The following is a 72,089-nucleotide window of genomic DNA, read 5'->3' on the forward strand; positions in this document are numbered from 1 at the left end:
CACAATTTACAAGCAGCTCACGTGGCTCAATATCAAAAAAACAAACAACCCAATCCAAAAATGGGCAGAAGACCTAAACAGACATTTCTCCAGAGAAGCTATACAGATCGCCAACAAACACATGAAAGAATGCTCAACATCATTAATCATTAGAGAAATGCAAATCAAAACTCCAATGAGAGGGCTTCCCTGGTGGCGCAGTGGTTGAGAGTCCACCTGCCGATGCAGGGAACACGGGTTCATGCCCCAGTCCGGGAGGATCCCACGTGCCACGGAGCAGCTGGGCCCATGCACCTTGGCTGCTGAGCCTGCACATCCGGAGCCTGTGCTCCGCATGGGAGAGGCCACAGCAGTGAGAGGCCTGCGTACCACCAAAAAAAAAAAAAAAAAGATAAACTCCAATGAGATATCATCTCTCACTGGTCAGAACTGCCATCATCAAAAAATCTCCAAACAATAAATGCTGGAGAGGGTGTGGAAGAAAGGGAACCCTGTTGCACTGTTCGTGGGAATGTAAACTGATACAGCCACTGTGGAGAACAGTATGGAGGTTCCTTAGAAAACTACAAATAGAACTACCATATGACCCAGCAATCCCACTACTGGGCATATACCCTGAGAAAACCATAATTCAAAAAGAGACATGTACCAAAATGTTCACTGCAGCTCTATTTACAATAGCCAGGACATGGAAGCAACCTAAGTGTCCATCAACAGATGAATGGATAAGGAAGATGTGGCATATATATACAATGGAATATTACTCAGCCATAAAAAGGAACGAAATTGAGTTATTTGTAGTGAGGTAGATGGACACAGAGTCTGTCATACAGAGTGAAGTAAGTCAGAAAGAAAAAAACAAATACTGTATGCTAACATATATATGTATATGGAATCTTAAAAAAAAAAAAAGTTCATGAAGAACCTAGAGGCAAGACGGGAATAAAGACACAGACCTACTAGAGAATGGACTTGAGGATATGGGGAGGGGGAAGGGTAAGCTGTGACAAAATGAGAGAGTGGCATGGACATATATTCACTACCAAATGTAAAATAGATAGCTAGTGGGAAGCAGCCGCATAGCACAGGGAGATCAGCTCGGTGCTTTGTGACCACCTAGAGGGGTGGGATAGGGAGGGTGGGAGGGAGGGAGACGCAAGAGGGAAGAAATATGGGAACATATGTATATGTATAACTGATTCCCTTTGTTATAAAGGAGAAACTAACACACCATTGTAAAGCAATTGTACTCCAATAAAGATGTTAAAATAGAAAGAAACAAGTTTTACACACACACACACACAAAGACCTGAATAAAGGGGATGATAATAATAGTAACTAGCATATCTTGAACACTGTAGGCCAGACACTTGCTAAATGCTTAACATCCGTTATCTCATTCATTCAGTCCTCATAAATAACTCTTCAAAGGGCATGTTATTCATCCCTATTTATAGATGAAGAAATTGATGTTCAGAGAGGCAAAGTAATCTGCCCAAAGTTTCACAGCATGTGACAAAGTTAGCATTCTAATCTTTATCTTTGTATCTATGAAGTCTAAATTAATAAGCATGATTCCAGGATTTGTTCAAACCATTTTCCTGCCTCACTGAAGATGGGGGTCAGATAAAGTTTTTCCTTCTTAGGCAAACTGTGTCTTTGGGTTGTGGGTTTTTCCACATACTTAAAATATATATTTTTAGCAGCTCTGTCTACCTGGGCTCTAGGAAAGTTGTGGTAGCTTATAGATCAATGCTACCAATTTGTAATGGGAAGATGGTAGCAGTTGTGTGTTGCAATCAAAATAAGGCTTCCTGGGCTTTAGCAAAAAGAAATCATCAATGCATGAGTGAAGTGTAATGAGAAGCGCTGGACTGGAATTCGGGCACTTGAGTTATAAACCTAACTTGGTTACCTATATCCTATGGACATTGAGCAAGTCACTTCAACCTTGCTTGAAATTCAGTTTCTATACATGTTTCATGTCTCTGAAGAGTTATTACCCTGAAAAATACAAAGAATGGACTAGACAGCTTTTTCCCTTATGATCTTTTGTTTGTCAATCACATAAAAGAACTTAGAAAGACTATGCTTTGCCTTCCACCCCAGTTATGTTTCTTTCTAAGAAGCAGCTTGTTCTTTCCCTACATTTTCCTTTCAGCTGTTTCTGGTTATGCCTGGGGATGAAGTGACAGTGAGGTGAGGCAAAATTCAACCATTTCTGCACGTTGATGAGCTGACAGATGGAATATACCTGGGCATTTCTTTCTTCAATTCTCACCCCAGGGAAATACTTCTTGAGTTACACTTTTGGAAATGGGGATTTGGTGAATCTCAGGGCAGGCCAAATATTGAACCAATGGTAGTTGGTAGTGCTCCAGAGCAAGGTAGGGATTTGGGGTCTGGCCCATTATGGATGTTTATTAGCTGACATCTGTTCAGCTGTCATTTCCTAATTGTTTCATTTTCATTCATTGACATTGTTGCTAGCCTTAATGCAGGGACCCATTACAAACTAGGTAAAGTCTCTGATGAAATGAATGGGGAAGCATTTAGATCACGACTTTCAGAAATAAGAAATAATTCTCATTATTTATCATGTGTCTTAGAGAAGAAAAACAAGCTGACATATGTCAAACAAAATGAAAGGCTAGAGATCAGAAAGGCCTCCACAGCTGGCAATGAAGTAATGAGGTTGCTTCCTAAAGAAGAGGAAAAACTAACCCCTGAAACTAATGGAGGAAGAGGTTAAAATTTTACATCCCCTAGTTCAAAGGATGGAAATCAATTTCTATTTACACAAGAGACACAGAAGAATCTATTTTTTTCCAAGAACAACTCTCATTGCAAAAAAAGTTACTATAGATGGAGATTTTCACAAAGAACTTCCATATAGAATAGACCAGGGATTCATGGATCACAGAATTATAGACATTGCATCTGGTCAAATCCACCTACTTCATTCCACACATAAGGACAGTAATCCCCCCAAAAAGTGAAGGGGCTTGTCCTGAAGTGCACAGCCACTAAGTGAGAAAGTCAGGCCAAAAATCCCAAGTGATTTCTAGTTGGCTTCTTTCCACTTTACCTTAATGCTTTGTTTTCCCTACTGAAAGGTATGGAAAGAGGAAGGGGGAATTATATTTTCCCTTGTAGATCCTCATATGTCTGGTTTTATTCCTCTTAGAAAAAGTGATCCAATTCAAGTTCACCATATTGCAAAGATGGTAAAGGGAGGTCACAAAAGATTCAATTGCTGAATGTGACTCATTTCACATGGAAGGTATATCTTACTCAGAGGACTGCCCGTCCTTGAAGGCAATCACTGTTGTGCTTTCTTGCTTTCACTGCTTTTCTTACTACCATAACATGAAATATTTAAATACAGCGAATTTATATAAATGAGTAAAATAACTAGTTTCTTATATATAATTATTTTTTTTTTTGGCTGCGTTGGGTCTTTCTTGCTGCACACGGGCTTTCTCTAGTTGCAGCGAGCAAGGGCTACTCTTCACTGCAGTGTGCAGGCTCTTCATTGCGGTGGCTTCTCTTGTTGTGGAGCACGGGCTCTAGGCACACGGGCTTCAGTAGTTGTGGCACACGGGCTTAGTTGCTCCGTGGCATGTGGAATCTTCCTAGGCCAGGGATCGAACCCATGTCCCCTGCATTGGCAGATGGATTCTTAACCACTGCACCACCAGGGAAGTCCCTATAATTTTGTATACATTTTGCAAATATAAAATGTGAGACAGAGAAATCCTATTACAGTATTAGTAATTATTGTATTCTTAAAGGTTGGACATGTGTTAAAAGTATATATAAATTAAGTTTTTGGCTAACATTTAATATGTTTCAGTTTATATACACTAATGTATACTCAAATAATTTCTTACTATTTACCTTTATTATATTTCCTTTTGAATTCTTATTATTTTGTTAAATCCCCAAATAACAAAAGTGGATCAATGGTGCAAAACCTGTATATCAAAACATGAAGTAGGGCTTCCCTGGTGGCGCAGTGGTTGAGAGTCCGCCTGCTGATCCAAGGGACACGGGTTCGTGCCCCAGCCCGGGAGGATCCCACATGCCGCGGAGCAGCTGGGCCCGTGAGCCATGGCCACTGAGCCTGCGCGTCCGGAGCCTGTGCTCCGCAACGGGAGAGGCCATAACAGTGAGAGGCCCGTGTACCGCAAAAAAAAAAAAAAAACAAAACATGAAGTAAAGGTAAAGATAGTGATATAAATGTTACAGCTCAGAACAATCACAAATGCAAATCATGGTTATATATATACGTAAATATATATGTATATATAATTAGATTATATATTTGATAGTATATGATAGTAGCATGTGACTTTGCAAGTGTGATGATTTTAATGAAATAGGCAAAAATGATGGGGTGGTTGGAGATGAATTTGCTCAATTGGCATACCTCAGCAGTTACCCATTACCACAAATTTCTTATATATAAGCTGTCATTTCAGGGATATATAACCTATAATTTCAAGGATAAGATATCTGGCTTTCTTTTTATGTTAAAGATAAAATGGCAGAATTGTATAAGAATATTCAGCTGTGATAAAAACAGCTTGATTACCAAGAGTTTGACTCTTTTGGAACAATTGGTAACACTCTTTACTCATCAGAGGAAAAAAAAATGACATTTCTTTGGGCATGTTACTGAAAGAAACCAGAGAATAGATTGGCAATCCATTTATATCTATAAGGCAGTGTGAACATGCAACCATCCAACTTTTGCATATGATATGCTCATGAACTTAGCTATTGCCAAGTGCTGAGAGCATTCTTAAATAAGAAATATCTTAATAATTTTGGGGTCTAAGTTGGACACAAATAATTACCAACATTTGATGGAGTCATGACACAATTGTACTTCATAAGGAATAGCAGCAAGAAAAGTTTAAAACTTTTAAACTTCATAAAATTAAGGTCTAAGAAAAGATGACTCAATATAAAACCTGACCTATTGGTCAAGCTATAACTGAGCAGGCTACAGATGCATATGTGAAAGTTTGCAAACAATAAATTAATTTTAAATATTATTTTTTAATTTTAAAATCATAATTACTTTTTACACTTACCTGAAAGTGATAGTCCTGTGTGTAGCAAATGCCCTTCAACTGCTGACTACGTCTAAATTTCAGCAAACACAAGGATAGATAAACCTCTTACTCAAACTCACTGAGTTGATTCTTTTCTCACTCTTTCTAGGTCTATCTCAGTAAGTTTTACCTTATTTCTTTTGCCTCTTTCTGTTTCTTCCATCTTAAAATTCTGCTTCTCTTGAATCAGTCTTCCTGGATCCTTCCCCTTTTACTCTAAATTAGGACACCTTGAATCACCTAATGGCTATTTTCTATTCTAGTTTCAAACTTTCTTCAATTCAAACTCATATACTCTCTGTACATATGGGCATAACATCCTATTGGACATGAGGTATCTAACATAAATGTACACACCAATGGATTCAATGATATATTCCAGGCCTTCTTTTTTTTTAAAGCTCTCTCTACCACATCACCTTAGCTAATTTTGAGTTCAACATGGTGTGTGTTCAAGTAATGGTGTTGACTATCATATAAAAAATACTTTGGGCTATCAAATTTAGGTAATCCTGGATGAAAAACATGACAGATTCAAGCTTCATGTGGGTCAGTTAACTTCACACAGAGAAAACCTATTTCTCTGCCTTATATTATACCCCTACGCTAGATCAGCAGTCTCACTAATACCCGAAATTTCACTCCCCCACCTTATCTTACTACAGACATGAGTTTATACACCTATAAAAATAGCATTATATTAGGTAAAATGGGATTTCACCCAGCTTTCTACTCTCATACAGTTTTCCTCATACTACTCATTTTCTCTCTGCCCACTTGACTCCCCACTCGTTTCAGTATAAACTCTAGGATGACTGTTAAGCAATAAACCAATCCTGCTACATTCCTCACACCTTCTTAAAGTAACTAGAACCAAGCTTTCCCACCAAACACCTAAGATCTATTCCAGTGGATGTTCTACCTTCATCTCTCTCTTTGACATTGCGTAATGTTCACCACTCTTTATTAATAGTGTTGCTTTCTTAGTTTCCATGGTAACACTTCTTTTCTTGTAGGACACAGAGTATCTAACATAAAAGTACATACCAAGACAGTTCATGATTATAAAAGTACATACCAAGACAGTTCACGATCACAGCTACATCTTTTATTACCTTATTATTCCTCCTCCACCCTTACTATGCCTAGCACTGTGTTAACATGCTGTTTGCTCATGGAAATGCCACTGACTAACTGACTAGAGTACTCACACTTTAACCATTGCTTTTGGCCAGAGTTCTCTCCTTGGCTTTTTTCCCTTCTCGATCCTCACTTTCTTCCTCAACAATTTCATTTATCCCTTAGAATTCTATTATCACCTATACACTGATGATTCTGAGAGCTTCATCTCCAGTCTAGCCAACTTCCCAAAACTACATTTTTACAGCCTACTATGTAACAACAATTTCAGTATGCCCCATACCTAACTCAAGTTCAACATGTTTAAAACTAAATTCATAATCATTTCCTCTATCTGCAATTAGCTTAATTGGCTCCTCCTGTATTTATAATCATGACGAATGTACCAACACCTACTCAGAAGCCATGTAAGAATCTAATGTTTATCCTACATTCCTCTCTCTTTTATCACCTAAAGCCAGTGGATCACTAACTTTAGTCAGCTCAACATCATAAAAACCTTAGTTGCTGGCCCCATCCATATGTTCCACCCCCAGAGCCCCCTATTAATTTATCACCTTGACTATTACAATAGTTTTCCTCTGAATTATATGGCTATAGGAACTTCCATTTTAAATCTATATCTGTCACTGCTTCTAGAGACAGTGATCTTTCTAGCACATTTTTCTGACCAAGTTACTACTTTACTTACAATTGTTCAATGGCTTCCCATTAACTACAAGACAAAGTTTAAAGTCTTTAGCATGGTAAAGTAAGTCCTTCATGATGTGCTGCCTGCCTACGTGTTTGGCCTCATCTACCAGCACTCACCACACACCACACACCATTCACATACAGAGCACCTATGCTCTGTACCTGAATACTCCCGGTCAGAACTGTATGCTTTAGAGTTGTACACTCAAACAATTACTTTGGGACAAGCATCACAGTTGCCTTGGGGCAGAACTAGAGTGGCAGAAGTTCATCATATTCTCTAACTTCTTATATCCTGGAAAAGCCTATTATCACTGAGGAGTCACTTATACCACAGCAGCAACACTAAGAAAGGTGGTAATAAGTAAAATATTTATTAAGTTCATTCACTAACTGAAGCTTTGCAAGTGACTTGAAAGAAGGTTTATGCAGGCTCCTTAGTTTCATGGGAGCACTAGCATATCGCTGAATAAGATGTCATCTCAGGCTCTGACCATTGGTCTGGAGTCAGAAAAAAAATAGGTTAAAACCTTTCTTCTGTCTCTTGATTTCTTTAAATTTGTTTCCACATTAGTAAAATGAGAATAATAATAACTAGTTGGTGAATTGTTTGGAGAATTCAGTGAGATAAATTATCTCGTATAGTGCCTGGAACATAATAGGTACATTTAATTATGGCTATTATATAATAATAGTGTTGACAAATTAGAGATATCATGACTTTAGAGGACAAAATAACTCATTTTTCACATAAGAGGAAAGTGTATTTTTTAATAATAAATGCTCTGGGTCTTTATAAGCTATCAATTAATGAATACGTATTGATGTGTGTCGTTACAGAACAATAAACACATGTATGTTTTATACCTTTTTTTTCCTACCTTTTAGAGACCTATGTTATAGTTGGGGAGAGAAGGTAAATACCTGAAGCAAAGCTCTCATGAACACATAGAGGAAGCACTAGTTCCAGGTTCCCAACTCAGCAGTTCCTATGCTCACAACTTTGTTGTGCACACAGTTCCAGGGTGGAACCAATTGAAAGCAAAACATTTTTCTCAATTTCTGGCTACTTGCCCCAACCAATGAGTAGAAAGGCTCTGGGCAAATGTCCTGAATGATTCGTATAGACTGATAATAGATTATAATTGTATTTGTAATGAATATCCTTTTGCTGAGCAACATGGGGATATAAAGCTGACAGGGAAGAAAGCACAGTGAGTTCACCACACAAAAACAAAAACAGAGGAATTAATTGTGAGAGAGAATGTCTCTTTCAAATTTCTGTAGACCCTTCCCAAACAGTAGAAGTAGTGGAACACTGCTGCTAAATAATCATAAAGTATTGCTAATAATCTTGGCAAGGATGGTCTTCACTTTTAAGCACAAAGTTTCCATATTCAAGAGAAAAGGGCCAAGTACTTTGGGAAACTAAAAAAAATATCAAGGAACAAAGCTCATGTGGTCGCTATTGCCCTCAGCCTTACAGAACTTCCTCAGGAGTTGCATTTGACCATTTGTTCCCCTAACCAGCCCAGCTGCTCTCACCAGGATACTGTTCTGTCCTAGGAAACTGCCTGGTGTGTATTCTATTTTAGAAGTACACTGATCATTACTCTTGAATTGCCATTTTTGCCTTTGGAAATGCTCACAGGAACTAGCATCCAGAAGGTAAAAAGATTTTTGAAAGCTAGAAAATTTCCCAGTAGGAATTCCAATTCTCAGAAAGCCATTAAAGAACACAGGCTGGGTCATAGCTAATACAACAACAAAGCTGAAAATATCACTCAAACCATAATATTGAGTTAACAGTATTATTATAAGATGACAAAGAGTAATTATTAACAATATTTGCTGTCATGCATCGCTTCCTACCTTTTGCTAATGCTTCACATTGATTATCTCAATTAATATTCACAGCATTTATATTCTGTATAAATGTAGAAACTGAAGCTCAGGGAGGTTAGGTAATTTGCCCATGGTTACCCAATTAATAAGTTGGCCAAGATGGGATTCAAACCCAAGTGTCTGTTTCTCACACCACCCCAATTCATTTGAGTCCCTTCCAGTAATGGAGCCTAACCCTTAAAACAAGCATAAATGTGATGGACCCTCAAAGTAAGTAAGCTGAGTTCTGCATTTATATGGTGAAGAAAGTTTTTTCTGACATTTTGTATCTGCTATATTTTATCCAGACATCTTTTGCTTTCGGGGTTTCAAGAGAAAATGGTGCAAAGTTACAGAATCCTGAGAAGATATTAATAATTGATTTGTGCCTGCTATATGTCGAGTACTTTACATATATTACTTCTTATTTTCAGGACAGTCCTTCAAGTTATTAGTATCATTGCCATTTAACATATGAGAAAACTAAAGCTCATAAAAATGGTTATAGAGCTAGAACCTGAGTTCCTATATTCCAAAGAGTCTCAACGCCTACTTTGGTGTTTTAGCAATTGGAGGCATTTTGATGCTGATGCCCTCTTCCCCAGCCATCTTCTCTTCTGAAGCATAATGTCATAAATAATTTTTTAATTAAAATTAAATAGGATAAAAGACTATTTTGTAAAACGTTTCAGAATTATTAGAGTAAAGGCAGAATTATGAAATCCTGCCTTTGGTCAGACTTTGGGTGTGCCAAATTTAATTTTTGTCAAATGAACCAAATCAAACAATTATTTTAATATTTTAAAAGTATCAAGCCATACTTGGCTTTATTTGCCAATAGCTGGCTTACTGAATTGTGCCCATATCAGATACAGTAGTTCAGAAAAAGGAGGGTTCTTCATTATCTATGGGCATCAATTGCCAAAGGATACAGATTTCTCCTTCCATCCTCCCCTTGATTATACACTAACTTGTTTCTATCTGTTATTTATTGCCACAATAATGTTGTGTAACAAATCACCCCAAAACTCAGGGGCTTTAAAGTACTAAGCCTTTATTTAGGTCAGGAGTCTGTGGGTTGAGAATTTAAGCTGTACTCAGATGGATGGTTCTTCTGGTCTTTGGTGGGCTTACTCACATGTTTGGTGGTTGGTGATTGATAGTTGCATCACAGGGGTGTCAGGGACACATGTCTTTCATCATGCAGCAGTCGAAACTATGCATGTCATCATGTTAAAGGGAGAGTAGCAAGAAAAGAGGCAGGAACAGGCAAGCACTTTTTAAAGCCTTCGCTTGCATTAAATTTTCTGCTTTCCAATTAGCCAAAGAAAGTCACAAGGCCAAGCCCAGTGTCTACAAAGATCAATGATATGGGAAGGCTTGATATAGATGGTGATTAGTGCAATCCATATATCATATTCCAGTCTTATAATAATTATTCACAACATTCCTACATGCAAAATATGCTTTCCTCCAATGCAGGATCTCAAAAGTCTCATTCAGTCATATCATCAGGCCTAGAATCCAGTATCTCATGATCGATGATCAGGTGCTGATAAGGCTCCTCTGATGAGGATCCAAAGACCAAGGAATTAAAATGAAAATTTATTGGCCACCCACATACCCAACATTCAGTGATGATAGAGGGACTGGATACAAAAATACTCTATTTCAGAAAGGGGAAAAAAAATGTGGGAAGCAGCTAGCCCTGGTATACATATATAGCATTTCCCACTGGACAAATGTAGCCAGAACCCTACAAAGTAGGGGTGGGCGATGTTTCTTAACTATGTCCATTACAATTCATGAGAATGGCTCACCTGTCCATTGATTTCCATGGCTTTTAACTTTATTCTCTGAAAATACTATTCTTTTTCCATTCTGCTTGGTCGCTTCTGAAGAGGGCATTTATAAATATAATTTCTGAGCAATTTTTTATCCTGCCTCCTGCTCACAGAATACTGAAGGCCCAGTGCTTTTCTGAGTTTTATACAATCTCATTCTCTTTTAATCCAGGCTGGTTGCACTTTGGCCCATACAACTCCCTTAAAACTTTTTGGGCTTCATATAAATATTGTTCAAGTCCACTCCATTGGCAAAAGCCACAGTTATAATTTTTTTTGAGATAGGCCTCTTTGTCTAAATTTTATTAGTGTTTCTTCAGACATGTCAGGCTGTTACAAGGCAACACCCTTAAGATTTCTAGAAATACTTTTGTCTAGTTGAGAGGGTCTACTTAGAAATTCCTTAATTCTATCAAATATCTTAACACAGTCTTACAAAACTGTTTTGGTCTTTTAGTATTAAGACCACATGTTTCTGGCAGCTCCCTGGATTTAATCTGTTACTAGCACGAGAGGCTAGAGATGAGAAAAAAAAAAATTTGTTCTAATCCAGTGAGTTATGTTAGTATCTAAATTTTACTTAAAAACTGACCAGTTCTTTAACTCATCTCTTTCTTGTTTTATCTTATTATGCATAGCTAGTAAAAGCCAGGTGACATTTTCAACGTTCTGTCTGGCAATATCTTAACTCAAGTATAAATGCTAATTTGGTATATTTTCTATACTCTAAGTTACCACATTTTACCAAATGTTTCACTAGATAACATAGTTTGCCATTTATCCAGGCTGCTACAGCAGCTTCCTCACCATTTTTCAGCCTCCATTCTTTCAACACTGTTTTTCCAGTCTCTACCCACTGCCTTTCCCAAAGCCAATGACACATATTTTAGATTTTTATTATAATAGTTCTAAGAACAAATTTCTCTGTTTATTATCTATTGCTACAATAATGCTATATAACAAAACAAATCCAACTCCGGGATTTAAATCACTAAGCATTTGTTAGCTCACAAGTCTGTGGGTTAGTGATTTAGAATGAACTTATCTGGGCCATTCTTCTAGTCTGAGCTGAGCTTCCTCACATGTTTGGAGGTTGGCTGGCTGTCAACCAGGGTAATAGCCATTACTGGGCCAGCTATGTGTTCCACATCATCCAGCAGTCTATCCTGGGAATTTTATCATGGTGAAGGCAAAGAAAAAAGAAAAGTGGAAACACCAAGTACTTTTTCAAGCTACTGACTGCATCAAATTTTCTAATGTTTCATTGGCCAAAACAAGTTTCATGGTCAACTCAAGTCAATATGAGAAGACACTGCCAAATGATGTTGACACAAGGAGACATGAAAAATCAGGGCCATTAATTCAATCAATCTAAAGCACATGATATAACTGACTCAAATGTGTGAAATTTTTCATCCCAATAAGATGACAGACATCTCCAAGAAAAGGAATTGCTATGCCTTTTTTGTTTTCTCTAAGAATTGCTAAGAAAACACATATTTTGTGAAATAGAAGATAGATATGGAAAATAGAGTAATAGTTCAAAGACATGTGGATTTAGATGAGGATTTTCAATATCCAATGCCTACAGGGGTCTGAAAGGTAGTATAATTAATGAAGCCAGTGGGGACAGGAAAAAATGGGCTGTGGCAGGGATTATGGTGAACTGTAAAGCCCCATATAAAAGCAGCAACTACTATTCACTTCCAACAGATCATTGTCCTAAATATGGGCAAAGTGTTGCCAGATACTACAATTTTTCAAAACAACCCGGGAATTCAGATTTTTTTTGATGTGAAATCTCCTGCTTTTTATTATTGGTAACTAATTCAATGAAAAATAAAAACTAAAACATTGAGGAGACCATTACTAGATGGTTTCACAAAAAGATGTCCACAACTGCAAGCTAGATCTGGGCCATACGTTGCCAGTTTGTAACCTGTGCTTTAGATCTTTGTAGATAGATGGTTCTTAACTTTTTTCCAGCTTTACTGAAATATAATTAACACATAAAATGGTAAGATATTTAAAGTATACACTGCAATGATTGGATATATATAAACATTGTGAAATGATTCCTTCCATCGAGTTAGTAAACATATCCATCACCTCACATACTTATCTTTTTCTGTGTGTTGAGAACATTTGAGTTCTACTCTCTTAGCAAATTTAAATTATACAAAAGAGTTATCAACTATTATCACCATGTTATACTTTAGATCCTCAGGCCTTATTCATCTTATAACTAAAAGTTGATAACCTTTTACCAATCTTTCCCTATTTTCCCCACTCCCAGCCCCTGTCAACCACTTTTCTACTCTTTTATCCCTATGATTTTGACTTTTTTTTTCCTTTTCCTTTTTTTTTTTTTTCAGATTCCACATACCAGTGGTACCATGTGGTATTTGTCTCTGTCTGTCTGGCTTATTTCACTTAGCATAATGCTCTCCAGGTTCACATTTTCTTTATCCATTCATCTGTCAGTGGACACTTAAGTTGTTTCCATAACTTGGCTATTTGTGAATAATGCTGCTATGAAAATGGGAGTATAGATGATAGATGTTTTTTGTTTGTTTGTTTGTTTTTTGCGGTACGCGGGCCTGACTGTTGTGGCCTCTCCCGTTGCGGAGCACAGGCTCCGGACACGCAGGCTCAGTGGCCATGGCTCACGGGCCCAGCCGCTCCACGGCATTGGGATCTTCCCGGACAGGGGCACGAACCCATGTCCCTTGCATTGGCAGGGGGACTCTCAACCACTGCGCCACCAGTGAAGCCCTTTTTTTTTTTTTTGATGGATTTTAATTTCAAATTCAATACATCACAAATAAATCTAGTCTGGACGTGATTTGGAAATTAGCACATAATCCAGTACTTTCTACCTTTCAATGATATTACATTTGCATCTAGATTTTTTTTTTTTTTGCTTTCATGATGACCATGCAAATAAACAGTTTATAAAGGTTCAACCCAGTCAAAGCCCAATTCAAACTGGTATAGGCTTAATGAGAATCTGGCATAAGACCTGATTTTTCTTTCTAGTATTTCCCATACATGTTGGTATCCATGGAAATCTAGGGTTTTCCCTAAATATGCATACATACAATGCTTTGAAAGAAGTTATTAAAGGCTAAGCTTGATGCTGAAGACACAAATTAGGAAGTTCAGTCAAAGTAATTCTACTAGTAGCACCAAATATCTAGCTAAAAATAGCCAGTGTTTCATTGAAACTCTTAGATTTATTTTCCCCAGTATTATGAGGAAATAAAAAGACTGTGAAGATAGTAGAGACATAGAAGGGTTAGTAAAAATGGCTTGAAGAAATGTAAATTCCACTGCTTAGATAGATTTAGCCATTTCATACTATGGTATACTAAAAAAGAAAGATAATTTACACATCAATTATCAGACTTGGACTAAAAAATAATAAGGTCCTTTTGGCAATCCACTGGACAAGTGTCTTGCATAATACGAAATTCTGTTCCATGTTGAGTTGTATTGTGTCTACTTCTGGGCACTGCATTTGAAAAAAGCAGCACTACACTAGAGTATATTCAGAGCAGAGTGACCAGGATAATTAAAACTAAAAGACTTATTATCCCAGTTTGCTGGGGATTGAGGGAGTTCACAGGATGCAGAGTTTTCAGTGCTAAAACTAGGAAAACAAACCAAGTTGGTCACCCTAGGGAGACCTTGAATCCATGCTGTAGAAAGAAATGCTAAGGGTTTCAGTACATTTACCTGAGAGAAGGCATGATAAATTCTTCTGTGTATGCTTAAAGACCACTATTATTTTCTTCTATATAGCCCCAAGAGGTTACAAGGATCAATAGGTAAAGTTACAGATTTTGGTTCAGTAAAAGAAAAAAACTATTTATAGTCATACCAGCCTAAAGATGAAATGAGATACATCAAGAAGTAGATGTTGATGAAAATTCTCAAGTAATGGGAAGCATTTGATGTAAAGATATATCAGGAATCTTGCAGAGAGGATTCAAAGTTTTGGAGGAGGAGGAGAAGGGGTTTGGATTATATGGCCTTTACGGTTCCTTCCAATTCTGTTTACAACCTCCATGATTCTATTATGATTATAGGATATTTTAAGTAATACAACCAATATAAGTTTGAAAATTTTACATTCATTATCAAAAAAGTAATGGAAGAATTCTGAAAGAGCAAAATAAGGAGAACCATAGGGCAGGAGAGAAAACAAAATTAATCTGAGGTTAGTGTAACAAGTGATGTAAGCTGTCAAGTCACTTTTGAAGCAGGCAGCCTCAGATAAGAGATCAGCCATGGATGAAGAAAGACCATTTTAGAAGAGAATGAGAAACAGTCACTGAGGATGGTAAAGTAATTCAAGCATTAAATTAATTCTTATATGTTTACCAAAGGGATGACGAAAAATATGCCTATTCCTCTGTGTCTCAAGAAAAAGTGTTTAAGTCACCAGGGTAACTGAAATGCCAAGTATCTAGACAAGGTCGGTGCCAAGTATTAACCCTAAGTTTGCCTGCACCAAATTTCTGTATCATCTAAGAGACAAACTTTAAGCCTGTCCTTGACTTCTTGCATTTGGGTTAAGTAGCACCAGGAACTGGCAAAATGGAAGTCAGAGTCATGCCCAAAGTACTTCCATCTGTTTGAGACCAACCAGTTTTAGTGCCCACAGGGCAGAAGAGCCCTTCACAAGATTGAATGAAAAAGAATTGGCTGAACTCCAGATCCTGAGGCACTAATACAAACCTGAATTTCATTTTCAGAATCTTGCTTTCATAACACAGTCTACCTGAATTTGCTAATTTGCAAAACTTTCCCACCCCTATATTCTTACCTATATTAAGGATGAGTTTTGTCTTCAAAATAATCGAGGCATGAGAGTAAATTGCAGTGGGATCCAAATAAAGTTACAAAAACATAATCACAGTTAAACTTATTGGATTCTCACTGAATGCATACTTTTGTACTAATTATTGCAGGGCTGCAAAGAAAAAATAGCTGTATCCTCTGACTTCAATGAACTTACAGTTCCTGGGGCAAGACAGGACAAAATATTTCAATTTGACAAATGTTATTTGAGCACTCACTAATGGGGTTCAATACTTTCACACACTTGTCTTAGAGTGGATATTGTCCACATTTTACAAGTGAAGCAATATGAACTGCCCATAGGGTAACCATATGTACCTTTTTGCCCTGGCCAGTCCCAGTTTACGTCTGTTGTTTTGGTGTATTTTTAACAGCATTCTTTATCACTCTCCAAATTTCCTCAGTTTTGATTATCAATTATATGGTCACCTCACAGTAGTAGATGGCAGACCTGAGATAAAAATAATGGTCTGCTGATTTCCTGTGCTCTTTTGAACGTGGTCTTAAATCGGATATCCTGTGGTGAGAATATGACAGACATGAATTGCTATCTTCTGAAAGTCCATTGCTAACACTACCGCTTCCACACGATTACTCATTCATCCTTATGTAAGCACTCTTGTCCCTTTGTGGCCTGATACCTGGTCGATCATCCTCATCTGTTCTTTCCTACCTGTATCACAGCTACTACCACACATTTTCAACTTAGGACTGTAGAACCTCAATATTTTCATTGTTCATGAATCCAAAACCCTGGCCTTAGGCTTTCTGGACTCCTTAAAATCACAATCAATCGACATGTGACACCTATTCCCATTGGATACCAAATGATTATCAGGAACTATGCCATCTCTTAAAAACTAAAACTCCAATACCACACATAAACCAAAACTTCTTTTTATTCCAGCTTTTCTACCATCATTCCTGCCTAACCAACTTCCTTCAGTCTCATTTATAGTTACTGTTTGTTAACTCCCATGTTTTCTGCCAGATAATCAAACTATTTCTGGCTTCACTTTCCTTTCTACTCAGCCTGGACTCCATGAAAATCTCATCTATTCCTATGATTTTTATTTTTTTATATTCAAATAACATGAAAACAGAGTCATATGTTTGTAGCCATAGCACTTCACATAAAAACCTGGGTTATTATGGGTACTCAACAAATGTATGTTGAATAAAGAAATTATAATGGTGGTATTACCTGTTCTATGTTAAATTTTCTCCTTTGAATTTTCATAATGGAGTTATAAATAGCATATCTGAAAGGGCTAGGTGGTATATCACTGGTCTAATGAGGCTGTAGTAATTAGTCAAATCCTCAGGTGAACCAGGCTTGCTTTGAACTACTACATGAAAATAAAATAATATCCTAATCTGTGATCAGCTATGCCACTTACTATTACTTTTATGATTAGATTTTATAATATTAGTAAGTGTAAATCTCTTTATTCCCTCCTGGATACTTAGCAACTTATTTTAATTGTTGGCCAGTAGGTATGCAGTGGCTCCCAGACTTTGGGCTTATGCCCTAAATAGCAGGATGTCCTACAGGAATAGTCAGTTTATAGGCACAGTTAGCATTACACATTGCATATGAGAAGTGCTCTAGAATTCACTGATGAATAAGCATATTTTCTCACTCACATACGCACAGAAAAAATTAAAATGTTATTATATAAAAAGAGCCAAATGGAAACGTTTTAAAAATTGTGTTTTTAAAAAGTATGTACCATTCATCAACCAATATTTTCAAAATATAAACACTTTCATACAATGAAATACCTTATTTGTAAACAGTTGACTATTTTAAATAACTATAATATAAGTAGGGCTTTGTGAAATTTATTTTTTTACTTACCCTGAAATTTTCTTGAATTCCAGGTTTGTTTGTAGTTATGCAACCCCTGTACAGCTTTACTTCGTTAGTCTTTGGCAGACTTACGTTTCTGATGGTGGCAGACCAGTTACTTTCAGACCAATCCATCTACTGAGGACACCAAAAATAATCTGAATAAAACATAAAAATGAAAATTTTATATAAAATAATATAATGTAATATAAATTACACACAAAGAGTATATATTCTATATAACGTGTGTATATATATATATTTCTTCATAATTATTACATACTATAAAAGCTATAAATTGTAGTTCAGGAGTAATAAAAAAGAGGATTTCTGTTAAACATCTAAGGTTTTCAGTTGGGAATTTGAAGGTCTAGATTCCACTGCCACACTACTAGAATAGACAAATCATTACAAAGACACTCAAACCTTCATGGATTAAGGAAATCTGGAATTGCTAAATGCCTTCACCCAACTATTTGCCAGAATGAAAATTAAATCATCTCTGGAGGAAGAGAACATCATCTAGAACATCAAATTTATCTAAAATCTTATGTAATCTAAAATCTATCTAATCTTATCTAATATACACAATTCTTTGGCCTTGAATAAAATATACCCAACCTTGCACAAATAAAGGAAGTGAGAAATTAAAGAAAAAATACACACTACAAATAGAAAAACAGGAGATTCATGTTGAAGTTATCAGACAAGGGCTATAGAATAATTCTGACTATTATAGTTGAAGAATTTCAAAAAAATAACAAAACTTGTCAGAAAGCTAGAAACTAAAAATTAAGAACCATATGGGACTTCCCTGATGGTCCAGTGGTTAAGACTCCATGCTCCCACTGCAGGGGGCGCCAATCCCTGGTCAGGGAACTAAGATCCCACATGTCATGCAGCATGGCCAAAAAAAAATCCCCAAAATACCAAAAACTCCCCACAAAAACCATATAGAAATTCTAGAATTTAGAGGTACACTAATTGAAAGAACTCAAAAAAATTGTTTTTTCTCTTCTTTGCACAGTAGACAAAACTGAAGAAAGACATAGTTAATTGGCGGTTAGTCAGAAAAATGTTCATCCCGAAGCACAGAGAAACAAAAAGAAATGAACGTGAGTAAAGGCCTAACACATCAGGCCTGGATCTTGGAAATTATAAAGCTATGTAAATATTGTGTCTATATCTGCCTTGTTCACTATGTGAGAATGCACTTGGATTGGAAGAGATGTGAGTTGGCATTTGGGACTTGGGCCTACATGAATAGAATGATATTCAGCAGTTAAAAACAAAGGCAGTAATATCTTTGTGTCAAAGGGATTTACACACATCTTGGTACTTATCTTTGGAAGCTGTAAATGCCCTATGTGCATGACAGACCAATTCTGTATATACTTGCATATCTCTTGGGCTCCCTGATAGGGTGAAGGTGCTTTATCTACTGGATTTTTTGTTTTTTAACCTGTGTTCACAATTATGGTGGTACAAATGAAAATACAGAAAATACACAACCAAATTATTGAATATGATGGAATAATCATATATATGATTGTTTATACATGTATATATATATGATATGAATAATATGGTATATAATAATATATAACATATATATGATATATACCCAATATATATAATAATACATATACGAATATAACTATATATAATGTTATATATGTTGTATACATATATATGCTATATATATATATATATATGTATACATATAAATGCATGATTGGAGAGGAGAAAGACAATTGGGCAGAAATAATACTGAAGAAGTAATGTCTGAAAATATTCCAAACTGATAAAAGACATTAAGCCACAGATTCAAGAACCACTATAAATGCCAGGAATAAGAATACAATTAAGACAACACCTAGACATGTCATAAGAGAATTACTAATAACCAAAGACAAAGGGAAAATATTAAATCCAGCCAGAAAAAAAGCCATATTAGCATCAAAGGAGCAACAATATGGAAAACTTGTCAACAGAAACAGTGTAATGAGATTTTCAAAGTTCTAAAAGAAATTAGTTAACATATACTTCTATAAATAGCAAGAAGGGACTTCAAAATGAAGGTACCAGAAGTCTATTTCTGACTTAGATGTAGGTATCAGACAACCCCTTTCACCAGGAACCAAGAAAAATTATAATGCTATTTAAAAATAAAAAGAGTGATTTGAAGGCATAAAAGCACACCCAAGGTAGCCAAGACTTGAGTCAAGCTCACAGAGAGAACGGAAACAAATTGGAGTATGTATATAAAACACAGAGAGCTGTTCAAAGACATCAGAGTATACCCAAGGCAGCCAGACTTGATATATCAAGGTCAAGTGAGAATGAAGGCACACTGAAGTAAACCCTAAAATTGTGGCTCTTTTCCCTTTTAAGGCATTCTACAATTCTTGCAAGGAGCATGAAGGCTAACAGAAAGCAGATTTCTTGAGCTTGCAGCAGTCTCACTGGGCTTAGAAAACAAATGTTAGCATTTAGGGCTACCAAAAAATCCATAATCTAAGGGCCAATATTTCAGAGAAAAGGGAACCACAGCAAAGTGAGTCTAACATTCTACACACAATTTTCCCTTGAAGCAGTTTTATAAGTTCCAAGCTTTACTTGTATGGAGTATTATTCTGAGAAACCAAACTAAAAGTAGCTGTAAGAGGGGAAAAGGCTAAGCAGAGATTCCAGCAGTGTCATGGCACTAAGGAGACAAAAAATAGACGTTAGAGCCTACAAAGGAAGACGCACCCTGGTAAATGATCAAGGCTTTCTGGTAAGACTCTGAAAGGGATGTGTTCCAGAGAAAGGACAAAATGTAAATAGACCAGCCTCAATAGGATCAAGGCAATTTGGCCATACTCTATCTTCCTGTAAGAAGGAAAGTATATTCTCCCTAAAGGAAAATAATGAGATCCAGAGCCTCTAAATTTTTCTTGCCTGACTAGTATTCAGTATAAAATTAACAGGCATGGCATGAAACAGGACCAACCGACTTAAATCCAAGAGAAAAGGCAGTCAATAGAAACAGACCCAATGGTGATCCAGATATTGAAGTTATAAAACACAAACTTATAAAGAACTATGATGAATATTTTCAAGAATACAGGCAAAAATATAGAAAATTTCACAGAAATAAATAATAAAAATAATCAAATTGAAATCTTAGAAATATAAATGAATTAACAAAAATTTTAAGTAACCCAAATTAATAATTTGATAGATAGGTTTAACAGTGAATCATACAGAATACAGTAGATGAATAGTGAACTTGAAGGTAGGTCAGTAGAAAATGTACAGAATGAAGCATAGAGAGAAAAAGAAAAATATAAAAGGTCTATTATATGTGTAAATGGAATCTAAGAAGAAAAGAGAGAAAATGGATCAGAAGAATATTTGGAACAATATCAGCCAATAGTTTTCCAAAAGTGATGAACACCATCAACTATAGATAAGATAATATCTATGAATCCCAAGCAATGTGTATGTATGTGTTGTGTGCATGTATGTGTGTGTGTGTGTGTGTGTGTGTATGTATATATATAGCCACACAAAGCACATCATGGTAAAGCTTCTGAAAATCAAAGACAAAAAAGATAATGCTAAAATCAGACAAAGGAATTTTTAAAGTTCCATTACCTTCCAAAAAGCACTAATAAGGCTAACAGCTAATTTTTCTTTCAGAAAAGACTAAAGGAAGAATAAAATAGGAGTTCTTTAAAGGACTGAAAGCAAATAATGCAAACTCACGATACAATTTATAGTGAAAATATCTTTATGCAGGCAAAATAAAACATCTTCAGACAAACAAAAGCTAAAAGAATTCCTTACTATCAAATTTGCACTAAAACATACTAAAAAGGAAATGTTTATGAGAGGGAAATGATCTAAGGTAGAAGTACAGTAATGCAGAAAAGAATGATGAACTCCAGAAAGGGTAAATTTAAAAGGATATTGAGCATTTAAAGCAATAATAATGCTAAATTGTATGGTTTTAAATATGTGTAGAATCAAAATTTTTGGCAACATATCACAAAATGTAGGAGGAGTGTGAATAGAGGTAAAATATTAAAAGGTCCTTGCACGTTTGGGAAGTAATAAAAGCACTAATTTAGATCACATTTTAATGAGACAAGGATGCATGTTGCAGTCTCTAGGGCAACCATTAAACGATATGAAGTATTTATTACTAACAGGGCAATAAAGGAAATAATAGAATTTTTAAAATATTTGATTAATTCAAAAGAATCCAAAAAAGGAGAAAGAGAGAAACAACCAAGATAGGCCAAAAAGAAAGTACACGGTAAATTAGTAGATATAAACCCACATACATTGGTAACTACATTAGATATAAATGACTAAAGACTCCAAATAAAGGACAAATATTGTCACTCTAAAAATGAAAATAAAACTCAAATAACATGCTGCTTACCAGAGACATACCTTAAATATAAGGAAATATAAAACATGAAAGAGTCAAAAGAATACACCATGCATACAACTAACCCAAAGGAAGGTAAGTTAAGAAAATAAGAGGACACTGCTCAGAATGTCCATCATTAAAATGTCTACAAATAACAAATGCTGGAGAGGGTGTGGAGAAAAGGGAATCCTCCTACACTGTTGGTAGGAATGTAAATTGGTACATCCACTATGGAGAACAGTATCGAGGTTCCTCAGAATCTAAAAATAGGTTGTCATATGATCCAGCAATCCCAGTTCTGGGCATATATCCAGACAAAAGTATAATTTGAAAAGATATCAATACATGCACCCCCTATGTTCATAGAAGCACTATTTACAATAGCCAAGACATGGAAACAACTTACATGTCCATCGACAGATGAATGGATAAAGATGTGATATATTATACACACACACACACATATATATGTATACAAACACACATACTATGGAATATTATGGAATGTTACTCAGCCATACAAAAGAATGAAATAATGCTATTTGTAGCAACATGGATGGACCTAGAGATTATCATACTAAGTGAAGTCAGAAAGAGAAAAACAAATATGACAAATATTTGAGACAAATATTTTAGATTCCACAAATCACTTATATGTGGAATCTAAAATGTGACACAAATGAACTTATCTATGAAACAGAAACAGACTCACAGACATAGAGAACAGACTTGTGGTTGCCAAGGGGGAGTGGGGTAGGGGAGGGATGGATTGAGAGTTTGGGATTAGCAGACGCAAACTATTATATATAGAATAGATAAATAACAAGGTCCTACTGTATAGCACAGGGAACTGTACTCAATATCCTGTGATAAACCATAATGGAAAAGAATATGAAAAAGAACATATGTATGTATAACTGAATCACTTTTCTATACAGCAGAAATTAACACAACATTGCAAATCAATTATGCTTCAGTAAAATTTTTAAAAAAGAAAATAAGAGGGTAAGAGATAAAGAGACAAACTTAATAATGATAAAATGTCAACTCAACAGGAAGGGATAATTTTAAATTTGCAAGCACCCAATAATATAGGTTAAAAATATACAAAGCACACATTGGCAGAAGGGAAAGAAGGTACAGACCTGCAATCAGATTAGGAGACATTAACACACCTGTCTCACTAAATAATAAAACAACTGAATAAAAAATTAGTGAGGATATAGAAGATATAAATAAATTGTCTTAGTTTGGAGAAGCAGATTTGGAGATAAGGATTTAAATGCTAATTATTGGGAGGTCCAGGGAATACTGGTAGTGGACTGGGGAATTGTTAAAGGAAAGAAGAGTCAACTACTGCTATGTGCTGCTGTGGACACTGGAGCTTATTCTTGTCAGGCATCTTTGAGACAAAGGTAAAAGAAATGAACAAACACTTCCTCTGTATTATCCCACCCAAGGAGTAATAGACCTAGATAATTTATACACATACACCTACTCCCAAGAGTCATCAGTTACAGGGCTACTCTCTAGGGGAATAAGTTCTCTAGCACTTCTGGTCTACAATGTACACATGGCCATCATGACCTTCCACCTTTCTGGAAAAGCCCTCAGTCATAGAGTTGTAAGTCGTGGGCAATAAGAAGTAAGTCAAAGCACATGGTAACGTCCTAAGGATATGAGTGAGGCACTGACAGCATCTGCTACAACAATTAACAAAAATGACCTGACATTTATAGAGCACTGCACGTTATAGAAAAACTGTAGTATACACATTATTTCCAAGTGCACATGGAACATGTGTCAAAATAAACCATACACTGGGCCATAAAACAAGTCTCAACAAATTTTAAATGATTAAAATCATACTGAATATGTTCATTGACCACAGTGAAATTAAACTAGAATTTAATAACAAAATGATATCCAGGGAAATCCACAAATGTTCATATACTAAATAGTATACTTCTAAATAACCCACAGTTCCACTTTTAAGAAAAACTGATGTTGTCCGGTGTGGCAGGGAAGACCACCCTGTGGTAGAAAAATGTATGACAAGACATAGCAATCTGAGAAGAAGGGTATGTTCCATACAGAGGGAATAATATGTCTGAAGGTTATAGAAATCAAGGAAGGCTTCTTGGAGGAGGCATCTTGAAATGGGCCTTAAAAGATTACTAAGATTTGGCTGGGCAGAGGGAAAAAGAAGAAAGGACACTGCAGGCAGAAAGAACAATGCGAGTAAAAATAGGAATGAACACAACATGTTGGGGTCAGTGAGCTTTAATGAAATCTAGATTCTTTGCTGGGTAGCCATGGGAAATAAAGTTGGAGAAATAGGATGGGATCAGATAATGGTGTGGAAAGCAAAGATTTTAGCTATGGTGCAATACAAAAGAGGTGCATGTGTATATACTTATGTAGGAAGCTTCCATTATAAGGGCAGCTTCAGTAGAATATTTAAAAACCTAAATTTAATTCACAGAGATATTAAAAGCCGCTGAGTAAATATATCCCTTTAATAGCACATGCAAAAGTGGTCCACCTTCTGTTCCAGGAAAGCGTTCTTCTGTTTAGTATATATTGTAAGAGCAGGTTGCTATCAAGCCCAATATTATTTAGTAAGAGACTGTTACAGTAGAACAATCTAATTCAGCCCATTCTTGGTCTTCCAGCAGTCCAGCAGTAATGGACTGCTTCAGTTAAATGAATATTGTGTACATTTGTCATGCAAATACAGAGAGTTTAGCAACATTTACAAAATCTGAGTACAACTCAAGTCACTTAACAGATTAAGAATTCAAAATCCATGTGCTTTAAATTAACCTTTCAGCTCATTTCAGTTTATCTTTGATGATGCAGAAAGCTCTTTAGGATCTTACAGGGTGATTTATAGAAACATTTTCTTATGTGTTCAGAAATGCTGAGCCTGGAAGTGTCCAGTCGGGGGTGCTGAAGAAAATAATTTCTTGTAAGGTGATACTCTAAACCAGTATGGGAAAAAAAATATAATGGGGTATTGGGAAAACCTTGAAGAACATCCTGCCAACAGCTGCACAGATTTGGAAAAGGAGAATGTCTCCTGTGCCGGGCATGGATGTAGGACTGTGTATTCCTCATTACAATCCCCAAGGAAGATACTGCTTCAGTCCTAAGTCATAGTAGGTACATTCTATAGCTCTCTGTTTATTCACAATGATTGCCTCTACATCCCTAGCCTAGTCTCTCAGAGTGCACCATCCTTGGTGTTTGTTCCCTTAGGTTTCAGATCTCCAGAGTTCTGAAGGTGGAAGAACTAAGGTAGGACACCATAGCAGGAATCCAGAGAGACAAGGAGGCATTAAAGTATATGCAGGATGGTATGGAGAACTCAGAATATAGAGACAAAATAGATTGTACTGTTAAAACAATTTTGAGGTCCAGAGAGTGTTGGGGAGAGAACTAACATAAGTAATATTGAATCTTCACAATTATTATTCATATATTATGTTTGTGAAATTATCCCCATTTTACAGACAGGGAAACTTGAAGTTCACTGAGATTAGCTAAACTAATGTACATAATCTACCCATACTCACACAGCTAATAAGTCTTTGAATCAGTATTTAAACTCAGATTTGTCTGATTCTGAAACTGCTCGCTTTTCACCATTCTACACACTCTCACATTCATTTTGGCAATAGGTCAGGAAAGTAAAGAGGAAAATAATAATAGCTAATATGTTGAGTGCTGTGTGTCAGGTAGGGAACTAAGCACTTCCCACACATTATCTCATCTTAAAGTTTTAGAAACTGAGGTCCAGAGAGCTTAGATAACATGTCTAAAGTCACATACTAAATGAGGGAAACCAGAATTTGAACCTAGACTCTGATTTCAGAGTCTACTTTCTTAAGAACTGTGTTATATTTGACTAGAAGCAGACCATATATACCCCAACCTGATTTTTGCCACTCAAAGGCAAAATGCCCAGAGTTCTTCATCCAACTAGGATGTAAATACCCAATTAGGAAGTTGTACTCATATTTTAAATTTGTTGTATTGGTTTTGCCCCAAACAATCTGTTAGAAGATATTGCAGTACCTAGCAAAGAGGAGTAGAGAGAATTTTGTTCATGGATAATGCTACTTGGGAAAGGGCTATCTCCCGCATTATCTAGTGCCTGTTTTTAAGGGGCAGTACCTGCTTCACAGCTGAGAGTAATATATAGATTCAATTATGTCAATTTATGCCATATGGCCCCAGACAAATTCACCAGCTTCTTCTGAACTGGTTCATCTTCTGTAACCTCCCCTAGAATGTGCTTTCATTCCTCATGGAGCTCCACCCTAACCAAACAATTCCATATCCTTTCCTCTCCTTCAGGAAAGAAAGGCAGTAGTAAATTGCATATATCTGTTCCCCAGCTTGTGATATACCTGAGAGGTTTCAAGTATCGCTTGGTTCTCTAGAAATTCAGTTCACAAAAAAATTAGATAAAAAAGATCAAATCCCCTGCTATATTAATGTAGTACCATGTTACCTGTAATTATACTAGCTGTAGAAAGGACAGGGTTTCAAATGGTACCAATAGATTAACGACTCCTACTACTCACACACTACTCATCTATAACACTGGTGTCAGAAGGGAAGAAAGGCCTGACAGCTGTGTTCTAAGTGTGCTATTTCCTATTACACCCTTCCACTAAGGAATTCTTCCTTAGGGGATACCCTCTAACCTGAGGAGTGTCTAAAACAGGTACTAGGTGATAAGGCAAGGCACCCTGACTCTGACCAATAGCTCTCTAGATGCAGGAGTGAATAAGCAATGGCCTGTGGGCCAAATCCAGACTGTTGTCTGTTTTTGTAAATAAAGTTTTATTGGAACACAGCCACAACTATTCATTTAGGTATTGTCTATGACTGCTTTGCCATTACAACAGGAGAACTGAGTACTTGTAACAGAAAACAAACATAGCCCACAAAGCTGAAAACATTTACTATCTGGTTCTTTACAGAAAAAGTTTGTAACCCTGGTCTATGGCAACAGTTGACTTGGAAACTGTCAATGAACACAAAATCAACCCATACAAACAAATGCCCCTCAGGTACCTTCTGCTGCCCTCTATTTTCCTGTTGTTCTCTCTCCAGCTTCACTGGAGATCCCAGAAGGAAAATGTCCTATAAAAAGTAACGTAGGGCTTCCCCTGGTGGCGCAGTGGTTGAGAGTCCGCCTGCCGATGCAGGGGACGCGGGTTCGTGCCCCAGCCCGGGAAAATCCCACATGCCGTGGAGCGCAGGGCCTGTGAGCCATGGCCGCTGAGCCTGCGCGTTCGGAGCCTGTGCTCCGCAACGGGAGAGGCCACAACAGTGAGAGGCCCGCGTACCGCAAAAAAAAAAAAAAAAAAAAGTAATGTAGAGCTCTTTAGGGAACTTATAATTTCAGTAAATGGAAAAAAGTATAGAGTGAGATAAAACCTTCAGAATACCGAACACTTAAAGTGGTAGGGCTGGGTACGAGGGGAAGATGGCAGAACAGTAAGACGAGGAGATCACCTTCCTCCCCACAGATACACCAGAAATACATCTACACGTGGAACAACTCCTACAGAACACCTACTGAATGCTGGCAGAAGACCTCAGACCTCCCAAAACGCAAGAAACTCCCCACGTACCTGGGTAGGGTAAAAGAAAAAACAGAGACAAAAGAATAGGAACGGGACCTGCACCAGCGGGAGGGAGCTGTGAAGGAGGAAAAGTTTCCAAACACTAGGAAGCCGCTTCGCGGGCGGAGACTGCGGGTGGCGGAGGGGGGAAGCTTCAGATCCGCGGAGGAGAGCACAGCAACACGGGTGCGGAGCGCAAAGCAGGGAGATTCCCGCACAGAGGATCCGGGCCGACCGGCACTCACCAGCCCGAGAGGCTTGTCTGCTCACTCGCCGGGGCGGGCGGGGGCTGGGAGCTGAGGCTCGGGCTTAGGTCAAATCGCAGAGAGAGGACTGGCAGCGTGAACACAACCTGCAGGGGTTAGAGCACCACGGCTAGCCGGGAGGGAGTCCGGGAAAAAGTCTGGACCTGCCGAAGAGGCAAGAGACTTTTTCTTCCCTCTTTGTTTCCTGGTGCGCGAGGAGAGGAGATTAAGAGCGCTACTTAAAGGAGCTCCAGAGACAGGTGCGAGCTGTGGCTATCAGCGCAGACGCCAGAGACGGGCATGAGACGCTAAGGCTGCTGCTGCCGCCACCAAGAAGCCTGTGTGCGAGCACAGGTCACTCTCCACACCTGCCCTCCCGGGAGCCTGTGCAGCCTGCCACTGCCAGGGTCCCGGGATCCAGGGACAACTTACCCGAGAGAACGCACGGTGTGCCGCAGGCTGGTGCAACGTCATGCTGGCCTCCGCCGCTGCAGGCACGTCCCGCACTCCGTGCCCCTCCCTCCCCCGGGCCTGAGCCAGCCAGAGCCCACGAATCAGCGTCTCCTTTAACCCCGTCCTATCTAAGCGGGAAGAGATGCCCTCTGGCGAACTACACGCAGAGGCGGGGCCAAATCAAAAGCTGAACTCCGGCAGCTGTGCGAACAAAGAAGCGAAAGGGAAATCTCTCCCAACAGCCTCAGGAGCAGCGGATTAAATCTCCACAATCAACTTGATGGACCCTGCATGTGTGGAATACCTGAATAGACAATGAATCATCCCAAATTGAGGAGGTGGACTTTAAGAGCAAGATTTATGATTTTTTCCCCTTTTCCTCTTTTTGTGAGTGTGTACGTGTATGCTTCTGTGTGAGATTTTGTCTGTATAGCTTTGCTTCCACCATTTGTCCTAAGGTTCTATCCGTCGGTTTTTTTTTTGTTTTTGTTAATTTTTTTCTTAATAATTATTTTTTATTTAATAACTTTATTATATTTTACTTTATTTTATCCTCTTTCTTTCTTTTTTCCTTCCTTCCCTCCTTCCTTCCTTCCTTCCTCCCACCGTCCCTCCCTCCCTCCTTTCTTTCCTTCCTTTCTTCTTTCTGCCTGCCTTCCTTCCTTCCTTCCTACTTCTACTAATTCTTTCTCTCTACTTTTTCTCCCTTTTATCCTGAGCCGTGTGGATGAAAGGCTCTTGGTGCTGCAGCCAGGAGTCAGTGCTGTGCCTCTGAGGTGGGAGAGCCAAGTTCAGGACACTGGTCCACAAGAGACCTCCCAGCTCCACATAATATCAAACGGCGAAAATCTCCCAGAGATCTCCATCTCAACGCCAACACCCAGCTTCACTCAACGACCACCAAGCTACAGTGCTGGACACCCTATGCCAAACAACTAGCAAAACAGGAACACAACCCCACCCATTAGCAGAGAGGCTGCATAAAATCATAATAAGGCCACAGACACCCCAAAACACACCACCAGACGTGGACCTGCCCACCAGAGAGACAAGATCCAGCCTCATCCACCAGAACACAGGCACTAGTCCCCTCCACCAGGAAGCCTACACAACCCACTGAACCAACTTTAGCTGCTGGGGACAGACACCAAAAACAACAGGAACTACGAACCTGCAGCCTGCAGAAAGGAGACCCCAAACATGGTAAGATAAGCAAAATGAGAAGACAGAAAAACACACCACAGATGAAGGAGCAAGATAAAACCCACCAGACCTAACAAATGAAGAGGAAATAGGCAGTCTACCTGAAAAAGAATTCAGAATAATGATAGTAAAGATGATCCAAACTCTTGGAAATAGAATAGACAAAATGCAAGAAACATTTAACAAGGACCTAGAAGAACTAAAGATGAAACAAACAATGATGAACAACACAATAAATGGAATGAAAAATACTCTAGATGGGATCAATAGCAGAATAACTGAGGCAGAAGAACGGATAAGTGACCTGGAAGATAAAAGAGTGGAAATAACTACTGCAGAGCAGAATAAAGAAAAAAGAATGAAAAAAACTGAGGACAGTCTCAGAGACCTCTGGGACAACATTAAACGCACCAACATTTGAATTATAGGGGTTCCAGAAGAAGAAGAGAAAAAGAAAGGGACTGAGAAAATATTTGAAGAGATTATAGTTGAAAACTTCCCTAATATGGGAAAGAAAATAGTTAATCAAGTCCAGGAAGCACAGAGAGTCCCATACAGGATAAATCCAAGGAGAAATATGCCAAGACACATATTAATAAAACTGTCAAAAATTAAATAAAAAGAAAGCATATTAAAAGCAGCAAGGGAATGTAGTGGAATAACTGAGGACATGGAAAGGAGACGTGACCCATGAGCGCCCCCCCAGCAAATTGGGGGCTGGCGACTAAGCCAGAACTGCAAACAGTCCTGATTGCTTTGAGCCCCCACCCCCGGCAAACCGGGGGCATGCGAATAAGCCAGAACTGTGAACAGTCCTGAATGCTTGAGCCCCCCCTGGCAAACCGGGGGCCTGCGAATAAGCATTGAGTGCTTTGCACACTGATCCATGAGATGTCCTCAGTATAATCAGAATGGTGGGAATGCAAGGAAATGTCCTTGTGCTACTTCAGTATAATCAAAATAATGGTGGGAACTTTGTGCTGCTTTTGCACTCAAGGACGAAGCACGGCATGTTTTCAAGAAAGCCCATTGTTGCTTGTATAATCAATAGAAGCATATGTTGCTGCTTTGGCATTTCTGAAATGTTAAGAAAACAAGGCTTAAAATGTAAACATAGATAATGCTTTAATAAAAGCTACCACAGCAGGACAGACGGCGCTGTTTTGCCTGAGCTAGCGGCAGCCCTCTACTGCTGTGCTTCGGCACAATTCATCTCGTGTGATGAGCTTACTTTCGGCCCTGTCATAAGATAAACTACAACAAGGGAAAAACAACAAATAACACACAAGGGAATCCCCATAAGGTTAACAGCTGATCTTTCAGCAGAAACTCTGCAAGCCAAAAGGGAGTGGCAGGACATATTTAAAGTGATGAAGGAGAAAAACCTGCAACCAAGATTACTCTACCCAGCAAGGATCTCATTCAGATTTGACGGAGAAATTAAAACCTTTACAGACAAGCCAAGGCTAAGAGAATTCAGCACCACAAAACCAGCTTCACAACAAATGCTAAAGGAACTTCTCTAGGCAAGAAACACAGAGAAGGAAAAGACCTACAATAACGAACCCAAAACAATTTAGAAAATGGGAATAGGAACATACATATCGATAATTACCTTAAATGTAAATGGACTAAATGCTCCCACCAAAAGACACAGATTGGCTGAATGGATACAAAAACAAGACCCATATATATGCTGTCTACAAGAGACCCACTTCAGACCTAGGGACACATACAGACTGAAAGTAAGGGGATGGAAAAAGACATTTCATGCAAATGGAAACCAAAAGAAAGCTGGAGTAGCAATTCTCATATCAGACAAAATAGACTTTAAAATAAAGACTGTTAGAAGAGACAAAGAAGGACACTACATAATGATCAAGGGATCAATCCAAGAAACAGATATACAGACTGCCAACAAACACATGAAAGAATGCTCAACATCATTAATCAGAGAAATGCAAATCAAAACTACAATGAGATATCATCTCACACCAGTCAGAATGGCCATCATCAAAAAATCTAGAAACAATAAATGCTGGAGAGGGTGTGGAGAAAAGGGAACACTCTTGCACTGCTGGTGGGAATGTGAATTGGTACAGCCACTATGGAGAACAATATGGAGGTTCCTTGAAAAACTACAAATAGAACTACCATATGACCCAGCAATCCCACTACTGGGCATATACCCTGAGAAAACCATAATTCAAAAAGAGACATGTACCAAAATGTTCATTGCAGCTCTATTTACAATAGCCTGCAGATGGAAACAACCTAAGTGCCCATCATAGGATGAATGGATAAAGAAGATATGGCACATACATACAATGGAATATTACTCAGCCATAAAAAGAAACGAAATTGAGCTATTTGTAATGAGGTGGATAGACCTAGAGTCTGTCATACAGAGTGAAGTAAGTCAGAAAGAGAAAGACAAATACCGTATACTAACACATATATGTGGAATTTAAGGAAAAAAATGTCCTGAAGAACCTAGGGGTAAGACAGGAATAAAGACACAGACCTACTAGAGGATGGACTTGAGGATATGGGGAGGGGGAAGGGTAAGCTGGGACAAAGCGAGAGAATGGCATGGACACATATACACTACCAAACGTAAAATAGATAGCTAGTGGGAAGCAGCCGCATAGCACAGGGAGATCAGCTCGGTGCTTTGTGACCGCCTGGAGGGGTGGGATAGGGAGGGTGGGAGGGAGGGAGACGCAAAAGGGAAGAGATATGGGAACATATGTATATGTATAACTGATTCACTTTGTTATAAAGCGGAAACTAACACACCATTGTAAAGCAATTATACCCCAATAAAGATGTTAAAAAAAAAGAATAAAAAAGTGGTAGGGTGAACTAAGAAGAGGGCAAATTTAGGATGGTGTAAGTTAGCATGAAGGTACTTAGGACCTCAGGAGAGAGGATTTTTTTTGAGCATGACAGTTTCCTAGTGCCTATTTATTTGTATATTCTTTACTACAAACTTCCTAACTTATACACAGCAAATAGGAAGTAAATTATTCTTCTATAGTCCCTATACTCATTCATTCATTCAAAGTTTTGAGCCAGGTACTAGACTGGATTCTGAGAATATAACAGTGAATAATCGGAGCTTGTTTCCTCTTCTCATGGGGCCTACAGTTTAGTGGGGAAAAGAGAAATTAAAGATATGCTCGCAGAATTCATAATTCTGATAAGTACCACAAAGGAAAACTATAGGATGCTCTATGACTATATAACAAGACGTCCAAATATAGCTTGGAGAGGTGGGGATAGTGTTACAATAACAGCAACATTGATAAAGAACATTTAAGCTAAGACCTGAAGGGTGGATAGCAGTTTATATGAACAGCTCTTTCTCCTATTTCTATTCTTGCCTGGGGTAGCATCTTGGCATCTTCAAAGACTTGAAAGAAAACCATATTCCTTAGCAAGAGTGAAAGAAATAGAACATTAGGTTGAATATATAGTTAGAGTTCAAATCACACTGGACATTGAATGCTCTAGAATTTTATTACAATTACAATGAAACACAATTTATAAGCAATGGGGCATCATGATTCCACTTACAGTTTTGTTCCATCACTCCAGGAAGAAGGTAGGGAATAGATGAAAAGAGTGGGAGTAATAGTTTTCATGGACAAAGTCTTAGGGGGCTCTTGGAATAGTTTCTGACTCTCCTCACTTTTATTCATTTTTTCTCCATTTCCATACTCCCTACTTTTCTGCTTACTCTTTTTCCTTGCCTTCCTCTCCTCCACTCTAAATGGTCCATTGACTTTGGATTTCAGCTGTCAAGCTTATGCTATTAGTTTTACTGCTTAGCAATCAAATCAGCTCTTGTTGAAGGCCTGGGAAGCCAGACATCACTTAAAGTGTCAGAACATAGGTTGTGTGCCAGGTTGAGGTCTGTCCGTAGGGCAACTTGTGTTTGGAAGTTGGAAAACATTTGTACTATAGATCTTGGCTCGGTGGGTGCCCAATGCTTGTTTACTCATCAATTACAGTGAACTCTGTCTTGACATACAAATAAAACAACACAAAGGTCCATCTCAGGGTCAAAAGATGAAGCCTATGTGTATGTGTGCGCACGTGCACGTGTGTACATGTGCACACCCTGGCCCTCCCTCTTATTTCCAACTAAATTGTAACACTCGATCCCTTGCCCATCATTGAACACCCACATCCTGGGCTCTCTGACTTTCTCTTCCCCTACTTCTTCTTTTCTTCCTCCCTTGTTTTTTTTTAAATTTCATTTCATAGCATTTTTCTAATCGAGGAACAAGAAGCTTTCTCTCCAGCTAAAGAACTGTGTCATAAGTAAGCAGATTGAAAAAAACCTCTTTTGGTATAAGGGTCCTTCCAAGCACAGCTGCAACCTCAGCATATTCACAATTGACTGCTTAGGCTACATGGAAGCCTTGTCTGTTGCAAACATTTACAACTAAAAGACCACAGCCTACTGTGATTCAATTATAGCTGCCCATATACAGTATACTCCATACATCAGTGCTGCCCATCACCATAAAGTATAGCCATTAGAGCTCTTATGTCACAGTAACCATAACTTGAATAATACTGTGATGGAAATTTCCATTTAACAAAGATTTCCAAGCCTTGAGTGATGACCCATTTATTTCAAGCAATTTACACTTACATAAACTTCATTTTCTGCCACCTAGAAACCAAAAGCCAGGGTAACAGTGAACCGTCTATTAGGATTAAGCTCTCTACATTTTGGTCTTCGGGTTTCTTACTTTATCAGACCTCCTCCTTCTTCTCTTCTCTGCTGCCTGGTGATAAGTCCCATGCTCACAGTGAGAAGGAAATGAATATACAACCACAGAACAGCCTCTGCCTTGTCCTGGAGTTTCTGAGAGATATCCATCAAGGTAGTCAATTTCCAGCTGAGATATCCAGGTGCCCCTCAAGGCAACAGAGCACTGAGTTGCTCTGGGTAACTTGATATATCGCTTTCCTTACCCCACCTGTGTTCTGGTCTAGCTTGGACCTGGAGCTGCTGTTGATTCTACCTCCATTTCCATGGCATGGCCATCACCACTTTCAGAAATGAAGCCTACCCTATTCTCTTCTTTGGTGTTGCTTGTCGATTTCAGTTTCAATCTAGTTTCTTTCTTGGTGGCAAGCTTCCTACAGGTGTTACATATTTCCATCAGCCTCTGGCCCCTTTACTCTTCCACAAATTCAGTTAATTCTTTTTAAGATTGGTATCTCCTTAAAGGGTGAGGCAGCATATCATAGTCAATTAGAGCAGTGCTTCTAGCAGTTTAATGTGCATAAGTATCACCTGGAGATCTTCTTAACATGCAGATTTTAATACAGTACGCCTGGGTGGGGCCTGAGAGTCTGCATTTCTAATACGCTCATAGATAATGCTGATGATCCCGGTCCACAGGAAGATTAATACCTAACATACAGAGTTGTGTATTAAGTAAACCAACCAAGTGAAAGTGCCTAGTAAGAATGAAGGGAATCAACATATTTGAGTCCTTACTTTGAAAAGTACTATGAGATTTTCATACGTGATCTAATTTAAACCTCATAAGAACATCATTAGGAAGCTACTATTAGCCTCATTTTCATGATAAAGACACAAGGTTAATACCTTGCCCAAGGTTCCAAATGTGTCTGACACAACATTCAGGTTCTTAACCATCACATTATACTACTTCTACACTTATTAAGAAAATAGGCCAAAGGAATAAGGACTTGGCAAGTTAAAGCTAGTGGTTTTGATCCAAGATATAGCCATATAATCAGGGGTGATCACGAGAAGTTAGTTACCTGAATTTGGTGTATAGGCACTTGATTATCAAAAAATTGGTTGGACAAGAGTGAAGATTGCCTCAATAACGAAGACTCTATGATGCTGTATTTGGTAATGGTTACATTTCAGGTGACAAATATTTATCACTATTCTGGACTGAGAATGGGCACAAGAAGCCAAATGGGGTTCAAATAATTAGCTTTATCCATAGTAAATCTAGATTTGAAAACTGGATTTGATGTGAAAGCTAAAATTGGGCTTCCTACTCCCTCATCACCCCGAATTTTAAGATAATGAACTCCACTAAAGGGCAGGCATGATTTATCAAGCCAGGTAAATAAATCATAAAAGAGTAGAATAGTAGTTGGCAGCCACTAGAACTGATCTGCTTATCCCATAAAGACTGCAAGCACATATGAAATTCACCTTGTCTGAGTACAGAGGTCCAAGAGAGATAGGAGAGAGAGAGAGATTGAGGTAAGCCTGCATTGTCTTTTCAATACATGTATTCTGGTTAAAACAAAGTTCTTGGGAAGGAGTGTGTAGGATTTAGAAGATAAACTGGAAATATTCTCTCCAAAATAACTCTCCATATCCCTCTTACTACACAAAAGAGAAGCAGAAGTCCCCTTACATAAAGTCCTAGGCAGGAATCATGGGACAGGTAAAAAAGTATCCTCTCTCCAGGTAATGATAAACATGTATTTTCTTGATTTGACAGCATGGAGTAGAGGTTAAACTTCCAGGTTCTACTTAAGTCACAGGGGCTTAATTATGGCTTTGCTAATTACTCTGTAACATTAACAAAGTCACTTAATGTCTCTGTAGGTCAATTTGGCAACATCTAAAATGGTAATAAAAGGAAAGAATTTTGGGGAGATAGTGGAAACAGCAGCATACCTTTAGAATCCCCCTGAATCCTACAATAAAAGCAGACAGAACAACTAGATATCAAAGTTAAAAACTCATGAGCAACATAGGTGATAAGATACCCTCACAACCTCAAAATACCAGCAGATGAGCAGGACAGATATCAACATGCAGAACTAGCATGATATCAGGGGACATGTAGAATAAAGTAGAGGGAAGCAACAGGGTATCTCATGGACCTTAGAACAGAAGAGCCCCAACATAGCCTAAAATGGTTTACTGGAAATACAGCAGAGTAAGTTGAGAATAGCAGTTGAAACTGGATGTGGAATAGAAGAAAGGAGATAAGCAGAAGAGGTTAAGTAAAAACCCTGTAGCCCTGAATTGGAATTGGAAGTATACATATGAACTCATGAGGTTTCTTTCCTCCCTCCCTCCCTCCCTTCCTTCCTTCCTTTCTTTCCTCCTCCCTTCCTCCCTCTCTTCCTTCTTTCTTTCTACCTAGCCATCTATCTTCACCATCTCTATACATGGGAAAGGCCTAGAAACACTCACCAAACAAATAGTAACAAGTTGTCTAACACACAAATTGTGGACTTGAAATACTGTGTTCTATCAAAAGACATTAGGGCATCTTAGAGAAATAGCTGATTCTAGGTCAGCCATGTTTTATCATACAAGATAATACACATGCTATCAAAAACTATTAGGGTCATGTTAAAAGAACTCATGGGACACTTTGAAAGGGACCTTATTGAACAAATACAAGAAAGTCTGAGATTCAGAAAGGACTACATTAGGGAAGTAATGTCAGCAAAATGGCACAGTAGGCAGATCCAAGCTTTCATTTCACCAAAGAAACATCACAAAATAACCAGAAATTGTTAGAACCAAATTTGTCAGAACTCTGGAAAACAGTCAATGCATTAGAGCCATTAAGTAAACACTGAATCAAGAAAAAAGGCAACTTTGATACAATAGGAAAGTTTATGGAATTTTTACTAGCCCTTGACCCACTACTTTCCCAGCATGGTGGCAGTCTAAAGCACTTAGAGAAAGAAGAACAAAAAACCCTAAAGTTAGCAGAAGGAAAGAAATCATACAGATCAGATCAGAAATAAATGAAAAAGAAATGAAGGAAACAATAACAAAGATCAATAAAACTAAAAGCGGGTTCTTTGAGAAGATAAACAAAATTGATAAACCATTAGCCAGACTCATCAAGAAAAAAAGCGAGAAGACTCAAATCAATAGAATTAGAAATGGAAAAGGAGAAGTAACAACTGACACAGCAGAAATACAAAGGATCATGAGAGATTACTACAAGCAACTCTATGCCAAGAAAATGGACAACCTGAAAGAAATGGACAAATTCTTAGAAAAGCACAACATTCTGAGACTGAACCAGGAAGAAATAGAAAATATAAACACACCAATCATAAGCACTGAAATTGAGACTGTGATTAAAAATCTTCCAACAGGGCTTCCCTGGTGGCGCAGTGGTTGAGAGTCAACCTGCCGATGCAGGGGACATGGGTTCATGCCCCGGTCCGGGAAGATCCCACATGCCGCAGAGCAGCTGGGCCCATGAGCCATGGCCGCTGACCCTGCGCGTCCGGAGCCTGCGCTCCACAACAGGAGAGGCCACTACAGTGAGAGGCCCGCGTAACGCAAAAAAAAAAAAAAAAAAAAAAAAAAAAAAAAATCTTCCAACAAACAAAAGCCCAGAACCAGATGTATTCGCAGGTGAATTCTATCAAACATTCAGAGAATAGCTAACACCTATCCTTGTTAAACTCTTCCAAAATATAGCAGAGGGAGGAATACTCCCAAATTCATTCTACAAGGCCACCATCACCCTGATACCAAAACCAGACAAAGATGTCACAAAGAAAGAAAACTACAGGCCAGTATCACTGATGAACACAGATGCAAAAATCCTCAACAAAACACTAGGAAACAGAATTCAACAGCACATTAAAAGGATCATACACTATATCAAGTGGGGTTTATCTGAGGAATGCAAGGATTCTTCAATATATGCAAGTCAATCAATGTGATACACCATATTAACAAACTGAAAGAGAAAAACCATATAATCATCTCAATTGATGTAGAAAAAGCTTTTGACAAACTTCAACACCAATTTATGATAAAAACCCTCCAGAAAGTAGGCATACAGGTAACTTACTCAACATAAGAAAGGCCATATATAAGAAACCCACAGCCAACGTCTTTTATTTACTTATTTACTTATTTATTTATGGCTGCATTGGGTCTTCATTGTTCCCTGCAGGCTTTCTCTAAAGATGTTACTAGAGCTAATCAATGAATTTGGTAGAGTGGCAGGATACAATTTAATGCACAGAAATCTCTTGCATTCCTACACTCTAATGATGCAAAATCTGAAAGAGAAATTAAGGAAACACTCCCATTTATCATTGCAACAAAAAGAATAAAATACCTAGGAATAAACCTACCTAGGGAGACAAAAGACCTGTATGCAGAAAACTCGAAGTCACTGATGAAGGAAATTAAAGATGATACAAACAGATGGAGAGATATACCATGTTCTTGGATTGAAAGAACCAATATTGTGAAAATGACTATAGTACCCAAAGCAATCTACAGATTTAATGCAATCCCTATCAAACTACCAATGGAATTTTCCACAGAACCAGAAAAAAATTTCACCATTTGTAGGGAAACACAAAAGACCCCAAATAGCCAAAGAAATCTTGAGAAAGAAAAATGGAGCTGGAGGAATCAGGCTCCCTGACTTCAGTCTATACTACAAAGCTACAGTAATCAAGACAGTATGGTACTGGCACAAAAACAGAAATATAGATCAGTGGAACAGGAGAGGAAGCCCAAGGATAAACCCATGCACATACGGTCACCTTATCTTTGATAAAGGATGCAAGAATACACAACGGAGAAAAGAGAGCCTCTTCAATAAGTGGTGCTGGGAAAACTGGACAGCTACATGTAAAAGAATGAAATTAGAACACTCCCTAACACCATACACAAAAATAAACTCAAAATTGATTAAAGATCTAAATGTAATGCCAGACACTATAAAAGTCTTAGAGGAAAACCTAGGGAGAACACTGTATGACATACATCACAGCAAGATCCTTTTTGACCCACCTCCTAGAGAAATGGAAATAAAACCAAAAATAAACAAATGGGACCTAATGAAACTTCAAAGCTTTTGCACAGCAAGGGAAACCATAAACAAGACAAAAAAACAACCCTCAGAATGGGAGAAAATATTTGCAAATGAAGCAACGGACAAAGGATTAATCTCCAAAATTTACGAGCAGCTCATGCAGCTCAATATCAAAAAACAAACAACCCAATCCCAAAATGGGCAGAAGACCTAAATAGACATTCTCCAAAGAACATATACACATTGCCAACAAACACATGAAAGAATGCTTAATGTCACTAATCATTAGTGAAATGCAAATCAAAAGTACAATGTGGTTATCACTTCACACCAGTCAGAGTGGCCATCATCAAAAAATCTACAAACAATAAATTCTGGAGAGGGTACGGAGAAAAGGGAACACTCTTGCACTGTTGGTGGGAATGTAAATTGATAAGCACATGATGGAGAACAGTATGGAGTTTCCTTAAAAAACAAAAATAGAACTACCATATGACCCAGCAATCCCACTAATGGGCATATACCCTGAGAAAGCCATAATTCAAAAAGAGTCATGTACCACAATGTTCATTGCAGCTCTATTTACAATAGCCAGGACATGGAAGCAACGTTAAGTGTCCATTGACAGATGAATGGATAAAGAAGATGTGGCACATATATACAATGGAATATTACTCAGCCATAAAAGGAAATGAAATTGAGTTATTCGTAGTGAGGTGGTTGGACCTAGAGTCTGTCATACAGAGTGAAATAAGTCAGAAAGAGAAAAACAAATACCGTATGGTAACACATATATATGGAATCTAAAAAAATCGTTCTGAAGAACCTAGGGGCAGGACAGGAATAGACATAGATGTAGAGAATGGACTCGAGGACATGGTGAGGGGGAAGGGTAATCTGGGACGAAGTCAGAGATTTGCATGGACTTATATATACTACCAAATGTAAAACAGATAGGCAGTGGGAAGTAGCCACATAGCACAGGGAGATCAGCTTGGTGCTTTGTGACCAACTAGAGGGGTGGGATGGGGGGGTGGGAGGGAGATGAAAGAGGGAGGAGATATGGGGATCTATGTATATGTATATCTGATTCACCTTATAAAGCAGAAACTAACACACCTTTGTAAAGCAGTTATACTCCACTAAGTAGTTTAAAAAAATTACGGGATGCAGCAAGAGCAGTGTTCAGAGGGAAATTCGTAGCTATAAATGTCTTCATCAAAAAAGAAGAAACATGTAACGTAGATAAAATTAACTTTATACCTTAAGGAAATAGAAAAAGTAGAGTAGTTTAAAACTAAAGCTAGCAGAAGGAAGAGAATAATAAAGACTGCAGCAGAAATAAATAAAATAGAGAACATAGATTATTTTAAAAGTTGGTTTTTTGAAAGATCAACAAAATTGACAAACCTTTAGCTAGACTAACAAAGACAAAAGGGAGATGACACATATAACTAAAATCAGATGTGAAAGTAGAAGGAACGTTATTTACAAACATACAAAATAAAAAGGATTGTAAGAAAAATACTATGAACAATTGTACACCAAAATTAAATATCCTGGATGAAATGGACATATTTCTAAAAACACAAAAATTACCTACACTGACTCAAGAAGAAATAGAAAAACTCACAGTTCTTTAACAAGTAAAGTGATAAGTCAGTAATCAAACATATCTCAGCAAAGAAAAGAACTGGACCAGATGGCTTCACATGTAATTCTCACCAAATATTTAAAGAAGAAATAACCCAATTCTTCTCAAACTCTTCCAACATGTAAAAGAGAAGGAACCAATAGCTATAAGCTCTCATTTTATGAGACCAAAGCCAGAAAATGACATCACAACAAAAGAAAATTACAGACCAATATTCCTTATGAATATAGAAGCAAAAATTCTTAACAAAATACTAGCAAACTGATTCCAACAGTATATTTAAATGATTGCACACCATTATGAAGTGGTATTTCTCACATGAAGAAAAGGGTGGTTCAACATAAGGAAATCAATGTAGTATACTACATTATAGAATGAGGAAAAAAACACATGACTTTTTCAATTGATGAAAAAAAGACATTTGACACAAACAAACACTCTGTCAGGATAAAAACATACATATAACTAGAAAGTAGATAGTGATGATGGTTACACAACACCGTGAATATAATGCCACTGAATTGAATTGTACACTTAAAAATGTTTGAAATTGTGAATCCTATGTGAAATATATATATATTTAAAATTTCAAAAAGATACAATGGATTGAAATCTATTAAATATGTCAAATCTATGAGTACATAATGATATTAACCAATAAATGATTTGTTCACCTTTGGAAGTTAACCTTTCTTACACTGAACTGGGTAAATAAAAGGAAAGATAATGCATTTATCCTGCCTTTTCTATGTAAATTTTACCCTTCATTAGTCAATTAGTAGATGAGAAGATACATCTGTTTGTAAGTATACTATCTATAAGTAATAATAAAAGTAGAATTTTTACCATTTTCAATCCCTAATTAATTACTTGATCTACGCATTGAACAGTAACAGCTGCTAATATCACAAAAAGAGATAGAACCAAACAATTACGTGTCTCATGGTTAAAGAACACAACTCTGACTGTAGTTCACTAAAGAGAACAAATTTGCGTCTGCTGTAGGCTTCAGATCCTGCTGCCAATTTGCAGGAAATACTAGGACAAAGGAACATGCTTAATTACACCACGAGCATGCAGCATATTCTTTGGGTTCTTTGTCAGATAAATATTAATAAAGCAAACAGTCGGAAGGGGAATCTGTAGATTAAAATAAAATTTTTAAATATAACAAGTTTCATAAAAATAGACAAAAACTGTAAATAAATACAAGGAAAGGATAACTGTAAAACCAAGATAGAACTTATTTTAGAGGGGAAAGGGAGGGGTTTTTGACTTGACAGGGAAAATGGAAGGGCTTCAGGGTGGCAGGTACAGTTTCTGTTTCTTGACCAGAGCTGGGTACACATGTGTTTACCTTATAGTAACTCCTCATGCTATATATTTATTCAGTGTGTTTTCATAATCTGTTTTATTTTACAATAAGAACATTATAACTAAGGAGAGAAATGCATTCACAAATTTTTTTAAATGGCAATATTAGTAGTACCTTAAATGGAAGATTGTAAGAGTTAAGTGAAAAGTATATACGAAGCACTTAGACATGCCTGGTATGTCTAAAGTTCTTACTATCAGGGCATGTTTTATTTCTGATCCTAAAATTAATGTATAAATCTACACAGTTATAATACCAATTCAAACACATTTGTTAACTCACCCTTACGACAACCGTAGAGGTGATGTATTCATTCTTTGTTTCAGGGATGTAACTAGCCGTTGCCCTAATATGTTAAAGTGTCTGTTTTGGAATAATAATAGTGAATTGGAAAATTAATTCAATTATGAGGCAACTGATTTTGAGTAAGGTACTTTGCCATTTACAAGCTGTGCAAAATTTTGTGTGCAAGAAATAAACTTCTGTTTGGTTAAGTCCTGAGTTTGGGGAGGACTTATTAATATTATAGCACAGGGGTCCCCAACCCCCGTGCATGGACCAATAATGATCTGTGGCCTGTTAGGAACCGGGCCGCACAGCTGGAGTGGTGGGTGAGCAAGCGAAGCTTCATCTATATTGACAGCCACTCCACCTCGCTCGCATTACCACCTGAGCTCTGCTTCCTGTCAGCATTATGGTGAGTTGTATAATTACTTCATTATATATTACAATGTAATAATAATAGAAATAAAGTGCACAATAAATGTAATGCACCTGAATCATCCCGAAACCATACCCCACCCCCAGTCCGTGGAAAAATTGTCTTCCACAGAACTGGTCCCTGGTGCCAAAAAGGTTGGGGACTGCTGTTACAGCAGCTAGAATTATCTTAACAAGACATTTGGGTAAATTATTTAACATCTTTGTGTGTTTCGATTTACTCCTCTGTAAAATGGTTAGTAGTCTCTGTCTCAAAGGGTTGTTGTGAGGATTAAAAGAGTTCATCTTTACAAGCGTTTTGAACAATACTGGGCACCTAAGGCTCTGTTATTAATGACTTTCTGGCTGCTTTTGTCAGAACTGGCTCAAGCGCTGGGGACACTGCTGATCCTGATGTTAGTGGAAAATTCTCAGTACTGCAGCTGACTGGGCTTGGGGCAGGCAAAGACTGGTACACATGGGCTTTTGGTTATCTTTTTATATTGCTTAATTTATCCCTGTGCTGACCACACATTCAAAACACCTCAAACCTTTTCTTTCCCTGCTCCACTCCTTAATCATGTATGCTGCTTGGTAATCTATTGGCATCTCTTTTCACTTAAACACAGGGGTCCTATCATATACAAAGTAGCTCCTCCTAGAAGCAAGTCAGAAGTTAATAATTCCAATATTAACCTGAGAGAATGCACTGTTTGACTGAGGCTGTGTGGCTATTTCCTTATGCGTCACTTGCTTGCTTGCGATATGCTGGGAACAATGCCTTGTTATAACTTGGCCTGCTTTCTACTCTTTCTTTGTGGTCCCTCAGGTAAAATAGGTAATACCTCAAAGAAATGAATTATGGTTAAAATGAAGAGCTGTATGTTCCCAGCCTGAACTCCTAGAGAATGGGAATATGAGGACATTGTCCTCTCTGGACAAACTTGCTTATGTTTATACATTTTTAAAACTGCTTATCCCTGAAGAAAAGAAATTAAGTCTCACAGCTATGGACTGGAGAGTCACGAGGCCTTTCCATTTTGAAAACAAAGGCTAAGAGGAGTGGCTAGAAGTAAATGCGCCAACTTCTCTTACCACTGCAGTTTTTTGGAGGGCAGGACTAATGTCCACCTTAATAGCCATCTAGGGTCGAGCAGACTCTTGCTGTGGAGGGTAATGTTCTAAGGGTTCAAAATGTGACCTTTAGAATAGGCCCTGTCTTGTAAGTGGCTAGAAACATAGGTCACAGGCATAAAATGAGGGTTCTAATCTGGTCTTCCCCATTACTAGCTATGTATCCTTGGGCAGGCCACTTACAATTCTCGGTATAAAACAGCCCCACAGACATGTAATGAATACCAACTGTGAAAGGCACTATGCCAGGTATCCCAGTGACAAAGATAAATAAGACATGGTCCTTTTCTTTCTCTTATACAAAGAAGAAAATTGAAGCCATTGGACTATGGCATCTCTAAGGCTCTTTCCAATCCAAAAAAATCTTCATTGACCATGTCCTATGTTTCATGTATTTTAATTCTTATAAGCTTCAAATTTAGTATTTAGGGGTTGCAGCAGTTTGGGTGAGTTTTCTTATTATTCCCAATGATCCAACACTTCTGAAATGTAATGGGAAAGGCAGCAGAGTTAGCCATTTCCCAAATCAGAAAGGTTCAAAATCAGAAAGGTCATCTTCTATCTTCATATGAACATTGTTGTTGTTAGGGTTTGCCACCTTCTAAAAACCTGTGGAACTATTCTAAGCAAGGACTACTAATAAGGTGACAGTTGGAGATATGCCAGGAAGGAGAACAGGTTAAACTGTGGTGAAATATTCCTTAATTAGGTGCTTCAATGTGCAAAAATGTATACTACAGCAACCTGCACAGGAAAATAGAGGAGAGAGTATATGCTCTGGACTCTGAGAGGAGAAAGAAGAAAGACAAAAAAGAGGCAGGTTCTAAAGGAGGAAGCCAACTTGACTTTTGAGATTACTTGATAGGAAATTAAATAGTACTTGTGAAAGGCAAGAAGAAGACACAAGCTTAGCTAATGACTAGTTTCACTCCATCTGTCTTAATTGAGTAGGTCTCTTTCCCATGGAAGGCTCCAAAGGGCATCCTAAACATCCCAAGAGTTGATATCATAGTAACCTAAGTAGGATGGAAGAATAGCACCTCAGAGATAAACATTGAGATGGAATGGTGTTTGTTCATCTCTTAAATGGAAAATCATATTAATACTCCTACTTCACAGACTGATGTGAGAATGAAATAAATTCATATATGAAAGCATACCTGATACCCAATAAGCACTATAATTGTTTGTGCAACAACAATTTAAAAAAAAAGGGAAAAGGAATCCTACCAGTTGAAGACTGAATCAGGCCATTTTTTCCATGGCTTTCTTCTCAAAAGTGATTTCAAACATATTTGTAATACACATTTGCATATTCATGTACATATGAAGGCTTTATAGTATGGCTGAGTTGGTGGGAGTGTAGGTGCACATGTGTATACATGGGCAGGGAGGGGGCTACGTATAGGAGGGAATATGTATGTACTTGGTACAAAATCACATTGTACTTGGACATGATTGAATACTACATGGCACAATTTTGCTTATTCTGCTTTAACAGAGCTTTTATTTTTTTGCAAACTCTTTACATGAGCGTCCAAATGCCATCTATATTCTACCACCTTGATTACTATTCCTAATACTCTTTGCAATATCTTAATATCCTTATCATTTTATGTAACCTTAAAGTATTTGCTATAAAAGAGACTGCCTGCACTATTCCTTATGTACTAAGTTTTTAAACCTCCTAAAAGTGGATGGCTTCCTGGTTGATTTTTCTCACCAGTACAATGTCCTGAAGATAACCTCTTTCTACCATGCTGGCTGACACATAGCAAAGAGGGACTTTAATACCTTATCTTGCCAGCTAATCTGATTCTGCATCAGGCTTAAAGTTACTTTCTCTGTTTATCAGGACTTCAAATGGGATCAAGATATAAATCTAATAAGCATTTCCACCATCTTGGAATTGATATATGACAATGAAACCCTAGGTCAAAATGAAAATCAAGGCAGTCATGATAGTTATGTAGGAGTTAGCTTCCTTACCCTTCCTTACCATAGTCCTCCCCACTTGTACAAAGATATGTCAAAGTTCTACCAACCCAGGAAAGCATCCCCATATTCCTTCAGATTGTTTTTAGGAGACTGAAAATAAGGATCCAATTTTTTAAACTTGGTCATTACTGATTGATTAAATATTCTTCACATTTTCCTTTTAAATAATGTGGCTACATTGTAACAGAGGGCACCTATGTGTTTGTTAACATCAGAGTAATCCCTTCAAGACTCATGGCATCATAATGAATTCTTAGGATTTCTTACAACTCTCTTAGGTCACTACACTAAGGATCAGATGCGTTTAGGCGGAATAATGGTAGTCAGATTTGGTGATAGGACCCTAAAGGTGAGTTTGAAGTATTTCCAGAGATTGTTTTGTTCACACAAAGACCTGCCATTCAAAGAAAAATGCATCCCTGTGTACAAAAGATCAATATAAGTTTAGATTAGAAATCCTGTAAGAATAATTCCAACAAATTTATATATATATAAATATATATAAATAAATAAATATATATACATAAATATATATAAATATATATATATATATATATTGGGGTGGCCAAAAAGTTCATTCCAGTGTCTTACCAAAAAACTCAAATGAAATTTTTTGGCCAACCCAATACTTATATAAATATGTAAAGTGTTTCAACCAAGACACACTGCACTCAATCAATGATTCTGCCATATTAAAGGTCAGAATTGGGAAAGATAATATGAATCATTCTCCTTCTATATATTTCTTCCTTTTTCCCTCCTCTCCTTTCTTCCTCCCTTCTGCCTTTATTAAACATTTACTGAGCACTTGGTATGTGCCAGGCACTGTGCTAGCTGCTATCTACAGGGGATGCAATGAAGAGTAATTTATAATCCCTGCATTCAAAGAGGTCACAGTCTATTGTCTACACACCTCCTCAGCATCGCTATTAACTGATTGTTAGGCAAGTGTATTATAGCAGTAAGCACTGGTTGGTAAGAGGGCACAGGTAAGTGACACATAACCCAAATTTAAAAGACAACCTAAAAAGCACAAAACGATTTGATATATTTTGTCTCTCTGTAAAGTCAAACCATCACTCATAGCTGAAGTACTGATTTCAGCTCAACATAGTCAAGAACTTTCTCCTGCTCAGTTTTCTGAAAATAGAATGGGCTGTAAGTATAGAGTGATTCTCCATCACTTTGAATAATCAAATATAAGTTTGTGTTTGTTTGCTTAGAGCCTAAACAAGGTGGAGATTGGACGACATGATGTCTAATGCCCTTTCAAACTCTATAAAATGACTATATTTAAATAAAATAATAGAGCCCATTCTATCTCCCCCCTGCCCTGTCCAGTTTGAGCACTGCATATCGCTTTGGGTCAGGGCCCATTGAACAAACAGTAGCATCATCCTCCATGTCAAGAAGTCTACAGTGCTGTTAGGCTCCTTCTCCTCCAATGTGTTCAGTTCCAAAGCTTAAAATATACCAAATGTCTCTGTGATTTTTTTTTTGGGGGGGGGTTGTTCTTATACCCTAAATTTGATATCTGGCAATGATTCTGGGGATTTGGAACAGAATTAAACTATTTTGAAAACAAATAAAAGTCATACAAATTCACTATAAAATTTATTATTTTAGACCCTGACAAGAACCTTTTAGGGAAAATAAACTCCTTGACGTAACATTACTATTTCTGCATTTGCTTCATTTGAAATGCAGAAAAAATTTTCAGTTGAATCAAAACTACATTTTTCTGCTGTTGTACAGTTATGTATTTTTAACATACAGTTATGTATTTTTCTTTGCTGTGGATTGTTGTTGTTTATTTCTTTTTGACAGCTTTTTCTTAATGTAACATTTAGTCAAGGGAATGCTTTTCCTGCAGACTTTATGCCATTTTTTCCAAGGATAATAAAATAAGAAAAAGAAGAAAAACAGATTCTATATTCACTAAACACACAGAAATATAACCTTTCACCCACAGATACCACAAGATTTGCATGTGTGCACACACACACACGTGCACGGAGAGAAAAATAGTTAAAATGTTTTGAAAACAGATGTTTAACATCTAGTTTTACAATCTGGATATTGCTCCCAAGCTTTGGTCCTCATTACACTATTATTTCCTTTATAGACTTCTCCCTTAGTGATATCATCCACTTTTACCATTTCAACCATTACTCCCCTATATCTGTCTTTTCTACAAATCATCTCCACCTGACTTCTGCAGTCTCTACCCTGATGTCTCAATAGCATATCAAAAATAAGTTCAAATGCAGGACTCCTCCCTCTCCTCTCAGTCTTCCTTATTTCTACTACTATAAAGGAAAACTGCTTTCCTACTCACTCAAGTTGTAAACATTTGATCTCTTGCCCTTCATTTTGGTCGTTCACATGTAGCCAGTCATTGCATGATGTTGACTCTCTTCACCATGGCTATCATCTTCCTTCCCTTGCTCATGGTTTCTACTCTGTTTTAGAGCTTTATCATCTTTAGCCTGAAGTATGGCAAGAAGCTCCTAAATGGGCTCTATCCAAACTCTCCCTTTCAAACCTACTTCACAAAACACTACCAGACAAATTCTACTGAAAATAATATTTGCACACATCATATTTTCTTGAAAACCTTCAGTGGCACTCCCAATTATTTTAAAAACAGTGTCTGAAACCTATAACCCAGAAATCAAGTTCCCACAAATTCAGGCTCAGCTATTATTCTTTTAAATTACTCTTTTACATTAATCAAAGAGGCATATTGTTTACCATCCCTTATCACACTATAAGAGGAGACTGAAATAGGATAAAGAAATAAAAATATTATGCAATAAACAAGAATATAGGATTTTCAGGCTAGGTCAGTTCCTCTCTGCCTATGTCTTTGCTTATATCATTTTTTCCACCTGCAAAACCATCACTGATCCTTTCCTTGCTCTGCGTATGCCTACCCATCCAAGTGCTCATGTTCACAGTGATCACTCTATTTGGTCTTCTGTAGTGCTATCTTCTGTGTTACTTGCAATTAGCATCCTCTGCCTTATATTGAAATGATCTCTCTCGGGGTATCATTTCACTCTCCATTTAGATTGTCAGCTAACTAAGGTCAGGAAAAGGACTGGCACTTCTTTGGTAGTCCTTGAACACTAGCCAAGTACTCAACACGTGCTGGTGTTTGATTACGGAGTATTTACCAAAATTTTGTCTTTGTCTGGTTTAGGGTAAAATTCTTGATTGGATTCAATTCTTTATTTTACTGGTGCCAGTTTGTGTGTCTGTGTATAGACCTAGCCCAAATTAGCCTGCTATTCCTATATATTATAACCTTCAGGGCCATACACCTAGCATTTCTCTGCAGATTTGAGTTTCAAACTGTGACAGTTTTCTTTTAAGCACATCAGTCAAAATTCTGGTTCAGAGTTATTTAAAGTGGTTTGTATTTTATGGTCCTATGAAGGCTTCACATTGCAACTGCTGAGTTTTAAAAACACAGAAACTAGAAAGAGGGTACAAGGAACTGCCATCTGTCCCTATAAACAATTATCGGCTGGCCATCTGCCCTTATACTGGGTAATGATTTTAATGCTGGTAATATCTGACTGAAATTCTCTCTCTCCGTGGAGCCAAAGAAAGGGAACCCATTAAAAAGTGCTGATCCTTCTAATTGTTGTTTGTGACTGTTTTCACCCATATAAGAGACTATCATTTAATTTGTATCTCTATGCTTTCCACTATGTATTGAAAAGTTATTCTTCATGACCCATCTATAAACACTGCATCTTTGCAAGCAAATAGGTGGTTCTTCCTACAAATTACCAGAAAGAGTTAGTATAACTGTAGAATATCATTTAAACCCATTCAAGATGAACCAAAGTGTTGAACATATTATAAAAGAGCTAATAGTAAAGGGATTAACAATTAACCTCAGGCTCAAGCCAAGCAGAATACAGAAACTCACGGTCAAATGAAAACCAGTTCTTCTGCCTTTCAAAATCAACTCTGCAGGAGTTCACAATCCACTGTAATCCTTCTAATGGATTCACTGCTTTGTTTATTTTTCTGTGATCAAAATTAAGGTAAATTAGCATTTGAGTGATAATGAATTATTCTTTGAATTCGGGCAGAAGCCATCCAGTCATTTAAGGCAGGGCATAGCTATTTGACAATGTTTAGATTTCTACATGTATGACTTAACATATGAAACAGAGGTCTTGCTTGTAGTATTAACTATAAGTCATGGTTCACTCAACTCAGATTCCTTTTTTATACACAGTTGTTCTAAAAGATATGTGGTAGTTTATAGCCTTTATCAATAATATAAATCTCAAGGTTAGGAATATTACCAAAATGGACAATGTGTATTTTCAGCCAGTATCATTTCTTGAGAGACATGCATTAATTAAGTTTCAACCCATAACGCCCTATACTTATTTATTTGTCCTGAAATTACTTGTTATTCAAGTGTAGACTCAATTTTTTAATAAAATAGGTTTCAATAAATTTGCTGTTTCATACATTTAATGTGAGATAGAGATCTTGCCAACATGTTTCATGTCTAAACTAGTTCTAATAATTTATACTTAAAGAATTCAATTATGTTCATCAATTTTTTTGCCTTGCCTTTAGCTAGTTATTATATTATTTTCTTCTTTTCTCTAAAAAGCATGCCTTCTCAGAAATCTTGCTTAAGTAATGGGAGATTAGCTCCTACAATATTGGCTAGCCCACTGAAACTAGCTAGGAAATTTTCAGCTAGTTGATAGAAGGTATGAAAAAAGTAATTCTCAGACACTCTGTATAATTTTGAGCTTTGGTTGCTCTAGGATGTGAGAACTTATGCTGAAAATTTTGGATCTGGATCTACAAATAAGCATCACTCCCATAGAAGCTTCAGGGGCTGAGAGTTTTAAGGGCTGTTAAAACCCTAAGGAGAATGCATGCTCCTCTATAAACCGGCCAACTTCTTTGACTTGGCAAATGATGCTAGACAATGTACAAAATAAAACTGAAATTTAGAGCTAAGAGCTATTAATGAAGTGGAGTCTTATTTATAATTTTAGTAAACAAATTTTTAAAAAAGATCAATGATAAGTCTTCTTATGGAAAAAATGAAAATGAAACACATTTTTATTACTGTTGCTTTAAAATGTATATGACTCTTTTTTGTCCTGTACCTGACAATTTTAAATACATGAGTTGTGCTACTTATAATAATCACATGTTGTTTAAGAATAAAAGGATAGCATAAAACTCCACGTCATTCAAATTTTCATTTGAAATGTTTGTTTTCTATTCTCAATCTTCTCCTGGAATAACAAATTTATTTGTGATCATCTTGACACTTCAGGTGTGAAAAAGACACGAATAAGGCAGATATTACTGTCACTGCCCCACTACAAGTATGAAAAGATAATGAGTGAATCTGCTAAAAGAAAAAAAAAAGGGGGGAAGAGAAAAGAAAATCTATAGGTGGCAATTTATTCACCAATGTCAATTGATGACTCATTCCCACTAGTTAATTCTGCAGCCTGCCAAGGAACTTTGCTGGAGAAAGGACTCCTTCTGGGCTTGGTTACTGCAGTGCGTTTTTCCTTGCTGGTGTTAGATTCCTGCAGCTGTTCCTTTTCATGCAGAGGGACTGCCTCTATAAAAGCTGAGATGCTACTGCAGTAGCAATATGTATTAGATACTTAGAAAGTCCTTGGTAGAACAGTGAAAAAAGTGCAATAAACGCCTCAGAGTCAGGTTGACCTGAGTTATTGTACTAGATCTTTTGCAAATTAGATGTGTGAGCCTTGCTAAGTCATTCGTCCCTTCTAAATATCACTCTCCTCACCTGTAAACTAAAAGATGTGGATTCAAGTACATCATCCCTACTAATTCTCTTACTTTATGACACTAGGATTATCTTCTCTGTTCCTCGGGCTCAAATACTGTCAATCTTCATCTCTTTTTGACTCATTCCTTCTCTACTAATTTTTATATTCTTCCTTATGTTCTGAGGAAACAATATATAATAGACATATGAATAAAGAATTCTCTAGTTGCGAAAAATTAAGACAAAGGAAGAGAGAAGAATAATGCCATAGAAGCTATGTGAAGGACGGTATTTTGAGGAATACAGGGATTTACAGAGGTCAAATATATATGAAAATGTTTTGCTATTTCTATGTAAGGCCATCCTGAATGGAACTTGTGCTAATTTTCTGGAAACAAGGGACATTTCAATTTCTCCTCTCACAGCCTATATGTTTAACATTCAAAATCAGTATTGAGTGACTACACTACTGCTAGATAGGTAATTTATTTTTTTCAAAAATGATTTGGTATTGGTGACAACAAGAAAGGAGAACAAAAGAATAAACAATGATACAGCAGTTTTTGTCTTTTTTCTATATTTCTATTTCCAATTGCTTGAGCATAATCCATGCTCTTGATATAATGCCAAATCCACTGCTCACATTTAAAAATTTATCATCACACTGATTTCATATATGCTAAAAAGCAAATCCAGACTAATTTCAATCCTATCAGTAAATTGATCAGTGTGTCAAAAAAGAACAAAACAAATGTCCACTGGAGTTGACAGGCATCACTAAGGTTAAGTCATATAAACCATTCAATTTCATCGTGCATTAATTCTAAATACCAGCCTTTATATTCATTAAATGGAGGATTCCTCTTAAGATATTTAAAGAAATCTAACTATTTTTTCTTTGGCATAGGTACTCTTGCTTAATAACTGATGGATTAGTGACTTAAAAGATTTTCAGGCATAACCACCAAATATAAATACTATGCTAGCCTCAGGCCTTTAAAAACAGAACCAATGCCTCTACAAAACATCCGAGTACTTAACACAATATGCAATCTCATGCATTACTAGTAATCTATGTTTTGCCTACCCAGCAATTATTCTCTTCTTATTTCTTGTTACCCATTCCCAATTCTTTCAGCTATTGGGTGGCCAAATGCTTCAGGGATTGCCCTCTCCACTCTCAAGGGGGTACACTGTGATTAGTCTAAGCTAATCAAGGTAATCCTATTTCTCTTCTCAGAGAAATGTAAGGGTAGGTGTTCTGGGACAGGTGTACTTACAAAAAAGGATTTGCAAAACAAATATGTGAGAATGCGATGCCTGGATCACAAAATACCACAACCATTTTCAAATACCAGTAACCAAATCGCTAAGGATGGCAGAACAGAAGGAATGAACTTGGGTTCTTACTGACATTATAGTCTCTTAATTAACAAATCCTTGGCAGCTCATAGTTTCATATTTCTTAAGTGACATAGTAAAATGTCCTTACTGTTTTAGCTGCTTACAGTATGTTTTATAAATGCAGCTACAAGCATCCTGATACATATATTTAAGTAAAAGAAGATATCAAACAAACAAATAGAATATATTATAGCCTCTGCTCTCAAAATGATACATTTCTACTTGAAAGTTTGGGAATCTTGCTTTCTTTCCTATTATAGCATATAAAGGACACTAAAAGTTTCTAATTTACTTATTTATGTTCATAGTTCCAAATAGAGATATCTGCATTGCATTTGATGCTGAAGCACCTGTTAACTTTTAACCAAATTTTAATTATTTGCTTGAATGTTTTTTCTATACCATCCCACATATTCAGCATTATTGAATTTTATATGCAATTTACTAAAATGACCAGCTATTTTGGAGTTCTGTATAATTTATCATAGAGACACAGCTCCAAAGTACTTTGTATCATCTTATATTTAATTCACAGAAACTAAAAACAGTAATATATTATGTCACCAGACAAGAACATCATGAGTTATGAACAGAGAGTGCCAGGTTCCTCAAATGACAGCTCAAGACATCCACCTAATTTTTTTCATGGGGATTAGGTGTGGGTTTCATTCTCAGCCAAGGGCCTCAGTTAGATCATTCTATATTACCCAGTAGGAGGGATTCTCAGAAATTAGACGCAGATTGTCAACTGACTTAAAGCCATCCTGGCTCAGAACTCTGGAATCTCCCTTTGATACTCTTTTCTCCAGCTCTTCATTGGACAAGTCTCAAATCTAGTCAGTCTTCAAGTTCATTTTTTCATAGATTATTTGCTGAACACCATGCTGGATGCTGGGTTTTTAGTAGTGTACAAGATACACAAAATTCTGGTCTCCTTAAGTTTACAGACTAGTGCTGTCATCCTGTCTCTAGTGTTATACTCTCTACCATCATTCTAGTATAGACACTTTTGTGCCCTCCATACAGTCTCTTGATTAACCAATATATTACAGAAACCTGAAGAAGGTTCTGACAGACAATACAGGGTAGAGTTTGGAATTTTTTAAAAGATGAATTTACCAGCAAATCTCTTGATCACAGCTTCAAGAATCTAAAATTTCACCCAATTCTACATGTCCAAAATGTTTTTTCCAACACCATCCTACACAAGCCATGGCATTAGTCAGGCTGGGCTATTTGTTATTCTCAGAATTAGCCACAGGCATTTGTGATATCCTGAATTGTAACTCAAACTGGCTTTACCACAGAAATAAATCACACTGGCAGTTAGGTATTGGTGAAATATTGCTCTAAGTAGATGTATTGAGTATATTGTTGGTTAAATCTTTAAAACTTAAACACCAAGCACTTAGAACATTGGAACTCAGAACTCATTTTGCCATAGAAACAAACCATTCCATTATAAATGAAATTCTGGAGCACAAGTAATTTGTAAGTTAGGTATTAAATGCTTGTTCATGCAAAATGTCACCATTTTGATCTTTGAAAAGATCAAATATCACTATTTCTAGTTTGACTACATTTTTGTAAAAGTACATGTTACCACTAAGCCTGGGAAAATGCTCAATAGTGTTCTGGAACAGTCTACCATTAGCTTGTTTTATTTGCTTTGCCTCTTCCTTTCAAAGCTTAAAATTCTCTCAAACTTAGTTAACTAACATATTCTATTAAATGCTCTCTAAGAAATTAGAATTTTGCTATCTTTGTAAGGCCAAGATTAAACTGATTTATTCAGAAGGAAGAAACTTTGCTATCAATGAATGTTACAACCATTTCCCACTCAGCTATTTTGATAAAATGTTTCCATACTTGTTCCTTTCATATGCTGTATTTCTTTGCCACAGTTTTAATTTCTGAACAGAGAATAATTCAGGGTATTTGAATAAAGAAGTACTCACCTCTGGGTAACAGAAAAGGGGAAATGGTTTTGCTACAAGGGCTCCTTTTTTAAAAAATTGACCTAAAAGCTTTTTCTGACCTTAGTAAAGTTCAAGTCATGGAAAACTCCAAAGATATGAAACACAACTCTCTGTGAACGTTTAAATATAAAAGTTGTTATATGCAGAGTGGGAATCTTCCTAGTCATCTCTATTCACTAGTCCCCAGAAAGACATATGAAATCCCCAACCTGGTTTTGCTTGATAAAGGCAGCAGATTCATTCATACTGAGTAATCCCATCTGGAAACTACCTTTGCCTCCAGTCCCAATCCTCCAGCTAGCATCCTGCAGAAGAGTTTCTAGCTCTCATGCACTTGGAGTTTGTCCTTACATTCCCACCCCTCCCCCACTAAAGACTCAAATAAGCACCAGGAAGCACTTATGTAAATAGCAACTCGTCAGATTCCATCCTGAAACAGAATTCTTATGATTCCAAATCCATTCTCCTGCCCACCTCCTAACATATGTCTTTAAATTCACTTATCTGAGAGCACCATGAGTAAGCATGCTGTTTCACAGATAAACTTGTGTAAGAGGATTAAGAAATCTTCATATTTTGTCTCAGAGCAGTTAAAAGTAACAGGGAAGATTTGCCTCAATTCTTCAAATAAATTCGCTTTTTGCCTCTTTACCAATTCATGTCAACAATAGTTAAATACTGTTTGTTTATATCATTTTATTTTATCCCATTTCATATAATTTCCTTAATGCATAGCTCAGAATAAGGACATTTTAATAAGTTCTGCCTTTATTCATTAAGAGAGAGCCTCATTATAAATTTCCAACTTCTTCCTGAACCAATAACTTTCACTAAACTCAGAGATGGGTTGTAGGCTATTTTCATGTGACACCACTTCAACTGGCCAAAAATAGAAAAAAAAAATCAATACATTCACCGATTGCTTTATACATACAGTACCCCAGTAAATCAGATAGAAAATAATGAGTGACATGAATCTCTGTGTTTTAGGAAACAGATATGTGAGAAATGTGAGATGACTGATTGGAAGCAGGTGAAAGTTTGGAGGAATGGTTTGAAAAAAGCAAAAGGAATACCTACTTTTCCAACCAATCTGTCGAGTAACAGTTTATTTAAATTTGTAAAAATTTTATTGTGGTTAAGAACACAAAACATGAGATCTACCCTCTTACTAGATTTTTAAGTGTACAACATAGTATAATTATCTAACTGAGATTCTTAATTAAAGAAACCTACTACAGTGAGTGAGGGGAACTGTGAACATATTATCCACCTATGTCATAAGGATGGGGTAGGTATGTGAATCTATGTAGAGACTTTTGAACAGGTCTACTGATTGTGGTGGGTAGACAGCTAAATGATGAAAGTTCTTAAACCATATTTTAAGTCTCATCTTTCACTGGCGTCAAAAGTGTTGGATTTTAGTTACAGGTCTGGTACTTACTAGAAAAAATATATTACTTGTTAGTGTGTTAAAAATTATTTATTGGTAAATTCTATACTTATAATGAAAAGTGTTTGTGGAAGAACGTTATTTAATCTGGCCATCAACACAGTTTCATTGTATGTTTATTGTAACTTTAATTCATCGATGAACTCAAGTCAGTAAGAATGCAGTAAGTTCCTATTATCTACAAATATGTACTGAGTACTGAGGGTGAGTGAAAGAAAATGCACAGAGATGGCAAGACATAGTTTTTGCCCTCCAGGGGCTCACAGTCTATTGGAAGAGATATTCAACTCATTGTTACAGAAAGCAGAATGAAAGAAATGCTGTAAACGAGAATACGAAACATGATATGGAATTAATGTCTTTTTTTATGGTAGAGTTATCTATGTATATCTTATTAACCCCACTCAGAACTACATTTTACACCCTTTGAGGCCAAAAGATGGGTATTATACTTATTTTGGATTTCCAACAGTGCCTTTCACATAACGGGCTGTTAATAAATATCCATTGAATTGTAAACTGCACTCTAATTGTGTGCTCTTGAAAACACCACAGAAGGCTGTTTTGCTCTTTATAGGGATGCTACAATCTGTGGTGTAGCTTAAATTTTCTGAGTTTGTTTATTTGAGTGTGCAGAAAAATATACAATATATTAACTTTTCAAATCTTGTTTAAGAAATAATTAGAAAAATAAAGAAATAATTAGGAAGGAAATCAACAGTACGTTATAAAGTCAACTGCCACCATCCAATTTTGAACCAGTCACTTTCCCTATCTTGACCTCAGTTTTTCCACTTGGGTCCTTCCATATCGAGCAATACGTGATTCCCTCCCTTGACTGCAAGTTTTTCTCAAGCTACTTCCTCATTTCTTTGCTTCTCAGCAACTTTTCTTGAAACTGGGCTAATATTCACTATTTTCTTAAAATAGTAGCTAATATTCTTCACCTCCCAGTCTTTCACCAAACCCACTTCGGCTGAGGTTTTCTTCCCACCATTCCACTGAATCTACTCTTGTCAAGGTGAAACAATGACCTACGTTTTATGAAAACCAATGGCTACCTCTCTGTCCTCATCTTCTATACCTCTCAGCAGCATTAAGCAGTTGATCACTATCTCGTCCTTCAAAGTCAGTCTTCATTTGTTCTCCATGACACCTCACTCTTGGCTTCCTTCCTAGTTCTCCAGCTTCTCCTCAGATTCCTTTCCTTGTTCTGCCTCCTCTAATTGAGTGCCCTGCACTCATTCCTAGAATGCTGGCTCATTTATGTCTATACTTTCATACTATGTGATTTCAACAAACCCAATGGCTCTAAATAGCACTACATACCAAGGACTCTTCTTTTTATATCTTCATTTCTGAACACCATACTTTTACATAAAACTTCAAGCTTGACATCTCTAGTTTATGCCTAATAGGCCACTGCAAGTTAATTTGTCCAAAACAGAAGCCTAACCCAGGGCAATTCTTTCAAGGCTGCATTATCTTTCTCCTCACTGTTCACCTCCATAGTGTTGATGACTAACTTACTATAATATTTTTTTACAAACTGAAAATTTTGAAAGTGGAATTTACCATAAAATAACTTTCTAAGCATACTGCCAAGAAACTCATTTTTTTCCTAGTAAGTAACAGATCCGTTTTCAGCTGTGAAATTTCCATTTTTTTCATAGTTTATAATTCTCTGCTGAGAACTACTCTCTTCTCATTCATTTTAAGAGTATCCACCTTTTCCTCATGGAACATGCTTATAATAGCTGCTTTGAAGGCTTTATTTTATAATTCCATCATCTGGGTCATTTTAGGATTAGCATCTGTTTTCTTTTCCCTTCAGAACTGGCCACCTTGTCCTGGCTGTTTGTGGCAAGTAACTTGGGACTATAACTTAGATTTTGAATATTATGTTGTAAGACTCTGGGTCCTGTTAAAGTTTTCTGCAGACTTTTGATTTTGGTTTTGTTTTTGTTTTAGCTGGCAATCAAGCTGGTTATGTTTACATTGTAAGTTGTTTTGCATTTTATGTAGGCAATGGTTCCAATGTCTGTTTGGTTTTCAAAGCCTTTGTTATATACTTCAGATCTATCCTGCACATGAACATCTCAGTGGTTAGTCTGGAACTTGGGTGGCAATGTGTATTGCAGTTCCATCCTTAAAGGCTTTGTTATGTTTCTTTGGGTCTGTTCTATGTAATCATAGGGGAATATTGGGGATGTGCCTCAGACTTGATTAATTCATACACAGAATTTGGAGACCCCTATTTTAGTTCTATCTTCTTCAAGATACCTCCTCCCAGGATTCCCAGAGAATCAGACTTGGAAGGCTAGCGGGATGTGACTGCAGGTCTTCAACAGGACAGGGGGGAAACAGAGACTTCACTCTTGGAGGGCACACACAAAGTAGTAGTGCACATCAAGACCCAGGGAAAGAAGCAGTGACCCCATAGGAGCCTGAATCAGACCTACAAGCTAGTGTTGGAGGGTCTCCAGCGGAGGCAGGGGGTGGTTGTGGCTCACAGCAGGGACAAGGACACTGGCAGCAGAAGCTCTGGTAAGTACTCCCTGGCCTGAGCCCTCCTGGAGTCTGCCATTAGCCCCACCAAAGAGACTGTAGGCTCCAGTGCTCGGTCACATGAGGCCAAAAAAAACAAAAGAGAAGGAACTCAGCCCCACCCAAAAGCAGACAAGTGGAATAAAGTTTTACTGAGCTCTGCCCACCAGAGAAACACCCGGCTCTAGCCACCACCAGTCCTTCCCACCAGGAACCTTGCACAAGCCTCTTATATAGCCTCATCCACCAGAGGGAAGACAGCAGAAGCAAGAAGAACTACAATCCTGCAGCCTGTGGAATGAAAACCACATTCACAGAAAGACAGACAAAATGAAAAGGAAGAGGACTATGTACCACATGAAGGAACAAGATAAAATCTCAAAAAAACAACTAAATGAAGTAGAGATAGGCAAGCTTCCAGAAAGGATTCAGAATAATGATAGTGAAGATGATCCAGGACCTCGGAAAAAGAATGGAGGCAAAGATTGAGAAGATGCAAGAAATGTTTAACAAAGTCCTAGAAGGATTAAAGAACAAACACCTACAAGAATTAAAGAACAAACAAACAGAGATGAACAATACAACAACTAAAATGAAAAATACACTAGAAGGAATCAATAGCAGAATAACTGAGGCAGAAGAACGGATAAGTGACCTGGAAGACTGAATGGTGGAAATCACTGCTGTGGAACAGAATTAAGAAAAAAGAATGAAAAGAAATTAAGACAGCCTAAGAGACTTCTGGGACAACATTAAAGGCACCAACATTCGCATTATATGGGTCCCAGAAGATGAAGAGAGAGAGAAAGGACCCAAGAAAATATTTGAAGAGATTACAGTCGAAAACTTCCCTAACATGGGAAAGGAAATAGCCACCCAAGTCCAGGAAGCACAGAGAGTCCCAGGCAGGATAAACCCAAGGAGAAACACACCGAGACACACAGTAATCAAATTGACCAAAATTAAAGACACAGAAAAATTAGTAAAAGCAACAAGGGAAAAATGACAAATAGGGGAACTCCCATAAGGTTAACAGCTGATTTCTCAGCAGAAACTCTACAAGCCAGAAGGGAGTGGCATGATATACTTAAAGTGATGAAAGGGAAGAACCTACAACCAAGATTACGCTACCCACCAAGGATTTCGTTCAGATTCGATGGAGAAATCAAAAGCTTTACAGACAAGCAAAAGCTAAGATAACCCAGCACCACCAAAAGAGCTCTACAACAAAAGCTAAAGGAACGTCTCTAAGTGGAAAACACAAGAGATGAAAAGACCTACAAAAACGAACCCAAAACAACTAAGAAAATGGCAATAGAAACATATACATCAATAATTACCTTAAATGTGAATGGATTAAATGCTCCAACCAAAAGACACAGGCTCGTTGAATGGATACAAAAGCAAGACCCATATTTATGCTGTCTACAAGAGATCCACTTCAGACCTAGGGACACATAGAGACTGAAAGTGTAGGGATGGAAAAAGATATTCCAAGCAAATGGAAATCAAAAGAAAGCTGGAGTAGCAATCCTGATATCATACAAAATAGACCTTAAAATAAAGATTCTTACAAGAAACATGGAAGGACACAACATAATGATCAAGTGATGAATCCAAGAAGAAGATATAACAATTATAAACATATATGCACCCAACCTGGAGCACTTCAATACATAAGGCAAATGCTAACAGCTATAAAGGAAAAAATCGACAGTAACACAATAATACTGGGGGACTTTAACACCTCACTTAAACCAATGGACAGATCAGGCAGACAGAAAATTAATAAGGAAATACAAGCGTTAAGTGACACAGTAGGCCAGATAGATTTAATTGATATTTATAGGACATTCCATTTGAAAACAGTAGGTTACACTTTCCTCTCAAGTGCACACAGAACATTCTCCAGGATAGATCACATCTTCAGTCACAAATGAAGTCTCAGTAAATTTAAGAAAACTGCAATCATATCAAGCATATTTTCTGACCACATGCTATGAGATTAGAAATCAATTACAGGGGGAAAAATGTAAAAAACACAAACATAGGGACGCTAAGCAATATGTTACTAAATAACCCAGAGATCACTGAAGAAATCAGAGAGGAAATCAAAACATACCTAGGAACAAAAGACAATGAAAAAACTACAATCCAAAACGTATGGGATGCAGCAAAAGCAGTTCTAAGAGGGAAGTTTATAGCAAAACAGTCTTACCTCAAGAAACATAAAAACCTCAAATAAACAATCTAACCTTATACCTAAAGGAACTAGAGAAAGAAGAACAAACAAAACTCAAAGTTAGTAGAAGGAAAGAAATCATAAAGATCAGAACAGAAGTAATTGAAATAGAAGCAAAGAAAACAATAAAAAAAATTGATAAACCTTTAGCCAGACTCAGCAAGAAAAAGAGGGAGAGGACTCAAATCAATAAAATTAGAAATGAAAAAGGAGAAGTTACAATGGGCACAGCAGAAATACAAAGCATCATAAGAGACTACTAGAAGCAACTCTATGCCAATAAAATGAACAACCTGGAAGAAACGGACAAATTCATAGAAAGGTATAACCTTCCAAGACTGAACCAGGAAGAGATAGAAAATATGAATAGACAAGTCACAAGTAATGAAATTGAAACTGTGATGAAAAATTTTCCCACGAACAAAAGTCCAGGTCCAGATGGCTTCACAGGTGAATTCTATCAAACACTGAGAGAAGAGGTAACACCCATCCTTCTCAAACTCTTCCAAAAAACTGCAGAGGAAGGAACACTCCCAAACTCATTAAACGAGGCCACCATCACCATGATACCAAAACCAGACAAAGATAGTACAAAAATAGAAAATTACACACCAATATGACTGAGGAATATAGATGGAAAAATCCTCAACAAACTACTAGCAAACAGAATCCAACAACACATTAAAAGGATCACACACCATGATCAAGTGGGATTTATCCCATGATGCAAGGATTCCTGAAATCAATCAATGTGATTCACAAATAAGTCAGTGTGATTCACCATATGAATCAATCAATGTGATTCACCATATTAACAATCAATGTGGTTCACCATATTAACAAATTGAAGAATAAAAAGCATATGATCATCTCAATAGATGCAGAAAAAGCATTTGACAAAATTCAACACCCATTTATGATAAAAAACCATCCAGAAAGGAGGCATAGAGGGAACTTACCTCAATATAAAAAAGGCCATATATGACAAACCCACAGCTAACATCATTCTCATGGTGAAAAACTGAAACTATTTCCCCTAAAATCAGGAACAAGACAAAGATGCCCACTCTCACCACTATTATTCAACACAGTTTTGGAAGTTTTAGCCACAGCAATCAGAGAAGAAAAAGCAATAAATAGAATCCAAATTGGAAAAGAAGAAGTATAGCTGTAATTGTCTGCAGATGACATGATACTATACATAGAGAATCCTAAAGATGCTACCAAAAAACTACTAAAGCTAATCAATGAATTTGGTAAATTAGCAGGATACAAAATTAATGCACAGAAATCTCTTGCATTCCTATACAGTAAGATGAAAAATCTGAAAGAGAAATTAAGGAAACACTCCCACTTACCACTTCAACAAAAAGAATAAAATGCCTAGGAATAAACCTACCTAAGGAGACAAAAGACCTGTATACAGAAAACAATACGGCACTGATGAAAGAAATTAAAGATGATACAAACAGATGGAGAGATATACCATGTACTTGGACTGGAAGAATCAATATTGTGAAAATGCCTATACTACCCAAAGCAATCTACAGATTCAATGCAATCCCTATCAAGCTACCAAGGGCATTTTTCACAGAACTAGAGCAAAAAATTTCACAATTTGTATGGAAACACAAAAGACCCTGAATAGCCAAAGCAATCTTGAGAACGAAAAATGGAGCTGGAGGAATCAGGCTCCCTGACTTTAGACAATACTACAAAGCTACAGTCATCAAGACAGTATGGTACTGGCACAAAAACAGAAAGATAGATCAATGGAACAGGATAGAAAGCCTCGAGATAAACTCACACACCTATGGTCAACTAATCTATGACAAAGGAGGCAAAGATATACAATGGAGAAAAGACAGTCTCTTCAATAAGTAGTGCTGGGAAAACTGGACAGCTACAGGTAAAAGAATAAAATTAGAACACTCCCTGACACCATACACAAAAATAAACTCAAAATGGATTAAGGACCTGATTGTAAGACTGGACACTACAAAACTCTTGGAGGAAAACATAGGTAGAACACTCTGACATAAATTACAGCAAGATCTTTTTTGACCCACCTCCTAGAGTACTGGAAATAAAAACAAAAATAAAGAAATGGGACCTAATGAAACTTAAAAGCTTTTGTACAGCAAAGGAAACTATAAACTAGATAAGAAGACAACCCTCAGAATGGGAGAAAAACAGCTCATGAAGCTCAATATTTAAAAAAACAAATAACTCAGTCAAAAAATGGGCAGAAGGCCTAAATGGACACTTTTCCAAAGAAGACATACAGCTGGACAAGAGGCACATGAAAATCTTCTCAACATCACTAATTATTAGAGAAATGCAAATCAAAACTACAATGAGGTATCACCTCACACCAGTTAGAATGGGTATCATCAGAAAATCTACAAACAACAAATGCTGGAGAGGGTGTGGAGAAAAGGGAACCCTCTTGCACTGTTGGTGGGAATGTAAATTGATACAGCCACTATGGAGAACAGTATGGAGGTTTCTTAAAAAACTAAAAATAGAATTACCATATGACCCAGCAATCCCACTACTGGACATATACCCTGCGAAAACCGTAATTCAAAATGAGACATGTACTCCAATGTTCGTTGCAGCACTATTTACAATAGCCAGGACATGGAAACAACCTAGATGGCCTTCAACAGACGAATGGATAAAGAAGATGTGGCACATATATACAATGGAATATTACTCAGCCATTAAAAGGAACATAATTGGGTCATTTGGAGAGACATGGATGGATCTAGAGACTGTCATACAGAGTGAAGTAAGTCATGAAGAGAAAAACAAATACCGTATATTAACGCATATATGTGGAACTGAGAAAAATGGTACAGATGAACCGGTTTGCAGGGCAGAAATAGAGACACAGATGTAGAGAATAAACATATGGACACCAAGGGGGGAAAGTGGGTGGGGGGATGAATTGGGAGATTGAGATTGACATATATACACTAATATCTATAAAATAAATAGCTAATAAGAACCTGCTGTATAAAAGAAATAATAAAATCTCCCCCCCCAAAAGATACCTCCTCCCACCTCTTCAGATCACAAGGGTTCCTTTTGCAGGTTCCTCTAACCAGAGAGGCAGGTTTTCTCTCAGGCATGTAGGTGTCCATATTGCCTGCTTTTCTGCCACTACAGCTGTGCAGCTTCTTTTCTGGACTTGCCTTGTAGCAAGGCCATGGGAGAAAAGAAAAGAAGAGACAACCCTCAGAATGGGAGAAAATATTTGCAAATGAAGCAACTGACAAAGGATTAATCTCCAAAATTTATAAGCAGCTCATGCAGCTCAATAACAAAAAAACAAACAACCCAATCCAAAAATGGGCAGAAGACCTAAACAGACATTTCTCCAAAGAAGATATACAGACTGCCAACAAACACATGAAAGAATGCTCAACATCATTAATCATTAGAGAAATGCAAATCAAAGCTACAATGAGATATCATCTCACACCAGTCAGAATGGCCATCATCAAAAAATCTAGAAAGAGTAAATGCTGGAGAGGGTGTGGAGAAAAGGGAAAACTCTTGCACTGCTGGTGGGAATGTGAATTGGTACAGCCACTATGGACGTTCCTTAAAAAACTACAAATAGAACTACCATATGACCCAGCAATCCCACTACTGGGCATATACCCTGAGAAAACCACGATTCAAAAGGAGTCATGTACCACAATGTTCATTGCAGCTCTATTTACAATAGCCCGGAGATGGAAACAACCTAAGTGTCCATCATCGGATGAATGGATAAAGAAGATGTGGCACATATATACAATGGAATATTACTCAGCCATAAAAAGAAACGAAATTGAGCTATTTGTAATGAGGTGGATAGACCTAGAGTCTGTCATAGACCTAGAGTGAAGTCAGTCAGAAAGAGAAAGACAAATACCGTATGCTAACACATATATATGGAATTTAAGAAAAAAAAAAGTCCTGAAGAACCTAGGGGTAAGACAGGAATAAAGACACAGACCTACTAGAGAATGAACTTGAGGATATGGGGAGGGGGAAGGGTAAGCTGTGACAAAGGGAGAGAGAGGCATGGACATATATACTCTACCAAATGTAAACTAGATAGCTAGTGGGAAGCAGCCACATAGCACAGGGAGATAAGCTCGGTGCTTTGTGACCACCTAGAGGGGTGGGATAGGGAGGGTGGGAGGGATGGAGACGCAAGAGGGAAGAGATATGGGAACATACATATATGTATAACTGAGTCACTTTATTATAAAGCAGAAACTAACACACCATTGTAAAGCAATTATACTCCAATAAAGATGTAAAAATAAATAAAAAGATTAAAGGAAAAGAAAATTTAAAAAAAAGAAAAGGAAAGAAGAACAGGGAATATTTCTTTCTTTTAAAGAAATAAAGAAAGAGAGAGAGAGTGAGAGAGAGAAAGAAAGAAACAAACAAACGAAAGAAAGAAAGAAGGGGGAAAGAAAGAAAGGAGGAAAGAAAGAAACAAAGAGAAAGAGAGCAAGAATGAGAGAAAGAGAAAGGAAGAAAGAAAGAAAGAAAGAAAAGAAAAGAACGAAAGAAAAAGAGGAAGGAAGGAAGGAAGAAAGGAAGAAAGAAAAAGAAAGAAAGGGAACCAACTCAGGGATTCTTCACACACTTTCAGAGTTACAGGATCCCCTTTTCATAGTCCTCTGGCTAGAAAGAGATGTTTTCCCTCAGAGTTCTTGCTGTCTGTACTCAACATGCAGTTCTGGGACTTGGTTTACCCTTGGGTTAAAGCTGGGCAATAAAGAAGGAAAAAAAATTTAAAGCAGTAAAATAAAAACCTTCCTGTCATTGTTTACTTTTCAGCATCTTCAGGCAGCTGCTTTTTGTATCCTGCACAGTAGTTTTAGTTGTAATTAATTGGAGAAATAGACTATAGTGACTTACTCCATCTTAGCCAGCACCAGAAGTGCCGCTATCTTCTTCATTCATTCTGTTTTACTTATTTTCTGTCTCTTCCTATTAAAATGTAATGTCCATATAGGCTCTCATATTCACTGCTGAATTCACAGTGCCAAGAACAATGCTTAGCAAATAATGAGTTCTCAATATATATTTGTTGAATGCATTCTTTAGCTAATTAATGTGTATTTTTCTTTTCTTCCATTGACTTTCTTCTAGAAAGATGCCAACTATGGAAATATGGGTTAGGACCTCTCAAGATCTTAGCTTACTTAATTATGCTGTTTCCCTTCGCATGGAAAGTAGAACTTCTATGATATTCAGTTCAGGGGAATGGAAGTTAAGTTAGAGGGTCACTTGATAATTTTTTATGGAAGGGGTACAAAAATGAAATAAAACTGAGCTGCTATCTTGTCTAGGCCCTAAATCAACCTCACTCTGCTTCTATTAGCAATACATATATTGCAAATGTTCATGAAAGTAACTCAAGATCCCTAGAGAATTTCAAAAATTCTAATAACATTTTCTTAAAATCAGTTCTCAGAAGCCAGCATCTTGGTAAAATACCCTTTAACAACTTAAACTTTATATAAGTTGCAATTTACCAGTTCTGAACTTTCCGTTTTAGAGATAAGGTATTAAAATGGCCTGTAATTTAAAGGAAAGAACACTGTGCATATCTTTGCCCTTGTTATGCACTGAGACAATTGAATTGACTTTCCATGGGTACACACTGATCATTAGGCTAGCAGTAGAGCAAGAACGAAATGAACTGAATTTAATGAGTGGCTGGCCATTTGAGAAATGCAGCACTTCTAATAGCAAGTATCATAGGACAGTATCAACAAATCTTTTCCAGTATCTGATGGATGAACATACCATCCAAGCAGTCAAAAAAATGCTTGAAAGTCCAGAGGCTTAAAGGACCCAGAGCACCTAAATGGAAACACAGTACAGGGTTCTTCTACTTTTAACTCTTCAGCTGTCTCTTTCAGGGCTTATCTAATTCATATGAACTATTTCTGGAGCTCTAGTGGAGAACTTTAAGATATAGATTTAAAGTAGTGCTGCCCATAATATAAAGGGACAATATAATTTATAGTCTAAATAAAGACAGAAAGAAGGTGCTATTGATAAAGAATAAAGAAAGAAAGGAGGTGCTATTGATAATTCTGGTAGGAAAACGGGAACAAACTTAGGATCCTCCTGGACAAACCAGGATGTGTGGTTTGTCTGTACAATACAGAATGTACTATGTACCATCTATAAAATTGGTCCGGTTAAACTTACTGAATTTACAGCAAGTACATTCCAAAACTTATTAACAATAAAAAAATTCTGTTGACTATATTAAAAACCACAATCCTAATGATACTCAAAACAGAGAAAGCAAAAAATAAAATGTTGTTATTGTAGGTAGGGATCCAAAACTTTACCTTCAAGAATGACGATTAAATTAAAAAAAGATTAAGAATTATTCCTGACTTAACAGTATGAATTGTCTTTCAGATTAACCAAACAGTCTTCATTTATGAGTAAAAATTCTTCCTCTCAATAGATTTATTGCTAATACATGTGGAAGAAATACTAGAATTAGAAAAATAATTATTTTGCCATCCCTAATGAATTAATTTATTCAAGCAATAATCATCAATGAAATCATTAGATGAAAGTTATTTGGAAAATTCCATAACAGAGGAATTACACTAGTATCATCTGAACCCACTAAATACTCAGTATCACTAAGTGTAAGAAAACAAGGCATTATCTGCCTCTTGATATGATGCAAAATGAATTGTATACCACCACCTATGATGTACCAAAAAGAGTTGAATCTAGAGGTAATCAAGCCTTATTAGATGATTTATTTAAAGAAAATAAGGGGATAGAGGAATAAGTTAAAAAAAAAACATCACAGGGAAGCAAAAACATCTAGATTATGAGATATATTACAAGATAACAGAGCATGATTCTTCAACAAGTCATTAGGATGAAGAAAGAAAAAAAACAAGGAAGGGAGGAACATTCTTGATTAAAAATGTAAAAGACATTAAACAAAATACAGTGTGTTGGATTCTCATTCAACAAAACAAATTCAATAGATATTATCTTAGGCAATCAGCTATTTGAGTCATGACCAATATAAGGTATATACGATCTTGCTGATACATTTTATTTACCTCTCCTAATCCATTCTCTATTCGTTTTCTGCCCATGGAGGGTGACTTATATAGCTTACATTAAAAGGTACTGTTGCTCACAGTTTCCCATTTGGTTAATCCAGTGGGATGTGCTAGCTCAAGACCAGAGGATTGGCCATGTTGGATGCATCCCTCCACCAAAGACAACTCCTTGTCGAATGGACCTAGGTGGCTAAACCATCCCAGTTTTCCTAGGACTCTCCCAGTTTCAGCACCCAAAGTCTCACATTCCAGGAAACTCCCATTCCTAGGAAAATTGGAATGGTTGATCATCATGGGTGAATCTCTCCACTTAGCTAGATTCTCAAGATTCTGCTAATTGTTTCTCTTTCCTTGATCCTTTAGGCCTAGTAGTGGTAATGGGTCCCTGATGTCATTAGCTCCAGAGTACTGCCTATCCTTCACTGTTTTTCCTAATCTTTCCCCTATGCATTTGTAAATAGTCCTTCTATTAAAGTTTGTTTAATCCTTTTTTGAGGGTGCTATTTGATTTTTGCCCAGACCCTGAGTGTAAAATAAGGAAATTTGGTCAGTCTTCAAATGTGTGATAATGACATTTTGCTTATGTAAAGAAATATCCATGATTTTGAATATGCAGACTGAAGTATATTGGAGTGAAATTATAAGATGCCTGGTATTTTCTTTAAAATATTTCACTAAAATAAGCAGGGGTGTAGATAAAGCAGGAGTATAAAAAGTTGTTAGTTCTAAAATATGGATTCGGGGTATGAGGAGGCTAATTTTACTGTTCTTAACATTGTGCATGTTTGAATTTTTTAAAAAACTAAAAAGAAGTAATTCACACAACTTGAGTTGCATGAGGAAAGTTACTAGTTAGTCATATTTAAGGAAAATATAAACTAAAAATGATTTTCAACATGTAAAGATATTTCTAGCCTTAGAAAAAGATTCTATTGAATTAATCCAATTTTCTCCAAGACTCCTTATGACCAGGAAAAATATGTGAAGAAATGTTAGTCGAGAATAGAGATTTAGACCTGAATAGAATGAAGGTCTATAGGGAATGTATCAATGGTGGGTAAAGTGTCTGATTGAACCTGCTTGATATACTCACTACTTAAACCAATAAGTCTTGCTAAGGGGATGGAGTGCCTTTTTTATTTTGGCCTCTGTTCTTAACAGTAATAACTGATGTCCAGTCATATCTATTTTTCATATGCATCAGGGAAGAAAGCACTTCCAAAGGTAACAGATGTACATTACTGAAAATTTGGAAATTACAAAGTACTATAAGAAAAAATAAAATTCCCCCTTAAGTTGATCGCCATGTAACATTAACTGTTAATTTGTCAGTGTATTGCTATCTAGTCTTAAAAGTATTTTTATGTGTGTACACATAATACACATATATTAAACTCACATAAGTCATCATAGTGTAGTTACAGTTTTACTGTTTAAACCCAAATTTCATATAATAAATAAATTAAAAAATGATCAAATACAAATGTTATACTCTATTTCATATGTATTCTATATTTTATTTAACCATTGACCTAATCTTGGGCATTAATATTGTTTCCAATTTTTTTTGTTATTATAGTGTACTAAACACACTTTTACATAAAACTTTGTATATGTATCTGATTATTTACTTAAGATAAATTCCCAAAAATGAAATTTCTGGGTCATAAATATAAACACTTTTGAGGTTATTGATATATATTGAAAAGTTGCTTTCCAAAATGTTTTTAACTTATCTTCCAGCAATACATAAACATATCAATCTTATTCTGATGTAGTATTTAGATAATTGTTTTGTTTTGTTGTGTTGTCTACTCAGTACTATTTTCTATCCTGTTTCTTCCAATTACTCCTGGCCAATCAGAACATTTCATCTTCCCAGCAACAATGATTGTTTCAATTGTCTTAAGAGGGCAAATCAGATTCCTTCCTGTGGTTGATATAAATACACTGGGTAAAACAAGCTTTCTATTTTTTTTTCTTTTAGACTCTGCTTCCTAGGTCATTATTATAGGCTTTTTTTTCTTGTTTTTTGCTTTTTTTAATTTAATTTTATTTATTTTTTTATACAACAGGTTCTTATTAGTCATCAATTTTATACACATCAGTGTATACATGTCAATCCCAATCACCCAATTCATCACACCCTCATCCCCACTGCCCCGCGGCTTCCCCCCTTGGTGTCCATATGTTTGTTTGTGTCTCAACTACTGCCCTGCAAACTGGTTCATCTGTACCATTTTTCTAGGTTCCACATACATACATTAATATACGGTATCTGTTTTTCTCTTTCTGACTTACTTCACTCTATGACAGTCCCTAGATCCATCCACGTCTCTACAAATGACCCACTTTCGTTCCTTTTTATGGCTGAGTAATATTCCATTGTATATATGTACCACAACCTCTTTATTCATTTGTCTGTCGATGGGCATTTAGGTTGTAAATAGTTATTGTAAATAACTATTTGTAAATAGTATTGTAAATAGTATTTGTAAATACTGGCTATTGTAAATAGTGCTGCAATGAACATTGGGGTGCATGTCTCTTTTTGAATTATGGTTTGTAAATAGTGCTATTGTAAATAGTGCTGCAATGAACATTGGCTATTGTAAATAGTGCTGCAATGAACATTGGCTATTGTAAATAGTGCTGCAATGAACATTGGGGTGCATGTCTCTTTTTGAATTATGGTTTTCTCAGGGTATATGCCCAGGAGTGGGATTGCTGGATCATATGGTAATTCTATTTTTAGCTTTTAAGGAACCTCCATACTGTGTTCCATAGTGGCAGTATCAATGTACATTCCCACCAACAGTGCAAGAGGGTTCCCTTTTCTCCACACCCTCTCCAGCATTTGTTGTTTGTAGATTTTCTGATGATGCCCATTCTAACTGGTGTGAGGTGATACCTCATTGTAGTTTTGATTTGCATTTCTCTAATAATTAGTGATGCTCAGCAACTTTTCATGTGCTTTTGGACATCTGTATGTCTTCTTTGGAGAAATGTCTACTTAGACCTTCTGCCCATTTTTGGATTGGGTTGTTTGTTCCTTTAATATTGAGCAACATTAGCCATTTATATATTTTGGAGATTAATCCTTGTCTGTTGACTTGTTTGCAAATATTTTCTCCCATTCTGAGGGTTGTCTTTTTGTCTTGTTTATGGTTTCCTTTGCTGTGCAAAAGCTTTTAAGTTTCATTAGGTCCAATTTGTTTATTTTTGTGTTTATTTCCATTACTCTAGGAGGTGGATCGAAAAAGATCTTGCTGTGATTTATGTCAAAGAGTGTTCTTCCTATGTTTTCCTCTAAGAGTTTTAGAGTGTCCGGTCTTACATTTAGGTCTTAAATCCATTTTGAGTTTATTTTTGTGTATGCTGTTAGGGAGGATTCTAATTTCATTCTTTTACATGTAGCTGTCCAGTTTTTCCAGCACCACTTACTGAAGAGACTGTCTTTT

Source organism: Globicephala melas, chromosome X (genome assembly GCF_963455315.2).
Source record: "Globicephala melas chromosome X, mGloMel1.2, whole genome shotgun sequence".
Lineage (NCBI taxonomy): Eukaryota > Metazoa > Chordata > Mammalia > Artiodactyla > Delphinidae > Globicephala > Globicephala melas.